Genomic DNA, 52,500 nt, shown 5'->3' with positions numbered 1-52,500 from the left:
TAAAAACATTTTCGATATTTTTAGGCTTACAATGAATAACCTATTATACATTAAAGTGAATGGAGTAAATGTTGTAAATGCTTTCTTTACCTTAGTCATAGCCCAAATGCTGGAATCACATGTGAAAAAATAACTACACCTCATGGAAATTTTTGGATTTTTTGACATATTTGGACAAGCAAACATTTAATCATCTTTGAAACAGTGCCAATTAATAAAGGTGATATACTGATATATGAAAAAGCTGAGCTTTTTCAATGATTTATTCAACAGAAATCTGAGGCAGTGAAGCAACCCCACTCCATAACATTTCCACCACTGTGCCTCACAGTTGGTATGAGGTGCTTCTCCTGAAAAGCTTTCTTTGGTTTTTGCCGAACATGTCTGCTGTGACTGTGGCCAAACAACTCCATCTTTGATTCATCTGTCCAGAGCACATTATTCTCACTGGCAAACTGTAGTCTTGAAAAGGCTTTTTCCTGAAACGCCTACCACACAGGTCAAATTTGTGCAATCTCTTTCTGATTGTAGAAGAATGCACTTTGATCACAACAGTTGCGAGACTTATTAGCAGATCCTGTGATGAAATTTTGGGGTTCTTGGAGACTTCTTTTTGCATCAAACAGTCTGCTTTTGGCCTGAATTTGCTGGGACAACCAGACCTGGACAAATAGGCAGTCGTTTGAAATCTGCACCCTTTCTAGTTTATTTTCCTTACAGAGGAATGATGTATTTCAAATAATTTGGAGATCTTTTTTAAATCCCTTGCAAGACTCCTAGGCATCCACAACCTTTTTTTCTGAAGGCCTTACAGAACTCTTTAGATCTTGGCATGATGACACCACACACATCAAAAGCAAAGGGAACACCAGACACTCAATATGAGAGGGGTATAAATAAAACAGGCTCCACCTGCAGTCCCTAAGCAGGTTATAATCACTGGCACATAATCTTGAACACCTGAATCAAATTTTATGGATTTGAAGGTGTGATAAATGTAGGGGTGTACTTACTTTTTCCATGTGACTGATCTGGTTTTTGTTCACTTAAATTGTGAAAATTACTATAAAATGTCAACATTATGTGTCATTTGACAGAGTGTATCACCTTTATTAATAGGCATTGTTTCAAACAGGATCAAATGTTTGCTTGTCCAAATATTTGAAAAAAAAAAGGCAACAATTTCCATGGGGTGTACTTATTTTTTCACATAACTGTATATCGATTATTTAAATACCATATTCATGTTCCTGTGCTTATTTAGGGGTTTGTTTTACCAATTAAGCGACTGGTCTTCCCAAAGTTGGCCCGGAGGCAGGCAGACAGGGGCAGTGCACATCGTAGGCCTCTGCACACGGTGCCTCTTTACCCACCAGACTTTCTCATCCATCCTGAACGCCTCATCTATGACTATGTGGAAAAGGAAGTGAAGGTGAGTAGCTCACTGAACACTGGCACATTTATAACATGTCCGAGAGCTCGATATATCCGAGTCAGTACCAAAAGCTGCTTATATTACATCAGTTGTCAAGAACTAATATTAAATTCAACTGAGTTTATATTATTACAAGTATAATAATATACTTCATCATATTCTTGCACTGTACAACTGTGGTCGCTGTTGATCACAGCTACCTTGCTGCACATCGGTGGTTCCATACCTGCCATTTACCATTTGCACCATTTGCACTATACATTACACTAATCATTCACTTCCATGAGGTTAATACTCCAGCATTGCATTGATACTTTCACATCACTCAGAGTACTTGTGCATATAAGGCTATACTTACTTTATATCCTATACTATATTTTATCCTTTTTTATTTTTACTTATTTCCTTCTGGGATTAATAAAGTGGGTGGCTATGGCTTAGTTGGTAGAGCGGGTTGTCCTCTAATCGTAGGGTTGGCGGTTCGATTCCCAGCCCGCATGACTCCACGTGCCGAAGTGTCCTTGGGCAAGTCCTTGGGCAAGACACTCAACCCCAAGTTGCTCCCGATGGCAAGTTAGCGCCTTGCATGGCAGCTCTGCTACCATTGGTGTGTGAGTGTGTGTGTGAATGGGTGAATGAGAAAATCTGGTGAATCACAAAAATCTGGACTTACTCCTTCTCTCCTTACTCTTCTCTCCACACTTGAATTCTCTAGAATTCAATTAAATGAATTAGTCTTGTATGGTAGCACTACTTGTATTGTTCTCCACTTGATATATCACTTTGCTTGTATTTCCTCATTTGTACGTTGCTTTGGATAAAAGTATCTGCTAAATGAATAGATGTATAAACGTAAATGCATGATCTGGCTCAATGTGAATGGGGAAGGCCGTTAGCACCCTGCACCCTGAATTATTATTATTAGCACATCCCTAAGTGTTTTATTCTGCTCATACCAACATTACGAACAGGTTATGTAATATAAACCTATCATTTACATTACAGCCAGAACTACAGTTAGACATTGTTATAGAGTCTGAGATGTTGTAGATAATTAATTAATAATTTTTTTTGATGAATTTTAGTGAAAAAATGTATTGTTTGTAAAATATTACATGACCAAATTGTATTGGATTTTCAGAACCTAAACACAATCTAACACAGTTTTTTGGAATTGGCTTGCATTACAGTTAAGCCTTGGGCTTTATACAGGGTTGCTTTCTATCCAAGTAATCAATATAACTCTTTTTAAATATAAATCTCAGTTTCTGGGTCATCTGACATGGGTGTCTTGCTCCCTAAACCCCTCCAGCAGAGACGAACTACTGCAGCTTCTGGACACTGCCAGGGTGAGGACAGCAGTATCCCACTGCAATTCTGAGCCTTAAATATTTTCAAATTTCAGGGCTCAGAGATACAGTACATAATTCTTCTCTCTTTATCTCTGGTAGAAGCTGAAGGTCCTGCCTCTTCAGACGAATGTAGAGCAGGACTGTATCCTCAGTCTGTCTGCACGCTGTCTGCTGCTCACTTGGAGAGACAATGAGAAACTACTGCTGCGAATCCCCACGCATGAGATAGCTGCTGCCTCCTACCTGCGGGATGATGCCTTGCACCTGCTTGTGCTCAAAACAGGTGATGAAAGTTCAAGGTGCCTTGGGAATTTGTGCTGCAATAGATCTCATAGAGAATACCTGTAGTCCAAATACATTTTGACAAAAATATTATGTCCTTATATTAAAGCAATTTGTAGACTAGTTTTTTGTATATAATAAATCAATAGAAGCTACAATTGTGTGGATGGATTGATTGTGTGGATGAGTAAATGGATGTCAGAATGGAAGGATAGAAAAATAAGCTGATGGTTAAACAGGGAAATACAAGTAAATGATTTTCTACAAAGCATCAATCCATGCAGCAACTCTGAGCAAATCCTGCTGAGTGCTGTTTTGCACAATTTATATATATATATATATATATATATATATATATATATATATATATATATATATATATATATATGACTTCTTCATCCTTTCCAATTGCATATGTCTCAGGTTTGAATGTGGACACCATTATAGCAGGGGACAGCCTTGAAAGAAGGCCTGCTGGTATAGAAGGCCGCAGACAGACCATGAGCAACGCTGACCCTCGGCCTGCAGGGGGCACCATGGAGAGACGCCATACCATCTGTGGTGTGGACTGGAAGCCATTGTCTCGCCATGAGTCCAAGCAGCCTGGCACTGGTGTGGGTGGAGTAGGGTCTGCGGGTGGAGGAGGAAGCGGCAACAGTGGAGGTGGCAGTCTGGAACGGAGGCAGGTTGGGGGTAGCTGGGAGCGACGGCAAACCCACAAGCCATGCGGAGGAAGCTGGGAGAAGAGACCCACGAGTGGGAGCTGGGAGAGACGGCTTGTAGGAGGCAGCTGGGAGCGCCGTGGTCCTGTGGGCAAAGGTGGAGGGGGTGTGGGGGGCAGTTGGGAGAAGAGACACGGACCTGGGGGAAAAGCAGGAGGTAGCTGGGAAAGGAAGCACGGGCAAGGGGGCAGCTGGGAGCGCAGGCAAGCCTTCATGGGAAGCTGGGAGAGAGGTAAAACATATGGAAGTTGGGAGAGAAGGAACCACAATCCACTGGAGCCCACACCATGCCCTGATGCTTACTGTAACCTGGTCGTACTGGCTGTGGAGAACAGGGTGAGTGATCACAGGTGTAGGAGAAGTGATTAAGGAGATGTGACACAGTTATTGGCACCTCCTTTTCTTATAAATTAAATGTACTGTAACTGAAGCCTTTTCATATCTCTCTATCTATCTATCTATCTATCTATTTATAAATCTAGTTCAAAAGGCAAATGGATGGATGGATGGACAGGTGAAAAGATGACCCATTTGACAGTTATTGGCACCTCCTGAAATTCTTATAAACTAAATGTAACTGAAGCTTTTTCTTATTTATTTATTTATTTACTTACTTACTTACTTATAAATCTGGTTCAAAAGGCAAACAGATGGATGGATGGATGGACAGGTAAAAAAATATGGTTGTGTTGAAGTTTAAACAGATGGCTAGACAGTTGAAAAGAAAAAATCCATTCCTAAAAGTAGCTCATAACAATATTTTCCAGCACAAACCAATATTACTGACCTTAAAATGTCTATAATTGCATGCCCAGATCAGGCAAGTTTATACAGAAATGTGGGTTGGATGTAGTATAATGATGGAGACGAGCAGCCATTCCCTCTCTAATGACTTTCTTTCAATGCTGCAGTAAATGTTGATGTGTAGTGACAGCAGACATGTAAGCAGCTCACTCAGACTGAAGTCTTTTTTGTAGAGACACTAAACACTGTGCTGTGTCAAGGATCTAAGTATAGAAGATGAAACAGTGCAATATAAAGGATATTGTGCTGTCCTAGATCTCAGATTGACTGTTTGTGCAGGTGCTTACATGTCTTTCTTTGTGTGTTGTACAGTATATGTTTGTTTAGCTGTATCCCTCACTGAATTCCTAACATTATTTACGTTTCCTTTATGTCTACACACACATCCACAAACATGCAGGATGCTGCAGAGGAGTACTGTGCACTCATCTGTCAGATGTTTCAAATCATCTATGGACATCAGACCATTGAGTGTGTGGACAGGGCAGGGTATCACTACACCATGCCTGACCGTTATTGGCTACAGAGAAGTGAGTGACAGAAACACATGGCACATCCTGCCAACTTATGTTTTTGTCTTTTATCGGACAAAGATCAGAGACAACACACTATAATATGTAGGTGTTGGACATGTCATTGTGTGGTGAGGCTGGTGTGTTGTCCTTTTCTTTGTTCCAATACATACTCTATACTTACAAACACTGAAATGCACATGCCAAAATAAAGGTACGTTAACTTGTTCATGCATGGGGATAAATTATGTGCAAATATTGTGTGTGCTACATGGATACAATGTCACTGTTAACAATATTTAGTATACACAATTCCAATAATGAATTAGTAACATTTCAAGACATAAAAAGAGTAGGTTCTAATTTACAAGATCAGACAAAGTGAGCAGAAGCTCCTAAACGAAAGTGGTGGCAGCATGGGGAATCTTGGGGAATAGTGACATTATAAAATGACTTCTGTTGTGTTCCAAATGGTGCCTACGGAGCGGAAATCCATCAGAGTGAAGGGTGGGGCCTTTGAAAGGAGTGGCACATGATTACTATAGAATGGAGTGCAAAGAGTATTTAAATGAGATTGTAGCATGTATTAAACATTCCTGGTAGTCAGGACAAAGTCCCTATAATGAAAAATAGGGACACTGTAAATAATAAAAACACTCTTGGCATCTTGGCAACTTTCCCAGGCAGTTTTGAGTCATACAAGACCAGGCTTCTATCTACTTAAATAGTGACAGGTTCATGTATCAGAAACTGATTCACAAGATGACCCTTTAAACACAGATGCTTGGCTCAAATAACACAGAAAAAAACAAACAAACATATTTTTCATGTTGAACACCTTATAGGCTAAGTGTTTTCTGGTAACTTCTTAAACAAAATGGAAATGAGCTCCATTCATATTTTAAGCAATGAGCCATCTATACTCAAACCAACTCCGGCCATGGTGAATTTGAATGTCAAACAAATTCCCAGTAGATCTCTATGTGAATGAAAACACTTCCTGTTTAAATGCTGTTAGCATATGAGCTTCTCATATGAAACCAACTTTACCACAGTAATATTAAATCATTGTTCTTTCTGATTGTTTTACTATGGCAATAATTATAGTCTAAACTTTATTATTATTAAGACAAAATGTTAAATGTTATAGTTTTGTCTTCAACTGGCAGCAACAGTCTTCTGCAAGTTTAACACCTGCTCTCCAGACATATTAATTGGTGCACACAATTACACTTCCCGAAGTGACTTTCAGGTTGTTACTGTTTCCCCATTTGTAATTTCCCCCCTTAATTTCCTCATAAGGAAATCATAAAGTTTATCTTATCTCATTTTAAATCCATTGCAGGAACATCACCCCCCTACCTCAACACTCTCTTTGAGGCTTACGTTCCCTCACGCAATCTGCGATCGATTCACGACCGATGTTTAGTAGTGCCCATTCAGCGTGTCTCAAGGTCCCTTTCCAGAACCTTCACACTAACTGTCCCTCAGTGGTGGAATGAACTTCCAACCTCAATCCGGACCGCAGAATCTGTCACTATATTCAAAAACAGTTAAACTCCCACCTCTTCCATGAGCACTTAACTAACCCCTAAAATGCCAACCCCCAAATTATTTATAAATAAATGAATAAATAAATAAATAACTTACTCTGGCTCTTACACCTCTACTCTGCGCACTCTGCTGATCTAGAACTCAATCATAAATCTTGTATGGTAGCATTACTTGTATTGTTCTCCGCTTGATATATCGCTTTGCTTGTATTTCCTCATTTGTAAGTCGCTTTGGATAAAAGCGTTTGCTAAATGAATAAAGGTAAATTGAAATGTAAATGCCACAAATTACAAATTCATTCACCAAAACACACGAAATGGAAAGATTGGAAAAGTCACTGTCCTTCATAGATCCTGTTACAGAATCAACTTGCAGTGTTATATAATGCTTAAGCATTTCTCTGATCATTCCTGTTTTTGTGCTTCCAAGGTGACAGCTGTCTGACAGACATGACGTATAGCTATGACACAGACTTCAGCTGCTGCAGCTCATAGTGAGTTAATGGTGCATTGGAACTCATTCATTCATGCCTGTGTGTTTGTACACATCGTTTGTGTTGTCTTTTCCATGGACCAGATGAAGGAAAACAAGACAATTCCATCATGAGGACACTTTTGCAGAGGGAGAAAAATTCTGTCCTGTTGGCCAAAGCTCAAGCATCAGTATTTAGCTGTTCCGATAATAAATAGGAAAACCAATTATAAAGTCAGGTGATGGTGTGTTTGTGTGTGGGCTATACACTGGAGTACATAAACATGTTATCATGTTTCTATGCATGTAGACTAGACTCAAACTATAATGGAACCCTTGTGTATTGGTCTGATAAGATCCCTTGATATTTTTCATCTTTGCTTGTGCCGTGTGCTTTATTTCCACAGTGATGGCTCTCAGTATGCCTTTGAACCATACTACAGTGAGAACTACAGTGAGAATTCATCTCTTTCTTATCAGGACTCGCATCGCAGCCTGGCATCCATACCCAGTGACTCGGAACCCAGTAATGCAAGCCTGCAGCTAATGCAAGAGTACATGATTACGGTGAGACACACATGCATGTGTATGTAGACTACAGGGTGTCCCAAAAGTCTCCATACATAGACGACTATGTATACCAGCGCCACGTCGGTTGTGTCTTCATCAGTGGATGTTCGCGGTCGTCCACTTCTCGGTTGGTCCGCGACACTGCCAGTCTTTTTTTTGAATTTGTTAATAAGTTTAGCAACAGTGTGGTGTGTGATGTGCTTGCCATGTTTCCTGTTAAAGTCCATCGCAACCTTGCGACGGTTTCCCGATCCAGCCATGGGAACGATTTCAATACGTTCTTCTTTTGTCAAAGGCATTCTTAAACGGTATCTGAAAAAAGTATATCATATAAACTAAGTTTGAAAAAAAATTGGAAGACATTTTGCCAAAAAGTGTTAATTTCCCCTATGTATGGAGACTTTTGGGACACCCTGTTATGAGAAACATGGATGTAAAGTACCTCACACCTCTTTGCAATCTCTTCAACATGCAAAAATTCTATAACACCTCTATTTATTATACTTGATTGTATTCATAACATGATCTATGTCTTTATTTTTATTTATTACCTATTCATATTTCATTGCTGCTTACAGTATGTACTACTCATTTGTGAACTGTATTGTTTGGTTGAAGTAATGAAGCCACTTCCCTCACAAGATTAGTAAAAATATTTGTTCATCCACAAGGGCACATGACTATGACAAATACTTTCCTTGAGGGATCTAATTAATTTGCTTCAAATGCTTTAACTGTATTAGAAATACCGTGGAAATATTATTGAAACGGATACACGATACAGATATCAGATATCTGCATTTATACTGAATATTTTTGGATACCAATAATACATATCGCATAACCAGTACAATATGGGTGTTGTTTCACCTACAAAGTTGTTCTCCAAGATGTTTGGCAGTGCCACAAATGTATTAGCTCTCTAAGATTAACACTACGATTAAGTCACTCTTCTGTGAGTTATGTTGCCCTCCATTTGAACTTCACAGCAGTGTTGCAGTCCTTATACATGTGCTGTGTATTGTATTGTGCCCAGCTACGCAACAAGCTGTCTCCCCAGGAGATTCAGCAGTTTGCTGTGTTGCTGAGGGAGTACCGTGTGGGTGCTCCCATAAACCAGTTCTGCTCGGACCTGGCCCAACTCTATGGAGACTCACGGAAGTTCCTCCTGCTCGGTGAGTAAAGCAAACAGCCATCTGACACATATAATGATGGCATATCTCTGTTCATATTGTTTGAATATTCATTAGCAGTCAAACATGATGTCCAGCTTGGGGTTGTGTGTAACAGATACCTAATATTATTTTATCATTCAGATTATATTCATGAAAAGAACACATTTATGAGCACTACACCTGTGTTATATTGTATACTACCAGGGGCAGCTGGTATAAATTGGCTAACTGGGCTTAGCCCTGCCCCATTTTGAAAAGATATTGGCATCCAACTCAGATTATTGGCTGTTAACCAATGTCTTATTTTGTACATTTGTGAAACCAGGCCCAACAGCTCCACCAATGATTGTAAGAAAAATATACAGACTGTTATGAAAAAGAGAGGTTGGCACTGATTTCTTTCTAGCCCAGACTGTAGATGCATGCAGGGATAGTCACGCCTAGATTTAATCTTCATTTGGGCTGAAATTTTGAGCCTGTTTCGCTTTCACATCCGTAACACATCATCAGCGCTGATTGAATAGGCACACGTGAAATACAGTCTTGGATGTAATGACCGCATTATTTACCCTTTTATTTACTCTAAGGGCTTTAGAGTGGAAAATAAAAAAGGTAGATTGACTAAGCACACATTGTTCAATCAAAGTACAAATGACTTAAAATGATAGATGACAGTACAGTTTAGTGTTTTTTGTTGTTGTTTGTTTGTTTGTTTTGTTTGTTTGTTGTACATGAACCCAGTAAGGCATTACAATCTTAAAAGACGTAAAATATTAGAAATCATTAATGTAGCTTCCTATCTATTACACACACTATTAAAGGCTTACATGTGTGTAATAGTTTGCCCCACACCATTCTTATTCTCCTGTTAGAAGGCTGCATTGAACTTTCCTTGGAAGTGGGAACTCAGAATTTTCAACTTGTGAACGTTTGAGCTACAAAGTAGGAACCATGGATGAACTCCATATTCGACGAACTCTGTGTTTGTTCACAATCTGTTTAGTCAATGTTATAGATTTAACAAATGAATATTGATCTAAGGCAAATACTTGTATATACAACTTCGTTCATTAAAAGTAAGAAGTGCTACTTTGTTTGCTGTTGATGCTGTGAGCAGTCATGTTGATTTGATGTCACTTACTGAACTCTGGTTTGAGAAAACCGTCCCGAGGTAAGAAATAGAAATTCAAGTAGGGGTAAGGTAAAAAATTCTGAGTTATGAGCTATAATTGAATGCAGCTTAATGCAATGCTCAACCCTAGTTTCACTGTTGAGCTATTAGTAGACATTTCATTTTTAGCACTCCCATCTAATATCATGGCCAGCCATCACTATCTACTACTTTAAAACTAGTTTTCTGGGGAGGAGATTAGACATTTCAGATTTAGAGAAATAAATTGCAGATATAACTTAAAACTTGTTTTTTTTATTTATTTAAAAATCAGACCACATTGTTGTTGTCTACACTGTCATTAAACTGCTGGGAGTGAGTTGCACAGGAACCCAATTATATAACTGGCAAGGCCTTTACATCTGTCTGCTCACATCCTCATCAAACATAGCCCAGAACTATTCTGTGAACTTTTAACTACATTGTATGTTTCCAGTGATATGAAGCAGAGCTAGGAAAATGGAGCAGCAGATATAACACTGTAGTTTAAACACTTCAAAAGAATCATTCGCATTTGTCTTGGATACATTCCCATGTGAAAGGTTAAAATTACTTTAATGTATCCGTGTGTGGTTATTTCTTGTGGAATTGCCATAAACAAATGTGAGTTCCATGTATAAATAGGATGGAAGACTGTGTGTGTGTGTGTGTGTGTGTTTGTTCTTGCCTTATTGAGTATAACTAAGCCCTACTCTAACTGCATTGCAGATTGTCCCCCATTTCCATTAAACAGGCTAATCATGGAGTGAACATTGTGCCAGTAGTACAGATAGTACTCCTCAGTACACTTCAAAAAGTACTGGGGAGAAATTTGATTAACTATTTATGCAAGCATCATGTCTCTATATGTACAGTTGAGGTGATAAGTGTACATACTCCTTGCAGAATCTGCAAAATGTTAATAATTTAAAATAAGAGGGATCATAAAAATTGCATTTAGTTTTTTATTTAGTTCTGCCCTGAATAAACTATTTCACATAACAGATGTTTACATATAGTGCACAAGACACCATAATAACGACAGCTATATAAAGGAACCCTTTCAAAAGTTTACATACCCTTTATTAATACTGTGTGTTGTTAACTGGATGATCAATGACTGCTTTTATGTTTTGTGATAGTTGTTCAGGAGTCCCTTGTTTGTCCTGAGCAGTTAAACTGCCCTCTGTTCTTCAGAAAAATCCTCCACGTCCTGCACATTCTTTGCCTTTCCAGCATCTTCTGCATATTTGACCCCATTCCAACAGTGACTATATGATGTTGAGATCCATCTTTTCACACTGAGGACAACTGAGGGACTCGTATACAACTATTACAAAAGGTGCAAACATTCACTGATGCTTTTGAACAGGATGAATTGGTGTAAATTAATTTTGTTATTATTTAGTTTTCTGTTTTTATTTAGTACTGTCCTTTACCGATATTTTCCCTGATATTTAAGCATTTTTCCATAATCCAATATCAGTTTTGTAATATCGGATCCACCGATAAATGGCGCCATCTTATAGGTGCTTTGAGAATTGCGCGCAGGACCGTGTTTGTAGCCCTGAATCTGAGGAGAGACAAGTCAACAACGGTGTGCACAGGTAAAGTATACTTGCTTTGCTTTAATTAATAAACTTTATTTAACATAACAGCCATTAATGCACAAATTAGATGTGTTACATAAATGCTTGATATGTAGTCTAAGCAGCTTGGTGCTAAGAAATAGAGACAAACTCATGGAGTCATGTAATCATGTAATTGTGTTTACCTCATCAAAACTTTTATTAAAAAAAAAAAAGACTTTTAAGTGACAGTGCACTTTACCTTTTATTATTTGCACTCTTTCAGACCCCTTTATTTATTGCTGTATAAGTAAGACTTTTTTGTGTTCTGTTTTTTATGCAAGGAGGACGTGAAATTGACAAAACTGTTAGAAATAAAACGGTTTGTTCAGTTCAGTGGTGTTATTATTGTGACAAAAACAGAAGTAAAACAATAAATAAATATGGGTTCTGCTTATCGGTTAGTTGATCTCTAATCTCAACATCATATAGCCGCTGTTGGAAAGGGGTCAAATATGCAGAAAATGCTGAAAAAGCAAGGAATGTACAGGACCTGGAGGATTTTTCTGAGGAACAGTGGGCAGTTTAACTGCTCAGGACAAACAAGGGTCTCGCTGATCATCCAGATAACAGCACACAGTATTAAGAATCAAGCGTATGTAAACTTTTGAACTGGTTCATTTGTGTAAATTCAGCTATTATTGTGTCTTGTGGACTATATCTATACATCTGTTATGTGAAATAGCTTCTTCAGGGCAGAACTAAATAAAAAAATCAAATGTAATTTTTATGATCTCTCTTATTTTTAAAAATGGTTAACATTTTGCAGATTCTGCTAGGCTTATGGCCTCAACTGTATAATTTGCTGTAAAGATATTTCCTAAACCTCAGAATATTTTAGTTTTAATAAGTTTTATGCATGAACCTAAGGTGTTGAAAATTGTAGATGCTGTAGATACACTTCTACAACTTATGTCACTCTCAAGTGGCAAAACAGAAAAGCATTCGTCCAATCGTTGGAAGATCGCAAATTTGAAGCCCAACAATACCACTGCGCTTTGTAGCCGGTAGCCAAGGGAGCAAAATTGTCCATGCTCTTTGGTTGGGAGGGATGGCATACTCTCTCTCTCTCCACTGTCAGTCATAGTGACACTAGCCAAACACAGGTCTGTGAGCTCATGTATGTGGAAGAAGGCACTTTCCTCTGAGTATTTTATGTCACCCTGTGATGCAGCCTGAGCATTAGTTCAAAAAGATGTTTGAAAAGAGTATTGAAGTGAAAATTTTTGATACTTTGACATAACTGACTAATTTGGACGTTGTACTTTTCAAAATGACCGTTTTCAGCACACGTTCTCGTTTCATCATCCCCTCTCTGAATCCATTCAAAATGACATACATCTGTGAGGAGCATTACAAATATTACTACAATGTGACCACATTCATCAATTACACTGTAGCAAGACACTTTATCACAAGTAGAACTTTCTCTTCCTTCTGTACCTGTTCATGGCTAGGTATGCGTCCCTTCATCCCTGACCAGGATGTGGGAACTTTCGAGACATTCCTGGAAAGCATTGGCATTCGGGAGGGTGGGATTCTGACGGACAGTTTCGGGCGGATCAAACGGAGTATGAGCAGCACGTTGGCCACGGCTGTGAGAGGCTACGAGGGATCATATGACTTCAACAGTAGGATGAGTGACATCGCACAAGACATCGAGGCCCTCGGATTTGAGGAGGGAGATGGAGACATTGAGGAAGAGGACTACTACCTTTAATTACTACCTAAACAGTTTAAATTTTAAGTCCTTACTAAGGATGAATCGCTAAAATAATCATTTCCATTATGAGATTTTATGTACTTTTAAAGATTTATACTATAGTACACATTAAGTTATAGTTTTTTGAGGGGCCTCCCCAGCAGAATGTCTCATTCTGCCTCAGCACTATCCTATAAGGTGGGCTGAGGTGGTGGAAGAATAAACAACCATTTGCTTCTGGCATAAATACAGAATAAACAAAATTCATGAAATATTTTTTTTTTAGGGACTTGATTAATGCAAAGTGTTCTAACTTTCACATTAACTGGATCTAAATCCCCTTTGCACATTGAATATGAGCAATGTGAGCAAGCATCTAATTACCTACAGATAACAGGATGTTTACTAGGTTCTCTCAAATTTCTGACCAGTTATTAAAAATATTTCATTATCCATTAATACTTATTCCACCACAATGCAAATGTGTAATACCAAATAGGATGCACTGTTTCACAAAAACTACAGTTAGAGGCCAAGCAACGCAGGTGCAAGGCACCTATTGTATCCGTTAGTTTTCTTCTGCTTATTATTCTTCTTCCACTCTTGAGTCTATGGCAGCCCATAGAACCGCTTGTGGCATGCAGATAGAGGACATTAACCATAGCAAGATTGGAACCTCTATCTCAAACCCTCTAGCACCACCAACTGCTCAAAGTTTGACTCAAGTTTATGCTAGTAACTTTTGAACCAAAAACTTTTGAAACAAAATTCTTTTTTATCTGATTCCTCAGCTCAAGACGATTTGATTGCATCCTATGACATCATTTTTCTGTCATAAAATATAGAATTTTCTGAAAAACTTACTTTTTTGAACTCGTCCTAGACGGTAGGCTATGTCCGATTTTCACCAAAATTGGTTCAGATCATCTTGAGACCATGCTGGAAAGAAATTATTAAAAACTTTTTGATAGACCAAACTGTTCTTGAATAACACGTGAACAAATTCAAAGGTGAGAGAAATTTTTTAAACTGCTAATAATTTTTGCCTGCTTTTGCCTGTTCTCATGATATTGGTCTTGATAGATTCCTTGGGTCATGCTGAGAACAGTGATACCAATTATGCCATGGTCGGCTGAACTTCCTTTCCGCCATTTTGAATTGCTTTGAAAATTTACTATTTCTAACTCCTCTTAGATCGTTGCTCCGAATTTAACCAAAATTGGCTCAGAACATCATGAGACCATGCTGGCAAACGTTATCAAAAGCTTTTTGATAAGCCAAACCATTCTCAAATTACGTGCGGACGAATTCGATGGCGATCATGCCAAAATGGACATGAAGCTATGTCTCTGTACTGCATCAGCATATTCAGACCAAACTTAGTACCGATCATTGGCATCATGACTTGAGGGTACCCACATTGTTTCGGAACATTATTAAAAAATATACTGCAGTTTCAAAAAATGCTAATAGCTTTTGAGTACTTTTGCCCATTGCCATGAGACTGGGCTTGATAGATTCCTTGGCTCAGGCTGAGAACAATGATACCGATTAGGCCATGGTCGGCTGAACTTGCTGTCTGCTATTTTGAATTGTCTAAAAAACCCCTACTTTTTCTAATTCCTCCTAAACCGTTCGTCCGATTTTACCAAAATGTAATCACATCATCTTCATACCATGCCGACAAAAACGTATGAAACTCAAGCTGATTTGTGTCATGGTCATCATGACATGAAGGTGCCTGCACCGTTTTGGAACAGCACCACCTAGTGTCCATGAGATATGAAAAAAGCCATTTTCGCTTATAACTTCCAAACGGTTTGTCATAAAATCATGACCACGCTAAAATCACGCTTGCTTATCTCCTTACTTTGCCTCTGTAGTGCTTGGCCCCGTAATTTCTGCTGGTAGTTATATTTTTAAATGTTACTGACATACAGTCATAGGCCAGTTTTTATTAGGGGTTCCGCTTGTGGTTTCCTGGCCCTAAGCAACTACTTATGTGACTTAATTAGGAAGTTACATGCCGGAAGTCGCACAGCTCTGTTACGCACACACGCGCACACACACACACACACACACACACACACACACGCGCACACACAGACACACAGACACACACCTGTGTGGAACATATCTTTTACGAGTGGAACATAGCATAGATTTTTTCATATCTCATGACCACTAGATAGGTTTTGAGTAAGTGTTTATATTTAGAATAACTGACATGAAGATATAATAGACTGACTATTTAGAGTATTTATTTTATGTTGATAAAAGCATGTACTGAAAAACTGAAAACAGCTACATGTACACTGAGCTCTGAGAGCTTGGCTGACTCTGATATAGTGTCCCATTAAAAACACATTTCTTGTATTAAACCTTATTAAATGTTATTTATAGCACCTTGTTTTAATTTGGTGGTGACATGAATGTGACTGTAGCAAAGCACATAACCAGCCATTTCCAACAAAGTCTTTTGGAATACAGTAATGCTGTTCTATTTTCTTCCCCATAGTCTTAATCCAGAAACATCACCCTGATTCATGTAAAAAGTTGTTCACTTGGTCATGAAAACAAAATAAAGACAAATATTTCAACAGGTCTCCCCACTCCCCAATAGGATGATCAGTGTAAGTTGTTAGTATTTTATTTAAAGATCTTTTTTTTTCATTTAGTACTGCCCTTCAGATACTAAATAAGATAGTTACATGTCATCCAGAAGAGAAAATACTAACAATTTACACCAATCATCCTGTTCAAAAGTTTACATCCCCCTGGCTCTTAATGTATCGCGTTACCTTCTTGAGCATCAGTGAATGTTTGCAATATGTTTTTGTAATAGTTGTGTACAAGTCCCTCAGTTGTCCTCAGGCTGAAAAGATGGATCTCAACATCATATAGCTACTGTTAGAATGGGGTCAAATATACAGAAGATGCTGGAAAAGCAAAGAATGTGCTGGAGGATTTTTATGAAGAACAGTGGGCAGCTTAACTGCTCAGGACAAACAAGGGACTCATGAACAACTATCACAAAACACAACAACTGTCATGGATCACCCAAGTAACGACACAGTATCAAGTGTATGTAAACTTATGAACTGGTTCCTTTTGTGGAAATTCAGTTATTATTGTGTCTTGTGGACTAGATGTAAACATCTTTTATGTGAAATAGCTTATTCAGTGCAGAACTAAATAAAAAACTAAATGCAATTTTTATGATCCCTCTTACTATTTTTTTTTTGTACAATTATTAACATTTTATTGGATCTGCAAGGGGTATGAACATTTATGAGCACAACTGTATCTATCTATCTATCTATCTATCTATCTATCTATCTATCTCTCTAACGTTTTCAACAAAATTATATTTAACTGGGAACTTATGAACGGGGTAATTTTTATTAATTCAGCTATTATCTTGTCTTGTGGACTATATATAAACATATGTGAAATAGCTTATTCAGGACAGAACTAAAAAAAAATAACATGGGAGTTTTATGATCCCTCTTATTTTGTTAACATTATTAAGATTTAGCAGATTCTGCAAGGGGTATGCAAACTGTTGTTATGCTACATTATGTTACAGTGCTTTGCCCAGTACAGGTTACTACAGGTACGTTTACACCAGTGGTTCTCAGAGTGGGGTCTGAGAAGGTGGGGTTGTGATCTTTGTTTTTAATTTAGCAACAGCGCTGGAAATCACAACCAACCAGTATCAAAGTTATGACTGAGTTACTACAGTTAATAGCCTATTTTACTGGTCCCTTGAATTAATCCAGACCTCAACTCGAAAACAATTAGGCCTACAAATAATGTCAGCTTGTACTAAGGCTGCACAATTAATCGAATATCGATCGCGATTACGATTTTGACTGCCCACGATTAAATGAACATGATCGACTGCGATATTAACGTTTAAAGTTCGTCCTCCGCTCATAGAAAACTCTGCTGCAGATCAAATCAAGCGCTTCATACACTTACAGCCAATCACCATAGGGCGGCGCAGGGATGACGTCATTTTGTAATGCCAAAACCCGAAATGGAGTTAGCATTTTAGCCCTCGAGCTGCCAGCTTCGCTTCGAGCTCCAGCGCTTTGTGCGAGGAGAAATCATGACATTAACACGCTATAAGGTGGGTTTAATTCAAACTTCTTTATTAAAAAATTCCTCACCAATCATAATCAAGAGTAGAACTGTTCAGTCTGTAAACATACAGTACATGGCCGCTCTAATTCACTAACTCTAATTCATTTCATTTAATCTCACGGTTGCCAGGTATCATTAGAAAAGTCAACTCCAGTTTCCATGTTTTGATTTATAACCCCACAAAACACAATTTTATCAGCAGACATGGACACTGTACTGGGGAACCAATCTAAAACTGATAAACAAACAAAAATAAAACTACAAAATGTAAAGACAGAAAATGTGCTTAGTTATGAATAAATCATTTAATGTATGTGTATGTATGTGTATGTATATATATATATATATATATATATATATATATATATATATATATATATATATATGTATATAATATTTTATTTATATTTAATGAAGTTATTATAATATCTTATATATATAAAATATATTATAATAACTTCATTAAATATAAATAAAATGAGAAATGAAATGATGTTTAATTACTATGGGTTGCATTTAATATCAATTTGACCTTAAGCTTAATAAGCTATTTCCTTAGAAAGCTATTAGCCTTTTTCCTAATATGGATCATTTTTGAGTTAGTCTACTCTTAATTAGGACTCTTTATTGTTTTTAAGATATTTAAAAATAAATATTTTATGCTTGTTTATTTATCAATTAACCAACAGTATTTCTCATTGCTATTATTTTAACTCAATTAACAGTGACCATGAGCACAGAACTTACATTTAACTGTTTATGATAGACCTCCTAATTAAAGTTTAAACAAAAAAAGATTGGCATCTGGATCGGTTTCGGTCGTAAAAATCCTGATCGGAGCATCAGTAATGAACACCGTTAAACTAAAGCGCTCCTCATCTGATGGGTAAATGAACTCACCCAATCACATCCTATATGAGATTATTCAGATATATACACAATATACACAGAGCGGTTTGAGAACTGACTCCAGCCCAGAACCATGACAGTGGGAAATGTCTAACAGTGTAGCTTTAAATATATTTAAGAGGAGCAGACTTCAAACACTGAACACTGAGGTTCATTGTATTTGTTTACAAGGTGGAACAGGTTAATGATTGTTTTTTGCATACAGCCTGTAAAATTAAATGAAAATACTAAATTTAGTTTATCAGAAGGTAAATTATTTTGTCATTTCTCACACTATGAGCTCACACTATTAGTTTATCAGAAGGTAAATTAATGTGTCATGGCTCACACTATGTTCCTAAATTCTGTCATAATTGACCAGCTCAAGGTTTATCATGCCTGCTTGTGTGTTATATTGTGGCATGTGAAACTTAATAAATGTGAAAGTGCAATAAAAATATGTTGTCACTAAAATCAATTAATAATAATGATAAATAATCGAGATCTCAATATTGATAAAAATAATTGGGATTATCATTTTGGCCATAATTGTGCAGCCCTAGCTGGTACCTAATGTATCTGTTGAAAGTTCAGGAATAAAAAAAGCTCTATGGCTCTAATAAGTAGACAGAATTATTGTACATATTCAAATAATGTTCATGAAATAACATTCATGAACAATAATGTATTATTGAATGAATAATAATAAGGCTACTGAGGGGGGAGGGTCAGTGGGTTTTTCATTCAAAAGGGTCGCTTGCTACAAAAGGTTTGCTATAGAGACTCCACAGAAATGAATATTACACTACTATAAGATCATTGTTGAATTTTTGCTGAAAAGGACACGAGATGCACCCTTTCAAACACATCTACTGACTCTGAAATGCATTGTTTTAGTTTTCACTTGCTGTATTTGACACATGTACACATAAGAAGACGTGCTGGAATGTTACATTAGATTAACATCTTAAATGAAACATCTGGAATAAAGAAATGTATGGTGGTCAAGGCTTGGAGTGGCAGAAAATTCATACTATACTATTCATTTGGCCAAAAAGTTTGTAATAATCCATGCAATAGTTACACTATACTGTATCTAATGCATGTTTTGCCGATCATTATTATACAGAGATCCTAATAGATCCGAGAAGTAATGATCATAATAAAGTAAATGATGACTAAGCAGCGGTACTGTACCTGCAGATGAGATCCTTCGGGGTTTTTTCACAGCTGCTCTCTTTCAGCCGTTGTGTTCGTTACATACGAAGCACCTGGGCCAATCACATCTTGGAATTCGTCGCCTAATTACCATAATTCGCGTCGCTCCACCAATGAGCTGAGGTGGGCGTGGACGGGTTTTCTCGCGCCGCTAGTAGAACTGCTTGGACCAGGACCTGTGCTCCTCTCCTCAGTGGAGAATGGCGGTTGCTGCGTGCAGTTCGCTCAGCGCATGTCCGGCTAAGACGCATCCGCGAAAAACCAAAGACACGCGGAAGAGACGCGCGGCTCTGTTGTTTCTGACTAACATTTCCCTGGACGGCCGGCCGGTGATTCACGTAAACAATGCGGCTGAGTTTGACGGCACGGAGGTCGGTTCAGCGGGGAACGAACTGTCGCCGGCGGTCGGGAGCTACAGCACCTTTTCTAACCTGTCTGCCGCGAGCGCACTCCTGAGTGTACCTCCTATTCTCGTGCTGCCCTCAGACTCGGAGTACGAGAACGTTGAGAGCACGGAGACATTCCCGGGGACTTTTTCCTCCTCACAGGGGAACCTGCTGTCCCCCTGCAGCCTTCAGCCAAGTCCAGTCGTAGCGCGGAAGTCCCCGACCCTGCTGTCCGTCCAGAGCTGCGCTTCATCTCTGGATTCTCGGCAGAGGTGAGGAAATGTGGTCTTTATTGTTTCATAAACAGACAGAAAAGGAGCACAACAAACTTGTCACTGCGAGGTAACGTTGCCTGTGACCGTAAAACGAGGCAAGCTGAAGTGATGTGTCCTTTTTGTTTTTGTTTTTAAACAAAATCCATCGGTCATACACTTCCGTGTTCCGTGTGGGATGCAAGCGTCACTGTTTACAAACACTGAAACGCACGTGAACTTGACCACACAAGCGCGCGCAATTCCATCACTTCATCTGTTCACAAAATTTTAGCCATTTGACTTTTTTAACATTTGGTTGCACAGTCTCCAAAACCTTTGCTCGGTTTGCTCAGTTTCAGATCTCCTATCAGTTAAAGCACACCCTGTTTTCACAGAGAACAGCATTAACAGGTGATCCGTTAGTTAGTTGGCAAAAAGAAAAAAAGAAGAAGCTCCAGATTTTCCCTCAGCTCCCACACATTCCTGTGTTTACACGTCCTGCAAGGAGCTGAAGCGGTGTTACGAAGCATTTAAGAGGAAGAAAGTCCTGATCAGCAGAACCCAGAGTCAAGCCACACATGTGGAGGGTTTGCTGAAACTCTTTCATGCTTTGGGTGAATGAGGAATTTATGAGTCATGCAATTTGTTTATTTATGAAACCGTAAGAGACTAAACATTGGACATGGTAAAAGATTATGCCCCCTTCCTATTCTTCAGTAGCCCCTAAAGTGAGCAAACGCTTCTCTAGAACTCCAGTGACACGAGTCGTGTTTACACAAAAAACCTGGCAACGCATCAAGCACAACGTTATAAAGTCCATTTTTATCGACTTATCTAACAGAAAACAGTGAGAGACCTCAACTCCACACCCGGCCGATAAGGGGTTTGATAGAGTGCACGCTGTTGAGTAGCAGCTGGTTTTTGCTTTCTCTAGCCGCCCTGCATCTGGCTTCCCTTTTTCTTCTTCAGAAGGGGTGTGGTTTCGGTTATGACTGGCGTCAAGAGAAGCAGAAGGACTCGCAGGCACATCTGTATTGCTTTATTACAAAACTAGGAAGGTGGAGGATCAGTAGGAAGTTGACATTTTGCACAAACACCTGGAGAGATCAAAAGCGAGCTGAACACACGGCCGCGTCCGCAGGCCGTACGGTTTGTGCAGGCCTGAACGTTTTCCCTGTCCAGCATCAGAGGAGGCTTACATTGCACTAAAACAGCCTCAGATGTGAAAAGAATCGAATCTGGAGGAGATGGAAGCGTTTCTACATGCAAAGGCATGGGAGAGATTTTAATTAGCAAATCATGCCTGTACAGTAGGAAAGGTGTGTAGGTACAAGTGGGAGGAAAGTACATAGGTCTGGGTCTGTTGACAGGTCAATTGAATTTAATTCCGTTGCGAAAAGGATTCCACATCTTCGTCGTTCCACTATTATGTCAGATTTGAAAGTTGCACTAATAAGTGTCATTTCCTTACTTAGAGCAGAAATATTCATGATGCATGAGACTGCTATGTGACCTTTTCTGTATCACAGTTTCAGAGAAGATCAGAGCGGTTTGTGAAATAGGCGGTGCACAAATCCTTGACTAAATAGGAATCGCTTTTCTTTTGTTTGTTTGTTTATTTGATTTGGCTTGGAACCGAGATCTCGATTCCGTGCCGATATTTGTGTATGATGGCTCTTCTGTTTTGTGAAGTAATGATCTTCTGGCACATTTGTACTGCCATAGCCTAACACCTGAGCAAAAACAAAAGCCTGCTATGTAGTATAAAACCTTATCCATATTTAGGGTGCCAAGAGTGTTGTGTGTCCTCACAAAGTTTAAATGAAATATGTCCACCACTTTTTTTTTTAAATGCACCACACCCCGAATGTCTTCAGTGAAGAGATAACGCAAGGTTGTTGTTTTTTCTTTCTTTCTTTCTTTCTTTATTTGATCCGTCATCATTTATCAAAGCCTAGACTCAGTTTTGATAAAAGTTCTATACATAACGCGTCACTGGCAAGACATGAACGAGTCATGGCACATGCAGCCATGACTCACTGGCTCCATTTCGTCATTTCATAGAGTACATTTAGTTGTTGTTTGTTTAGCGATTATGAATTTAATATTCATTATGTAATATTACACACTTGTTTAGAACGAAAATATTTTTTTCTCGCCACAGGTGGGTGTTTGAGTCATTTTGTTTGAACCCAAGGTGTGTGCTTGAGGTCATGAGGTGCAACTTTTGTGGTCATTGGTCACAGTGAATAAGGAGGAAAAAGTGTGCTCTGTTTTATGAAAATGCTGCCGAATCGAATCTATTATTACTCCAAAATCCCCCACCTCATATTTTGCCCAACTTTGGTCATCCACCAGTCAGCTCTCCCCTATCACATGACCGCTACCAACCCAGGAGGGTGAGGGCCAGCGTGCTTCGTCCAAGACATGTCAAGCCAACCAACGTCTTTCCAAATAGCTTCTCACGCTCCATCACAGGGCATCACAGGCACACTCTGCCCTCTTCCACATACATGAGCTGACAGGCGCTCACTATTGGCTAGTGTCTCAGTGATTGACAGGGTAGAGAGAAAGAGTATGCCATCTCTCCCACCCAGAGAGCGTGATCGAATCTGCTCCCTTACCTCACAGCCACAGGGGCATTTGTCATTTTTACTATCCACTTTGGTTTTTTTTTCTTTTTCCTCTCTCGTACAGCTCTAGTCAAACCCCAAAGCCTCATGTCAACAGAATCCATAATGTAGCCCGAGTTTTTAGCCAAGGCTTTAATCATGCATGTGTTGACAAAGTTGAGGGCTGTAATAGTGTAATAGTAGAGTCTGAGACTCATAGACTTCTTTATCTTGACTTAATGGTATTAGATCGTACAGAAAGGCTATTCCTAGTCGAATGCACCAAGTCCTGACATCATGGGTCTATTACAGCCTGTGATTTAAAGAAGTAAGTGTTTACAGCAGTGTTAATTACATCAGAGTTCCATCCTGAGTGGTGGACTGGAACAACACCGTGGGAGGCACGAGTCAGAGTCAGAGTCAAGACTGGCAATTAAATAACTATTCTAATGGTTGTTGTCCACTGCAGATTTTTTGGTGTGTGTGTGGGAGGGTGGGTGAGGGCAGGAGTTGAGTTAGATTGTGCTGCATTGCAATACCTTTCATATGTAGATACTAATGATGATCTAGGTCACATGTAACATGTATACTAAAGTCGTTATGGTTTCACAGTTAGTCATAGTATATGATCAGACAGTTACACCACCATTGACTTTTTCAAAATACCAAAACAACAGCCTATTTTTTGGTTAAGCATCGCTGCACACTGATGTGTTCATTAGATTTTTTTTTTCCCTCACAGTCATTCTCTCTTTCAAACATGGAACAACACCATGATAAATACAGACAAAATGACCGAGATTTCACGGACAAATTGTTCTCAAAAACAGGAAAAGAAAGACAGTTAGGGGAACTGATCTTTTTTTTGCATTTGTTTTGCAATTTTAATCATATTGTATTTTTTTACCATTTCTCAACCTGTTTTGCTGCCTTTGGTCAGTGTTGTACTTGAGTTTCAAGTTAAGTTTACTCTTCCATGAGTCTTTTTGATATCTGAACTTAGCCATATATGCCACGAACATTTAGCACACTCAAAGATTTTTCCAAATCACCCAAAACACTCCCACTATTTCTGCTGCTGCACATGCAATCTAGCACACATTATTTTATGTCTAAGGAAATCAGGGCCTCTGCGTACTAACCAACAGCAAATTTGATCTGCAAGTCAATTTTCCAGATGTCAGCACACTCGGTGACCCATCACCAATCAGACTGTGAAAGAGAAACCAAGTGTCCCAAGTGTTTTCCCTAGTGTGGACATTGCTCTTAGGATTTAGCTCCCTGTATCTGTAATCTGGATAAGTACAGGAAGGTTATTTTCCAAGAATTCCAAGAATGTTTATTACATACTCATTACAAATCTCATCACATTACAAATCTCAAAAGGTCTCTTCTTCTTCTTCTCATTCAGTCTCTGACTACACTAAACATCAATCAAATGGGCTCCAGATTGACATCCTAGCATTTCAATAAAGAATAAAGAATCATGCCAATTCATCATCTGCTGTGACCTCTTAATGCTACACAATGTAGTAAACACTAGAGCTATCCATGTGCACATGCATTTTTCTTAAAAACAGTTTCATAATATTATTCAATTCCATTTAATTTTTTTTTGTATAGTGCTTTTTACAATGGACATTGTCTCAAAGCAGCTATACAGAAGGATATAAACACAGGATACAGATTTTACGTGTGTGAATTTATCCCTAATGAGCAAGCTGGTGGTGACAGTGGCAAGGAAAAACTCCCTAAGATGATATGAGGAAGAAACCTTGAGCGGGCCCAGACTCAGAAGGGAACCCATCCTCATCTGGGTAACAATGGATAGTGTGAAAGTAGACGAAAGTTCATTATGGTTTTTATATGAAGTCTGTTTTGTTGAACTAATCCACTGTTCACTAAAGGAGACTTGAGTGCAAAATTGTATGTGGTAATTGCAGTCCTAAGGCCATCGCAGAAACTGTAGTCCAAGCAACCACAGCGAAAATGTCCATGTGGAATTTAGGTCCAAAACCATTTCCATGGTACTTCAAACGACACAAATCTCCGGGCTGCACTGCTTGGGATCGTCCTCAGTGGCAGAATGTAGCCTCCAGTTGATGAGCGCTCCAGCCAGAGGTAGGGTATCCGGATGGATCAGGCAGGTCCGGAGAACAGAAAGGGTCACGATCATTGGCATCTCCATAACATCATGTGTGGCTCATAACTCGCTATATTGAACTAAATTCACCTGTTTTCTTTGCTAACACCAGGTTAGACTAGGATTGATTCCAGTCGCTAATGTAATTGGCTAGGGAACACATCAAGTTCTAGCTATTGGTAAATATTGGTTATTTACAGAATATTTTATTTCTGATTAAATCATTATCAATCTTTGTAGCATTAGTCATGCACATAACCAGCAGTCTTATAGTGACTGAATGATGTTTTCAGGCCAAACGGTGTAGTTCGCTCATGTAATGTTTTGTTTTTTGCACCATTCTGTGTAAATTCTAGAGACTGTTGTGTGTGAAATTCCCAGGAGATCAGCAGTTTCTGAAAACTGCCACGGTTAAAGTCCCAGAAATCACACTTTTTCTTGTTTGCTGTTTGATGTGAACATTAACTGAAGCCTTGGACCTGTATCTGCATGATTATATGTATTGTACTGCCGCCACATGATTGGCAGATTAGATGACTGCATGAATGTGCAGGTGTATGTAGGTGATACATATTACATATTTATGATGGTTTAGTGTAAGTTCCCTAGAAGTTGGCATTAGTCTTTACTGATGAATATGTTGAGCTTGAGTCTCTTTTTTTTTTCTTTGTGTTTTTTTTTTTTTTTTTTACTGGAAAGACCCCTAAATCTTGCAGTCCATCAGTGATTCCAAGCTTAGAGGTCTTTAATATTCCTCTTTGTCACTCTGTTGTGTTTTGACCTTGTGGCGTGGTTGTGATAATCCAGCCAAAACACTGAGCTGAAGCTGTCACTGCAGCACTCGTATTCTCTGGGACACTGCAGTCATGGAATCAGGCCATATGTCCTCTGACCCAGCATGCCAAGCGTGTTAATGCCCAGTTTGGCAAGGATTAGCATAGAGTATTTAACCCACTGATGTAAGCATGGACTGCTCCGGCCTTGGGGTTACTAGTTTTTACTTATTGTCATTCATTTCATGTCCTGAGAAGGACAGATCCGATGCACCAGTGATTAGCGTAAGAACGAGAGAGAATGTTTCATTTGGTCTGTCCGTGAATACCTTCACTCTTGCATGGATCTATTATCGATTTGAAAAGGGATCCACAAAGAAAATATCTGAACTTGTGAAACTTGTTAAACAGCTATGCAGACTGAATACGTAAACATTGATGACTTTTCCATGCGATTACACGCATGTCTCTGCAAGCATAGCATGTTTATCTTGCCATGGAAAACAGATGCTTTATCAATTCATTTCAACTATTTAAAGCTGCAGTACTGAACTTTTGCCTCTCCATCGCCATCTTTATACAAAACATAAAATTGCAAGTTACTTGCAGCATTATTTAGTTTTTACATGGGTTGTGCTTCGGCACTGCTCCTCTTCACGGATGAATCGGATGGTTTGAGGTATACGTATGGGTTTGTATGTTAGCTCCGATACTTGACAACGGCGGTGGCACGGATATGGTTTTCTTGGAGTAGAGGTGAGTTGCTCTCTCTCTCTCATAGCTAGCAGAAAATAAATGCAATTTACCACACTGGCCATAGCAAAACAAAAAATCTGAATCAAGAAAACAAGTGTGCTAATGTTGGCTATTGTGCCACTGAAATGTCTGACCTGTTCAGCAGAAAAAAAGCCATCTCTGCATCAATCTTCAATCGCTTCAGATCTCTGAGTTTTCACCACCTCTCAAAAGCCATGCCGATATTTATTCTCATTTTAGCATGGGCTCTGTCGCGTTCCCTTTTTGACTGCAGGCTCTCCACAGTTCCAGGCTTCTTGGTTTTGACAACAGCTGATTCTCCAGATGTCAACTATGATTGCGTTTAGAACTAGCCAGATTAAAAGCAGCAATCTAGATGACCAGTTTAAATTCTAAGCAACAGTTGTAAGAGTAAGCTGCAAACACTCCACTATCCTCAGCTCCTACACACACACGATATATTAGCCAGGTCTTCTTTCTGTTTACGGCTGTGACGTAACCACACAAAGATGAATGACGTCAAACTGACGTTCCCCATGAAATCCGACCCAACAGCTCAAATTATAAATCATTATTATAAGCTTACCGTTGCGAATCGGGGTAAGGTAAGGAGACAGTTTTGAACACTTTTTTTTTATATATATATGTGTGTACTCGCGCAATAATTGTTTTTTGTTCATTTTTAACCAAAAAAGGCACTGCAGCTTTAAAGTCAGAGGCCATGGGATTATATGGTTCTGTCTGACAATTCTGTGTTTTTAAGATATTAACCCATAAAGACTTTGATCTTTTAGTAATGACAAAGCAGATAATGCATTTATAATGTATTTATGAATAACTTTTCCTAGTAGGAAGTTGTATCATTTGACGTTGAGTTGTCTGGAACACAGCATAAAAAGAGTGAATCCAAATGTTCCTGATTTCTGAGATACAGCTTCTTTTTTCTGGGCTTTTCTGTTTTGCCTGCACTCTCTTTTTCACTCTTACACTCTAGCTGCTCTCTCTCGGCCCATCTGGTGTCAATAACAGTCATTTTCATTCTTGCACATGGCATCAGGGCTCTGTAAATTCAAGACAGATGAGAAGCCTAAAAGCGCTATCAGGACAGTTGTATGAAATGTTTCATTTGGAACAGGTCTTGTTGCCCCACATCACTGGCCAAAGCTAAGGCCAAAAATGTAAATCGCTGACAGATGATAAAGAGCCAGGGCTACACAACTGCAGTTGCAGCATGATGATAAACAGTATGGGAGATGGCTCAGTGATTAACGCTGTGTTCATGACTACTCTGTATTTACTAGCTTGAAACATTCTACTTCCTACTGTGGATATCATCATGCATGGGCTGACTAGATAATTATATAAAGGTTTTAGACAAATCTTTTTAGGATAATTCTCTGCAGTAACATAAACAGCATGTAATATTCTACAGAATGAACTAATTGGCTAGCTCGTTCAAATATAAGATCCAGTTGAAGGAAAACTGTTTGCCTCACAGCACATATATTGTGTGTACCGGATTGCAGCCTGAATGTAGGAGGTGTCCTCAAGGCTCTGCACATCTCCAGAGCTTATAGACACAGCTAGCCTGCTAACTCTAGCTAGCTACAGTGGGGTTCAAAATCTGACACCACACTGAAAATCTTTTTTACCATTTGAAATTAGAAAAAAAAAACCCAGAAGGTTTTAGAATTTTGAGATATTTAAAAACTAAATGTTCAATATCTTGAACATTTAATATTCAAAATTTTGCACTATTTCTAGCTCGTTATTTAAATATAAGCAGGTTTGTGATATTGACCATTTTAACTGCTTTGTAAAAAAGGTCAGAGTGCACACTTCGTTATAGCAAAAAAGGACATGCCACAAACTAAATCTCTGAAATTCATGTTAATATTTTGAATGTGAAATAGAAGAATTTTTTTTCTAGCGGTCTCAGGCTTTTGGATGCCACTTTGTGTATTTGGTTCTCTAGCCTGTCAAAAAGTTTGGTAGTGTTAGCATGCTAGAGCAAAGGATAAAAATGGACGGATCATGTGAGCAGAGTTTGAAATAGAAAATATGGAGAAACTTACCAACACCTGTTGGTAGTCACTATGGTTTATCATGTTTATCAAGCTAAATAACTGGGTAATGATGCAAACCCCACCACAAGGATAAATCAGCTGACTCTCATCTATCATTCACCAGCTTCCCACCAAATTAGAGGACAAATAAATGCCATAACAAAAAAAACTAATATCCATAACCCTACCTGTTCAGCAAGATACAAAGTTAAAACTGCATGAATTCTGAATCATGTTTCCTGAACAAGTATATTATCATTTTCTCACTCCCATTTGTTTACACTCTCATGCTCCCTCAGTCTTTCCTGATTGGCTCACTGCTCCTGCCAGTCACTGTGCAGTTGGACTTTTTTGTGCCTAAAGGTGGGGGAGAGATAAATGTGTATCTGAGCTGGCGTATGACGAATACAAGTTTCCAGCCACTTACAACCTGACACCCCTGACACAATGCTGAGCGTGAATTACTGACTGTGAAATAGATGAGCAAATAATAAAGCGTTAAAAATGCATGAAGGCCTGTGTGAATGAAGAGGATAAGCTTCTTAAACAAAACATCTACCAGTTCCTACACTTTTTTTTTCTCTCTACCCTGAAGTTGTGGCATAGACATACTTTTTTTTATTGAATTAAACAATTTTTTTGACAAATGACAAGTATTGGTGTTAAATATCTGAGTCATGTTGGGGTAATCTGACTTTTGGGAAAACTATGTAGGTTGTGTTTTTTTTGTCTTTTTATGTTTCTCTCTTTCTGTTGCAGATCACGCAACCTGTCAGGTTCTCATTGGCCCCGATCCTTGAAGAAAGTTCACTTCGTTAAGAACATGAGACAGTACGACACCAGAGGCAGCAGGTGTGTGTGTGTATGATATATATATATATATATATATATATATATATATATATATATATATATATACACATTATACATATATACATATATATAATCTCAAATTATAACGTATATGTGTATAATGTACAGTACTGTGCAAAAGTTTTAGGTACCTTATTTAAACAAACTTTGTTATAGATTTTTATTTTATGACTTCTTCATTATTGAGTCAGTACAAAAACATTTGAGATTCCCAAACATTAGTTTTCCAGCACAAAATTAAATGTTACCGAAAAATGTTTGTATGTCATTAAAGAAAGCAGTATATTATGCAAGAGACACTTTTCAGACAAAACAAAACACAATGAAGGCTGCTGGGTTTTGCTGCAAAAATAAGAAGCAAGTGTGACAGTCAAAGTCTCCAGAAAAACCGTGGCTGGTTCTGCAAGATGCTCAATAAAACTTGCAGCTCATTTCCTTATAAAACTGCACAAATTGTACCTGAGACTACTTTTTTTTTTTTTTTTTAAAGCAAAGGGTTGTCACACCAAATATTGACTTTGTTTCATTTATTAATGTTTACTGCTCTTTATAGTATTTTTTAAATGTAGAAACATTTCATTATTTATGAAGGCATCTTTGCTGTACAGCATTTCTTTGACTTGAATTGCACAGTACTGTGTAATTTTCTCAAACTGATTCTAAGTAAACAAAGATGTCAGTACTTTTCCACTCTCATTGTAGATTTCTACTTCTCTCTCTCTTTCTCTCTCTCTCTCTCTCTCTCTCTCTCTCTCTCTCTCTATATATATATATATATATACACACACACACGTGTGTGTGTGTGTGTGTGTGTGTGTGTGTGTGTGTGTGTGCTTTTGTTGCTATTATTATGTCAGTTTAATAGGTGAGGGGTTGTGCAGTGACAATACATTCAGTACATACCTGTGCTTAAATTCAGATCAGTTCTGTTAGTAAACAGCAGGTGTTGACAGAACTGACTGGTCTTATCACTATCAGTTTACTTGGATGCTTATATACAGCCTGATTTGTGTACATCAGAGCACATCTGAATACAAAATGGTTGGAAGTTACCTTGTAATCAATATGTGTTTACAGATAGTTCTGTAAGGCCAGTTCTTTTCTTTCTTTCTTTTTGCTATACACTGAAGACATTTGAGTTTGAGATCAGAAGATGAATATGAAACGATAGATCAGAATTTCATCTGATATTTAGATGTGTTAAACAACTTGGAACATAGCACCTTTTTGTTTGAACCCACCCATTTTTCAGGTGATCAGAAATATTGGAACATGTGACTGTTTCCAGGTGTGCCCTGTTAAATTGATTGTTTTAACAGTTAATAGCTCTGAATGTCTACTCTTGGTTTGAGCCCTGCATACAGAAAACTGCATTTGTTGTTAAAAAGGATAAACCACCCTGAAGACCACAGAGAAGCTTTTGAAGCTGAGATAAGAGGGAAAATCACACCAGCGCCATTGCAAAAGCATTGGGCATGACCAATACAACATTTTGGTGTGTTCCGAAAAAGAAAGAAACTACTGGTGTACTAATAACCAGACATGAAACAGGTTGGCCAAGGAGACAACAGCGGTTGATTTACAGTTCTCACAGTGTTTCTGTGAAGAAACTGTAAAAGACTTGGTGAGCAGAAATGTAGAGGCCATACCACAAGATGCAAACCACTCATCAGCAAGAAGATTCAGATGACCAGATTGGAATATGCAAAGAAACACAGAGATGGGCCACAAAAGTTCTGGAACCAAGATTAACCTCTACACAGTGATGGAAAGGCCACAATGTGGAGAAAGAAAGGATCTGCCCATGATCCAAAATATAGTATATGACCTCGTCTATCAAGTATGGTGGAGGTAGTGTCATGGCTTGGGCTTGCATGGCTGCTTCTGGAACACACTCACAAATCTTTATTGATGATGTAACTCATGATGGTTGCAGCAGAATGAATTCAGAAGTCTACAGGAACATTCTGTCTGCCAGTTTACAGAGAAATGCATCCATTGTAATGGGGAGGAATCATGTTTACATCATGCAAGACAGTGACCCAAAACACACTGCCAACCCAACAAAGGACTTCATCAGGTGGGAAAAAACTGGACAAGTCAATCACTAGACCTTAACCCAGTTGAGTATGCATTTCACCTCCTGAAGAGGAGATTGAAGGGAGAAATCCCCTAGAACAAACAACAAGCTTCAGCACCAGCCTGGAAAAGCAACACACAAGAAGAATGCAACAGTTTGGTGATTGCAGTTATTGCTATCAAGGGATATGAAACCAAATATTTAGTGTTATTTACTTTAATTTACTCTCTGTTCCTATTAGGGCTGCAACTAAGGATTATTTTCATAATCGATCGGGGGGCAAACTTTTCAGTACCATTTTTTCGTTTATTTAAAATAAAATCCACAAACTGAGTGTTACTTCAGAATAAAACTTTACACAACTGTTTGTCCAATTATATAAGACTGAAAAGAACCCAATACACAAAGCAGAATATATATTATTAATGTATGATTGTAGTTTAATTCACTGCTTTTTGTGCTAAAAGTCTGCTCAGTGAATAAATGTAATGTAAATGTTTTATTTTGGTTAACACATCTAGATGTAAATACCAGGAAATGAAAGCTGAAATTCTGATCCATCTTCTCATAGCCACCTTTTGATCTCAAGCCAAAATGTCGTCCATGTATAGCGAAAAATAATATAAATAGAATCGGCCTTGATGTTCCCAATACTTTCAGAGGGGATTGTATTTAAGCAATGCAATATGCCATGTCCTAGTCTATTATGTATTTTTTCCTGCTCCAACAGGAAAGACAAGACAGAAAGACACAGAAATCTATGTAACTCTGCAGTAGATATTGACCTCTGACTCACCCTCAATTTATGTAACAAATAAATATTATTAGTTCTGTATTTCCCACAAAAAGCATTCTTTCACAGGCATTGCTGAGGTCCAGAATGTCTGTAGGTGGTGATCATTTGTTATATCTTATTGCTTAGCATGTTTATGTCCGGTCAGCTCATCTGCAGGGCACAGAGGAACAGAGTAATATGGCAGGATTTAAGGCACCGTGTTATGGTTCTTTCTGCCATAACTCTGCTCTTCCTCCAGCTGAGGAATGACACTTGTGTTTATTAAAGTCTCATAAACAGTCCCACAGTGCCATCAGCCCTCATGCGCCACTGATTTTTTTTTTTTTCCCAGGCTTCAGCTTTTTATAACCCATTCTGATATTTGGAGCAAAAGAGGACAGCAGAATTGGAAATGACCGAGAGGCTGATAAATGCAGACGTCATTGATTTGGTAACCAGCCAGTGGCAAATCATCTTGAGTGGCCTTGTATACTACAGTTTACATGTGAATTGATAAATAGACTTCAGCTAGCGTTCATGCAAAATTGAGTATGGTCACAGTCTCGGCTGCAAAAGCAGACAGAAGGCAGTCAGTAGAGAGATGGGGAGGAGGAAGGCTCAGTGCAGATGCAGTGTGATGGAGATCAGTTGTTCTCTGAGGTTGAGAATGCAGGTGCACTGTGCGGGACTCAGGAATATAAACCATGTCGTCAGGGAGAGTTTATGTTCTGTGACTCACTGAAAGAGAAAAGGTAAAATGTGTGTTCTCATGTGCATTTTTTTGTGCTTCACAGGATCGTGCTTATCTGTGCCAAGAGATCACTGTGTGCTGCATTTTCTGTGCTGCCTTATGGAGAGAGCTTTTACATAAGGTACCCAAGATCAACATTTTTTTTACATCTAACAGCCAAACCAGTCTACCCAAACTGCAATCTTTTCTCTCCCTTCTCATTTCTTAGTGCCACAATGTTATCTCTTTCCCATGTTCTATATAATGATGATCTCTCTTTTCCCTGTGCTGTTTCTCCTGATACTATCGTGAACTTGAGGGTAAAACACACACACACACACACAGAGAGAGAGAGAGAGAGAGAGAGAGACACATGCATGCACGCACGCACAGTGTTCAGGATGTTAGTTTCTTCTTGGGAATTGGTGATCCGTCTAGATGATGGGGCAGGCAGCAAATTTTGGTCTTGGAATTCATTTCCCACAAATTCTCATCCCAATAAGGCACGACTTGGCCGCAACCTTGCTGCCATTCCCACCATCCGCTTAACTTGTCCTCCCAGGATCCTAGGAATGCAGGGAAACAGTCTGCGCTCATTACATAAAAGGCCCAAAAGAACAGCTAAGCATGGCTAGAAAGGAAATGATGTGTAAAACGTCTGAGAAGAGAGCAGGAGTTCTGATGAGAATGGACAGTTATGTAATGACCTAACGCAGAGGACGATGGTGTGTGTGTGTGTGTGTGTGTGTGTGTGTGTGTGTGTGTGTGTGTGTGTGTTTGTGTGTGTCTAAATGAATAAAGACAGCCCCAATGTTAAGCAGGCTGATTCAGGTCAGTTTCCTAAGCCCATCTGTCAGTGTGTAAAGAGCTGCTATTTGTAGAGAGCTGAGCCTGAGCAGAGAGACAGTGACACAGGAGTGTGTTATTTAAAGGCTCCAGAGTTGCACGTAAGGTGAGCTGACACATGTGTATCCAAAGGACTGAAAAAAAAAACAATGCTAATTTGATGTGTGTGAGGTGAGCAAGCTGAGGCTGTACTGTGAATATTATCAGTGAAGGTCTGTCTACTTTTTCAGCCTAAGAGCATTTTAGAGACGTGCTGCTACTTTCTTTTCTCTCTCATTCTGTTTTATCTTTTCTTTCATCTCGGGTCCGTTGAAACACTAGTGGTTCTCAAACTTTTTGTAGCCGTGGACACTTTAACTATACAAAGAATCCACAGAGCCATTCAGTAACGATTTATTTATTTATTTTTGGTGAACATTATTTAAATGTGTATAATAATATTTTGCCAAGTTGACATTATTTATAGTCCTACTTATTTTTGAGGTATTTAGGTTTGGGTTAAACCCAGAACTCATTACGTCCTCAGTCAAACAGGCTAATAACTATCAGTATTCAGTAATAAATATAATAATGCTCAGACATCGCCAGTGCAAATGTAAACTGACAAAATAATTCAGACTAATTCACAAACACAGACTCAAAGAAACTTAAACGCCGCTCCAAAAGTAGGTGCAGTGTCTGTTGTAGTAAAACTGCTAAAATGTAGCATTATTTTGTTTTTGTTTTGTTTTTTACATTTAAATATAGACCAAGTAAACAGTACATTTGCATTTCATACACAAGTAGAGAGAAATGTGAATTTCACTACTTAATTATAAAGCATAATCCATTTTGAGTTATTTGTACAGGGATGAAATATGACTAAGTTGAGAAACACACCTTTCTTGATGAAAATGCAAGGTGCCAACATCTGTGGTTTAACAGTAGAATTTACGATTTAAAAAATAAAATAACATTTATCCCATGCTACAGCAATACAGTAAACACCTGAAAACTTGTTTTCTGCTGTTTCATCTAAAGAAGTTTGTGAGCATTTGTAGAGATTCTGGTATTCACGGGCAGTGGTGGCTTGACAGTTAAGGCGTCTTAAAGCAGTTAAGGTGACTTAAGATGGTTAAGGTGGCTTACTGGTTACTGATCGGAAGGTCTGGGGTTCAAGCCCCAGCACTGGTAAGGCCCTTAACCCTCTCTGCTCCAGGGGCACCATATCATGGCTGACCCTGCGCTCTGACCCCAACCTCTTAACATGCTGGGATATGTGAAGAAAAAAAGAATTTCACTGTACTGTAATGTACATATGACCAATAATGACTCATTATGATAGCTTAGTATTTGTGTAATGAAAATTTGGTTTTTGTTTTCTATTTGGTTTTTGTAACCTCAACCTGCCTAGGGACTAGCATAGGTACTGAGCTATTTTGTGTTCCTGCTTGAGTAGGCATGTTGTTTGCTTGGTGTGTAATGAAAGCATAAAATATAATTGATGTCTGCCTACTTATTATATTATAATTATATATTTTATCATCATGAACAACATCCACTTTGGAACTGACTACGGACTGGACACACACTTAAATAAAATTCTACATTCAGCTGGTTGCTTATAAATACACGCATTTTTGTGGGTCTTCAGCTGAAGGAGAGAAATGCTAGCTACCTTACTGCACATTAAGCTTATGGATATTTCCTGTCTGTTAGATCGTGTCACTGATTGGCTGCAGATGTTGAAAAACGTCAGTTTGCATTAGAGTTTGGATCTTTGATCACTATATGCTGTACTATTCAGGCACTACCTGCAATTTCAATAAAGTATCTCTCTATCTCTCTCTCTCGCTCTCTCTCTCTCTCTCTCTCTCTCTCTCGCTCTCTCTCTCTCTATCTCTCTATCTGTCTATCCCTTACAGAATCTGCAAAATTTTAATATTTTTAAAAATATTTCACATAACACATGTTTACATCTAGTTCACAAGACACAATAATAACTGAATTTACACAAATGAACCAGTTCAAAAGTTTACGTTCGCTTGATTCTTAATACTGTGTGTTGTTACCTGGATGATCGATGACTTTTGTTTTGTTTTGTGATAGTTGTTCATGAGTCCCTTGTTTGTTCTGAGCAGTTAAACTGCTTCAGAAAAATCCTCCAGGTCCTGCACATTCTTTACTTTTCCAGCATATTCTGCATATTTGACCCCATTCCAACAGTGACTATATGATGTTGAGATCCATCTTTTCCACTGCCAACAGTGGGCAGTTTAACTGCTCAGGACAAACAAGGGACTCATGAACAACTATCACAAAATATAAAAACAGTCGTTGATCATTCAGGTAACAACTCACAGTATTAATAAAGGGTATGGAAACTTTTTGAATGGGTTCCTTTGTGTAAATTCAGTTATTATTGTCTTGTGGACTAGATGTAAACATCTATTCAGGGCAGAAATAAATAAATAAAATAACTGCAATATTTATGATCCCTCATTTATTTATTTATTTATTTATTTATTTATTTGATTATTAACATTTTATTGGTTCTGAAAGGGGTATGTAAATTTATGGGCACAACTGTATCTATGTCTCTGTCTGTCTACTCATTTTTAAACTAAAGTTTTAAACAAATTTATATTTAACTGGGATATAAAAATAGTGAAGCTTGTCTCTCTCTCTTGCCCTCTCTCTATCCTTCTCAGTGACCCAGCCCTGAGCACCCCCAGGCGGAGGCACTCGTCTGGGGGGATTTCCACCACACTAGAGATGCTCCCTGGACTGGAAGGGGTGGAGCTTGGCATTTATGGCAGGGTAAGAGTTTAGACTCTCACTGGATTATTTCAGGTGTCCCTCAAGCTCTCAGGCCTGTCAGTATGTTTGTTTTGTGATGTGTATGATTGACACCCTGCTAAGCACTAGCAGGCCCATTTACAGTCATGTGTGAAAACCTAATGCAGACTAACAGTGACACTGTGATGTAAAAATGACAGATTGAAATTGACTGGTGAGCCATATCAATTATGTTTGTGCATGTGTGTTTCAGACTGTGTCTTATGCCCAGTTTCTGTACCCCACCAATGCTCTGGTTCGTGAGAAGCCACCAGAAATCGCTTTGCAGATGCCGTGCTCCAGAAACAGCATCCAATGCACCAGCTACCCTCCATCCCGCCTCAACAGCACTGTAGGCTTCGACTTGGGTATGACCTGTACACGCACACTTATATAGACAAACATGTACATCCTCTTCATCACCCTGCTAAGTTTCTTCCTCAGGTCATCTCAGGGAGTTTTTCCTTGCCACTGTTACCTCTGACTTGCTCAGTGAGGATATACTTATGAATCTGCATTTCTGCAAAGCTCCTTTGTGGCAATGTCTGTTGTTAAATGTTCTATACAAATAAAAGATTATCTCCACTGTCAAGGTGCCAGTGCTGGATCCAGACTCTGTGTCTGCTTAGGAACCCAGTACAAATGGAGTGATGGTGCAGGGGAAAGTGCAGGGGATATACTGACTTGTGGAATTGGCTTAGTTGCTAAAAGTATTTCGTTTTAATAACCCTTGGTTTTGTCACAGGCACTATGCATTTCCAGCCATAACATTAAAATCATCTGCCTAATATCATGTAGGTCCCTCTTGTGCTGCCAGAACAGCTCTGACCCATCAAGACATGGACTCCACAACACCTCTGAAGGTGTGCTGTGGTATCTGGTACCATGACGTTTGCAGTTTATGCTGTAAGTTGCGAGGTGGATTTGTTTGTCCAGCACGTCCCATAGACACTCAATCGGATTGAGATTTGGGGAATTTGGAGGCCAAGTCAACAATGTGTTTAGGTAGGTGGTACAAAGTAACTTCCACATGAATGCCAGGACCCAAGGTTTCCCAGCAGAACGCCCAGAGCACCACAATGCCTCTGCCGGCTTGCTTTCTTCCCATAGTGCATCCTGGTGCCATCTCTTCCCCAGGTAAGTGACGCACCTGGACTGATGCCCATGCGCCCATTGTAGGTGCTTTCAGCAGTGGCCAGGGGTCAGCACGGGAGCCCTAACTGGTTTGCAGCTGCACAGCCCCATATGCACCAAGCTACGATGCCCTGCATGTTCTGACTCATTTCTATCATAGCCAGCATTAACTTTTTCAGCAATTTGTGCTACAGTAGCTCTTATGTGGGATCGGACCAGACAGGCTAGCCTTCACCCACACGCATCAGTGAACCTTGGGTGCCAATGACCCAGTCACCGGTTCACAGGCTGTCCTTCCTTGGACCACTTTTGGTAGGTAATAACCACTGCATAAGGGGAACACCACACTGCTGTTTTGGAGATGCTCTGACCCAGTCCTCCAGCCATGACAATTTGCCCTTGTCAGAGTCACTCAGATCCTTACGCTTGCCCATTTTTTCTGCTTCCAACACATCAACTTTGAGAACTGATTGTTCAGTTGCTGCCTAATATATCCCACCCCTTGACAAGTGCCATTGTAACGTGATAATCATATAATATATACTGTATATCCCTTAACTCTTTAAACACTTGTATATGTAATCAGCGTAGACCAGGTCTGCTAAAAATGGGTATAGTTCATTATGTTGTCTGAGGAATGCAAATGGAGGCTGCTTCACTCACACACACTCTCCCTTTCTCAAACACACACACACACACACACACACACACACACACACACATGGCTTAAAATAGCCTCCAACGTGCTATATGACTCACTGAATTCGAAGGGAAGTGGCAACAAACATGCTGCAGCTGGCCATTAATAATATTATTTAAGGGGTGTGTGTGTGTGTGTGTGTGTGTGTGTGTGTATGTATAAGTTGTTCTGGTAGTCAGTTTGTCTGTCATTAACAGCTCTTATTGTGCACTGCATCCTTTTGCCTGATTTAGAAACCCTTCATTAACCATACACATGGCCTCTCTGTGTGTTAGTGAAGTGAGGATTTGGAGCATTTTTGGCTGCACTGTGTAGACAGAGGCTTAAATACATTCACAGGTTAAAATAAAGATGTGTGTGTGTATATATTGTATGTGTGTGTGTGTGTGTGTGTATATATATATATATATATATATATATATATATATATATATATATATATATATATATATATATATATATGCCAGTTAAATCATTAATCATTAATTGTTTTGTAAGGATTGCAAAATATAAATCCTGCATTACCAGGTTGGCATGGGAAATAAGAGTTGATAGGCACTTCTGTGTGTGTGTGTGTGTGTGTGAGAGAGAGAAAGAGATGCCCTGCAATGGACTGGTGTCCCATTCAGGGTGTATTCCCGCCTCATGCCCAGTGTTTTGGGTTAGACTCCAGGAGTCTCATTCCTCAGTGCATGCACGTAGCAAGTTCTAAATATGAGCATTAGAAATGACACAGGAAAAGAGGTATGTATCACAATGGCCATTGATGAATCCAGAACATTCTAAATTGATGTGCTCATGCACGGCCACACTCATTTGCATAAAGAAATGCCCATAAATCACCATATATTTTAAACAGCTTCTTTTTAAAAGGCCAAGCAGTCGACTCATGGGACTGCTTGTTACCGACGACATGGAGCATGTCAAAAGGTCTAAGAAGGTGAACTTCACTGATGATGAAGTAGAGCTACTGATGCACGAAGTTAAACAAAATAAAATTGTTTTATTTGATACTTTTAGAAGTGATTATTTCTAATACTAAATATGATTTTTTTACATTTTGAAACTCTTTGATGGTGTGAAAATGTGTCATTTTTGCTGTCTTTTCTGCTGCCAATTTTGGAAATGCAGTGTATTACAGCATTAGCAATATGAATGAGGTTAATATGTGTTGTTATTCGACTCGTAGTTGGTCGGGAAATGCCAGATCTGTCTCCAGTTTCTATTTAAAACATGCCCGTGGCTAAATCCTCTTAAATAGAGATCAATTAAGCTGCACTGGCACATAAAATCGACTGATGATCCGTTACTCCCTCTCAGCATAGAGTTTCCAGTGGTGACTGAAACATGATCCTCCCTCCTCAAAGCTGCATGAGCCTAAATTTGAAACAGGGAATCATCAGTCTTTTAAATGTGTGTTTTATATATGAGTTTACTTTACATTTCATCTGTGTCACTCCTCTGCACCTTGTTCTGAGCACCGAGATCAGCAGTTACTCTCTTATGCTGATATGATTGACAGTAGGCTAAGCGGAATGGAAGCTCTGATAATCAATTTACCCGCTATTACACTTTTTTATTTATTAATTTATAAACCACTAGGGGTTCCTGCATATACATGTTAAGGAGTGTGCAGAAATATAAGCACATTGTCATACACAAGCAAAACTTAATACATCATATTGCATAGAAACCTTCATGGTTTAATACAAAAATGTGTATGCACAAGTGATAAATAGTCCCAGATCCACAAAACCCCTGACCAGGCTAAAGCAGTTACTAATGATGAATGTTAATCCAGCCTTTTAACCTTTTATCTGTATAGACAGTATACAGTATCTCACAAAAGTGAGTACACCCCTCACAAATGGCTAATTGGGCCCAATTTGGACATTTTCACTTAGGAGTGTACTCACTTTTGTTGCCAGCGGTTTAGACATTAATGGCTGTTTGTTGAGTTATTTTGAGGGGACAGCAAATTTACACTGTTACATAAGCTGTACACTCACTACTTTACATTGTAGCAAAGTGTCATTTCTTCAGTGTTGTCACATGAAAAGATATAATCAAATATTTACAAAAATGTGAGGGGTGTACTCACTTTTGTGAGATACTGTAAATACACTCTGTAGAGTTTAACGTGTGTGTGTGTGTGTTTTGCTTTCGTGTGTGTTTTTCAGGTGTTGATGACATTGATTATGACCCCAACCTGCTAAGTGACCCGCAGTGGCCTTGTGGGAAGCACAAGAGAGTCCTGATCTTTGCCTCCTATATGGTAAGAAAACAAAAATGAGACCTATGAAATATGAAGATCTTGCAAATGTGTAGCCTTTTATGTTAGATTAAATGAGAGCTACACTGTTATTATAAAGTCCTACATGTACACTATATGACAAATGTATGTGGATATCTCACCATCACACCCATAGGCAGGTCTTCCCCAAACTGTTGCCGCTGGAAGCACACAATTGTATAGGATGTCTATGTATGATGTAGCATTAAGATTTCCCTTCATTGGAACTAAGGGGTCCAAATGTGCTCAAGCATGACAATGCCCCTGCAAAGTGAGCTCCATGAAGACATGGTTTTCCAAGGTTGGCGTGGACGAACTTGAATGGCCTGCACAGAGCCCTGACCTCAAACCCACTAAACACCTTTGGGATGAACTGGAACACTGACTGCACCCCACACCTCCTCGTCCAACAGCAGGAAGGGATGTGGCTAATGCTGTTGTGGCTGAATCCATACATCTGCACTCCAAAATCTAGTGTAAATCCTTCCCAGAAGATTTGAGGTTATTAGAACAGCAAAGGGTGGTGCAAATCTGGAATGGGATGTTCAAAAAGCACATGGGGTTTGATTGGTCAGATGTCCACAAACTTTTGGTCATATAGTGTACCTTGCAGGTATTTCCCTCAGCTAGGACACAGTTTATTTGATACCTGGATGATAAATTAGCATACAAAATTTGAGATTATGAAAACTTATCAGGGTGTAATGTACACTAGTCTATATGCTTTGCTTAGCAAATATACTTACTAGAAATATCTGCCGTTAATGCAGTTCACTAAATTCTTTGACCGCTATTCATAAGGTCTCTTGGGTCCTGATTGAAAAAAAAAAAGTTTCCGAGACTACAAAGTTGATACTGGCACATAGGTTTTTGTTGGTGTTGTTCTATTGTATACTTAGTTGTAGATGGACTTCATCTTGTATCTCTACACAATTCTGTACATAAGAAATGTAGTGGTAACATTCAGTTTCAGTTGACAAGAAGGACATTTGCTGCATTGATAAAATGGATTTCTGTTTGACCTGCTTTTTCCTCTTCTGCACTGACAGGTTCAGTCTCTTCCCCCTTTCTGGCTTGCTGGGATATTTTGTCTGTATTACAGTTTAAAATGGTACAGCTGTGGGACATTTTGGAAATAATTGACCTCATTGATGACCTGATTGTTGACTCTTTTTTTTTTTTTTTTTCCTCCCCCCAGCTTGTAGACTATAAATGGATTGTAAATGAAAGTGTTGACTGCTTAGATAAAGACTTAATAACAACACAGAAGCTCATGTTTTGGGTCTTGCATGAATCACAGTAAGACAAAATAGTAAAGTATTCGGAGATCAAACTGTTATAGCAAAACTATTGTAAAGCTATTGCTTCTGCAATGTAGTGCATGAGTAATTACTGTGATGTAATTACTTAATTTGCAGATTGAGAAGTAAACAATGTTTAATTTTTTTTTTAATTGGTCAGTGTATGTTGTGTTCATTCATTTTTGCTTAAAAATGAGATAACTAGGAAGCATCTTTTTTTTTTCTTTGAACACAGTAAAATATAACTAAAAATATATATCTCGATTCATTTTCAATTTTTGTTTCTTCTTGTTGCACTACACAAAGTCTAGAAATCAATTATACTCTTGCTTTTTTTTTTAACACATATATAATATATATATCTCAGCTGTACATAACGCACTAACAGAAATCTGTAATCTACCAAGTAATTGCTGGTACACATCCGCGTCATTCAAGATTGTTTGTTATGTTTAGCCCCAAAATTAATCTCAGATAATGAAAAACAGGTGATGGAGAAGTGTGATCTTTTTTTGTAATATGTATTGTTTTAAATGCTGTGACATGAATGTGTGCCTATTCTTTTTTTTCCCCCTAATGTCCAAATCATTCACATTCTTTCTTTCTCTGTGCGTCTCAGACTACAGTAATAGAGTATGTGAAGCCGTCAGATTTGAAAAAAGACATGAATGAGACCTTTAAGGAGAAATTTCCTCACATCAAGCTAACTCTCAGCAAGATCCGAAGGTAGGCATACAAAAACGTCCTTAAGAGTTAATGAACAGATATATTCGGTAACTGCTAGGAGAGGGGGAAACAGAAAAGGGACTTTAATAGTGTGTAATAAAGTATCATCCAATAAACCTTCCTGTTTGTTGGTGGAAAATATCAGCTTAAAATAGTCTGTAGTGCTACAGTAGCAGCACACACTCTGGCTTTGGTTAAAATCAAAATTTTGTGAAAGTTCTCATTTCCTAAGAGTGTTGGAATAAAACTCTATTTGGATTAAAGAACTTTGTGAATTTTATGTTAATTAATGAAATTTTTATAACTCATTTTATACTAATATCAATACAGAAATGTGCATGTTATATTTGCTAAATCACAAAATGAAACATAAATAAATGCTCCGCAATGTTGCTTCTGGTGTAATATTGGCTTAATTTGCAAACAAGTTATGCAATGCTTTTGGAATTTTATTGCAAATGTATTATTGTTCAATGAGGTTTGTATCTGACTGCCTGCTCCCCCACATGCACGTGAGTAAAACCACCAGACCTCCAGGTTGCACATTATGACTGCTCTCTGCATCAAAATGCTGCCAGACATGTCTGTTCTTAATGTTTTCCTCAGTGACCTAATGTGGTTATGAGTTTAATAATGTGGGTTAAATAGTACTAAAATAACTTGGTATTTCAGATCCAGTGCATATCAAGTGCGCACACACACACACACATACACACACACACACACACACACACACACACACACACACACACAGAACACAGCTTGAGGAGACATTAGTGAAAAGGTGAACTAGTTTAAAGGTTTACCTGCAGCTTCAGCTCTTCACAAGAGGGTCCTCTTTCCACACTACAATACTACTGTTTATACAATATATTTCTCTTTCTCTCTCTCTCTCATATTGGGATCAGTCTGAAGCGAGAGATGCATGCAGTAGGTGAGGAGTGTGCTCTGCAGCCAGTGACCATCGCCATGGCATTTGCGTACTTCGAGAAACTCGTCCTTCAGGGCCGCCTCAACAAGCACAACAGGAAGCTGGTGGCCGCCGCTTGCCTCCTGCTGGCCGCCAAAATCAGCAGTGACTTCAAGAAACAAGAAGTCAAACAGCTGATTGATGTGAGTTTAGACACATCACACACGTATACTGGCCACATTATCTGGACAATATATCACACCATAGTATAAAACACAACAACATCTACATAAAACACACAAGTCTACATGACATTGTCACTTCACACTGTCATGTACATGTACCAGATATTTTGTATTTTGCATGTTTTTACTGTCTTTAAAAGTTACTTTATTGATGAATATTTTTACTGTTCTTACAAAACTACAGTTTTTCTTTGTTTATTCAGTCTGCCGTGACGATTGAACCGAATGATTATATATGACATTTATTAAGTAGTTGTATCACATAACATTTAAAATAATCATTTACATATCTGCCAACTTTTACACATTTTGCACAGGAACTGATTATAACATTGCAGAGTATTCTGCTATGAGTCACTCAGAAATTCTCAAAGACAAGTCTCCTCTTTTCCCCACTAAACATGGTAGATGAGCCAATCAAGATGTGAACTAGAATGATTGACAGTTATGTAGGTGTTTTGAACTCCCTGGTATTAACTGACACCCTGGAAGCCCTGCCCCCTTCCCCAGTCTCACATGAAAGCCCTCTTTTTATCAAGGTAATTAAAGACGGTTTTGAGTTTGTGATCGTGAAATAAATTTGATCAAGTATGTTTGACTTAGCTAAAAATAGACATCAACAATTTTGATGTCTAAATAGTCAATAGTTAGTGGTTCATTTAATTTATTATTATTGGTGTATATGTGCATTAAATATTTATTCCACAGCGTGGTTGAATTCTCAAATCTGATTGGTCAGAAGTCATGCATTATTTTCTTATAACAGCGTGGCTCGCAAAGTAGTTCTAGCTGTAACACGAATGATAGGTTTATATTAATGCGCTCATTCTAATATGTTATTGTTTCTGTAATCACAGCTCATACACAGGGTCTCCAAGTAATCGAAGTAAACTATTAATAAACAGATTTTAAAAACATGTTTTTGTTTTTTGCTATAATGTATGGGAGAACAGGAATTAACATGTCTGTCTGGTATCCCACAACATAAAATCTAACTATAAACCGTTACAATGTGCAAAGTGTCCTTCATTAATAAATTAGACATTGTAATCATCGGCAAATTGCTGTGCTATAAGTGGAATAACACACAAAGGACTATGCTTTTATTCCTTCCTTGGTTAATACAGTGATGGAATGCAAGCTGCATACAGTAACAGTCTTAAACCTTTCCTGGAATTCCAAACACATGCTCCAACATGCACACACACATTTTTGAGAATCAGAACACTTGTTAAAGGTTTCATTTGCCCTCTCCCCTGTCTGGTTTAATGATCTCTCGCCCACTTATTTTCTCCATCCAGAAGCTGGAGGAGAGGTTCCGTCTTAGCCGGCGCGAGCTGATCGCCTTCGAATTCACCATCCTGGTGGCTCTAGAGATGGCCCTCTACCTTCCTGACAGCAAGGTCATGCCACACTACCGCAAACTGACCCAGAGCCCCTGCTGAACGGCTTGTGGTCATCAATACTGGTCCATATGAGAGGAGGGGAAATAAAAGGTTGCCAGTGGCCCATGTTAAAGTTTAGCACTGGTCAGTGCTGATGCACGTCTACACTAAGCTCTGGGGGAAGAGGAAGAGGATCTATTTACACGCTTCAGGCTAGTACGGAGTCTGTGTGTTTTATAGTTAGTATTTAACTCCTGTTTTGGTTTTTACTTCTAATCTCACATAGCACTAATGCGGGGAAGATTATATGGCAGTAATGTTAGATGAAGAGAAGGTTTTATCAACTCTAAACACTCAATTAACAAGGGAAGTCTTTTCCCAGATCCCATGTCTGTCTTCCATATCAGTTTGCCAAAAATGACTTTTTATTTTTTATCTTTAATTAATCAGAACTCTCCTTTGTCACTGCACATTGTATGAACTTACAGTCTCTACAGAGGATTACATTCAGACGTTTCCCACAGTATAGAAAGGTTTTATTCATCTGTATTTTATGCAATATATGCATTCTTGAACACAGTTTATATTCTTGGTATCACACGCCTGTAGCAGTAGTATGTGATCAGACTCAGTGTGGAGTATTTGGTCTTGTTATGGGTTCTGTAAGAGATTTTAAGGCTCTGGTTGAAAAAAGTGCTCTATATTAGAGCTGATTTGAACTAAAGCACATTTACTGTGCTTCTGTGTTCTATTATTTTCTACTTTTAAACTTTCCGTTAAAATATAGCGTGTGGCCCAAAGTTATTGGTGCTTTGTTTATAATGGTTAGATAATAGCTACAGTGTCAGAGTGAACATTAATATGTATTTAAAGTGGCAACCAATACAAAGCCTGCAGCGCTTCCTGTTCCTTTAGGATACTGAAAGGCACAGATTAATAATAGAGATTTCCTCTCTGTGACAACCCTAAGCGTCTCTTAGATTTACTCACACACTCTACAGACACTGTAAAGCAGGGTTGTTAAACACACAGACTGATAAAGGTGAAACTAAAATCATCGTGTGGACCATAATTGAATCAAAAATTTTTAAATAAAGTCTCTGTTATTCCTGTAGGGGGCAAAATAGAGTAATAAACGTCATTTCATTATCAAATTGATGCTGCAACCACATTTCTTTCCATGAGAACTTATTTATTTATTTATTTATTTTTTACCCAAGCAGCAAGGGAAAAGCAAATGCTTATGCAGTCATAACTTTCACATTTTTTTATTTGTAAACATATTTTCAAACTATATATCGAGTTGTGTAGAGTCATGATATATAATGTATAATCCCAAATCGAGGGGGGGGGTTAATATTTATGCAAACTTTTGTGTACATATGGTAAAACCACCATTTAGAAAATGTCTTTTATTTTGCAGTCTGGTCATCTGTAGGTGATATACCTGTATGTTTAATCTGCACCTTTCAGATGAACACTGCTAAATGAACATATTTAAGAGGAGTTGACGAAGTGTTCTTGGTCTTCTAAACTGACCTTGTTTTGAGTCTGGCTCAAATGTAATGAGGTTCGTTATTTCAAATGAGTTTTACACCCCTGCTGTAGAGTATCAGTATTAAAAGTATCATTTCCGTTGTAGTTGACAATGAGAGACTCTGATACTAGGGTCAGCCAGCAGTTGTGCTTTGTGTTAATTAGCAGCGCTGGTGACTTTCAGGCAAACAGCATTATCTTTTATTCTGATGGCTTTTATCCAGCAACTGATCTAAGTGAGAACTCAAAATAAACTGGTCTAAATATTTCAATCCAGATTCTATTGTGCTAGGATAAACCTGCAAAGCTAATGTGATCTATTTTTCCTAATACATAATGCAGAACTGCTGCAAGGCCCTTTCTTATTCATTTTTATTTTGTGTTTTAGTACGTTTTCATGAATGTAGCTTGCAAAACCCACAGGTAATATCCTCCAGCATCGAGTGTCATGTAAAACTCCTTCAAACATATCATCTAATCACCGTTAACTAGAATCGAATGAGCACTGAGATAAAAATCTAGAACACTGTGTTTAAATAAAGTCTTCCTTCCGTCATACTCATTTACAAATGTCTGATATACAGTACTTTATTAGCAAACACTGTATACTGGGGTTATGTGTATGTTTTTATATATTGACAATGTTGTGTGCTTCCTGTAGAGATACTGTACTATTCAGAGATGACGACAAACTCAGATATTTACACTTTAGCAAAGCTGTGTGTGTGTGTGTGTGTGTGTGTGTGTGTGTGTGTGTTGAAGAACTGCTGAGTTTGCGGTAAATGTATAAAATGGTGCCGTTGATGCAAATGGAGCAATTCTTCACTAATAGTCTAAAGGGGACTGGTACAATACTTAATATTATGCAATATTTTTTGGATTTGTGTTAACCGATGTATGGCATTTAAAATGCCAACTTTTGTTAAACATTGGCAATAATTATGAGTTGAAGAAAATAATTTCTTAGGGGACATATTTTTTCAATTTCGTATGTTGATACCCAACATTTACTTTCCATTAATTTTGCTGATGGTTTTTATCTTTAAACTTTGTAACCCAAGCATTTCAAGTTGAAATCTAAGCTAATACAAGTGTTGACTGAGGACTTGGATTACTTGGACATTCAAGCCTCATCGTAAGTGCCTGAGTGAATGATTGATTATTTGGAAATGACCAAACCTCAATAACATAATCAGTAAAATATTTCACTGTGATTATTATTTATTTCTTTTTTTTTCCTCGACAGCAGCACTATTTCTCCACAGTCCCCAAGCAAAACTTTGTCATTTAATCAGTGCAGCACTAAAAGGTCAGATTTGTACTTTTTGACTACTTCAGTTAATTTAGTAAAGCACTGTGTTTCATTCCTGTGTCAGAGCAGAGAGAAAGACCAGCATGACGGTCACATGGGTGGAGGTGGAGATTCAGTTTTTCTGTGACTGTTCATATTGGATGGGTCATGTTTAAATAACAATGAGCAGTGTAACCTTCATTTTTTAATAATGTCATATGCAATCTGTATCTGTAAAATAATAAACATTTTGTAATCCATGTAGCAGCCGTTCAATTGATCTCCATTTTGGGGTGAAAAACAAACATAAAAACGAAAAATCTATTAATTTTTTTTTCTATTTTATTCACAGACTGTTTTATATAAAACAAGTGTCCAAACCCTAAATTCTCAGCTTTTTGTCACTTGCATTTCATTTCCCGTTCTTAACAGGAAAGCAGTTTTTTGTTTGTTTTTTAAAAATTTTTCATCCACACACACAAAGATCGGCAGCAGGGGGAGATATGCTGATTTGAACAGGGAAGAGGCAGGGATAGAAGCTAAAAAGATGTATACAGGTGAATATAGTTAAAATTTTGTAATGACGTACACTGATACCAATCTGGCTGAACCTGGTGCTCACCTAAGGAAAAGACAAGTGGATGACTGACACTAGTAATCATAAATGAGTTAAATATGTAATAATACAATATCAATATATTATCACTTGTCCTTTCTTCTGGGTCAAAACTGTCAAAATATATGCCGAAAATTATGGGGTAAAATTCTAAAACATCGTATTCGGAGCATAGATTGTTCAGGAAAATAGAAGAAAATTGCCAAGGCAATAAATGAGTAAATTCAGAAAACAACTTCTTTTTTTTTTTCTTGTTGCTTTCGAAACGGATATAGATTGACTGACAATGCATGAAATTACTTTGCTTGACCGAGTTCATATTTTTCTGTGTGTATGTTGATGTAAATCTGCTTTCATATGCATTGTACCTGTACATGTATAACAAGTATTTGTTTGTAATAGAAATTCTTAAGAAAGAGCACTTTCAAATATATATTTTCTGATTTCACTTTTGAAGCTGCACAAGTGAATTATTCATTTACTTCTTGTTACAGTCCTTTCATCCTTTATTTCTAGTCTGTGAAAGCCATCCAACTGAAAATACTACAGACATCCAAATTTCAACTAGATTTCTGATAATCCAGCAAAAGGAAGTTGTTTTGTTGTTGTTCCATCAATTATTGCGTGTGTCCCAAAAGTCTCCCTCCATACATAGGGGACTGTGTTTCCCAGCACCACGTCGGTTGTGTCTTGGTCAGTGAATATTCATGGACGTCCACTTCTCACTTGATCCACAACACTTCCAGTCTTTTTGGATTTGTTAAGTTTGGCAGGATTGTCGTTTGTTTGATGTGCTCACCATGTTTCCTTTTAAAGTCCATCACATCTTTGTGACAGTTTCCCTATCCAGCCATGAGAATGATTTCAATATGTTCTTCTATTGTCAAAGGCATTCTGGAAAAAATTTTTGGTAAACTTTTTGTTAATGTTTGGAGACTTTTGGGACCACCTGTAGAACATGACTATTATATTTTACACTTATTATTACTCAAAATGTCAAAGTTTTTTAATGTATAGGATTAAAAGTTTTACCCTTTATGTGCATCTGCTTTTAACAAAGCCCTCATTTAGAATTCTGTTAGGATCTGACAGCGAGCAGTGAAGTCCAACAACGATTTATGTTGCTGTTCTGTATCCTTTTGTTTGGTCTGTGGCAATAATAGTAATTAAACTGTAATAAAATTAAGAAACTCCAGATGTTCAGAAACAATTGGCTGACATCTATATCAATAACAGAGCAGTACGTGCATACACTCTAAGGAAAAAAGGATTGTGCAGGTGTTCTTTTGATAAAGTTGTCAAGCAGTCCATCTGGAGTTGATATGACTTATACATGACATACTAAACATACTCATAACTCAAATAAGGCCAGTTAGTGAAGCATGAAAGGAGAGGAATATAAACAGTATTGTGTCAGGCGTGTCAGGTTTTGACTCTGTGGTTTTGTGTAAGACATGATGTCAGGGATGTTGTAAGCACGTATGGAGTGTTTGGTTAGGAAGAAGGAAAGAGGGAAGCTCAGGTCTGCCAAGCGGAACACTGCTCACGTGTAACTTTACAAATGACCATATTTTTATATTAGAAAGCAGTTTGGATATCAGTAGTGGTGTAGCACTATACACTAATCAACCATAACATTTATTATCTCTTTACAGAGCCACCTGCCAAGCGGTGGGCTATATTAGGCAGCAAGTGAACAGTCAGTTCTCAAAGTTAATGTGTTGGAAGCAGGAAAAATGGGCAAGCGTAAGGATCTGAGCGTCTTTGACAAGGGCAAATTGTGATGGCTAGAAGACGGTCAGAGGATCTCCAAAACAGCAGGTCTTGTGGGGTGTTTCTGGTATGCCGTGGTTAGTACCTTCCAAAAGTGGACCAAGGAAGGACAACCAGTGAACCGGAGACTGGGTCCTGGGTGCCCAAGGCTCATTGATGCACATGGGGAGTGAAGGCTAGCCTGTCTGGTCTGATCCCACAGAAGAGCTACTGTAGCACAGATTGCTGGCTATAATAGAAATGAGTCAGAACACAGTGTATCGCAGCTTGCTGTGTATGGGGCTGTGGAGATGCAGACCGGTCAGAGTGCCCATGCAGACCCCTGTCCACCACTGAAAGCACCTACAGTGGGCACATGAGCATCAGAACTGAATCATGGAGCAATGGAAGAAGATAGCCTGATCTGATGAATCACATTTTCATTTGGACAGCTGGGTGCGTGTGTGTCACTTACCTGGATGCACTATGGGAAGAAGGCAAGCAGTATTCCCTAATGGAAGTGGCCTCTTTCAGCAGGATAATGTGTCCTGCCACATTGCAGAAACTGTTCAGGAATGGAACAGAAAGAGTTCAAGGTGTTTACTTGGCCTCCAAATTCCCCAGACCTCAATCAGATTGAGTATCTGTGGGATGTGCTGGACAGATAAGTCTGATCCATTGAGGCCCTACCTTGCAACTTGACACAGTGACATGCAACATCAAGAATGTTTTTGTGGAGTGTGTTGATCTTCCATAGTTTATAAAATGTCATGAGTTCTGAGGGGGAAAAATGAAAAATACAGCCATCGCAGCATGAACAGATGTGATCAGAGAGCCCTCGCTGTTTTTGTGGCAGATCATTTACAGTATTTTGCTGCATCACTTGCTGTTTTTCTCCCTTTTTGCCTTTCATAATATGAGTTAGTAAGGGATTAGTGCATGATGGCAGTCTGTGACTGATTTGTTCTGGTGTTTCTAAAGAGGTCAGATTGAGGTCTATCCAGGCTTCTGCACTAATTCTCTCTCACTCACTCACTCACACTCATTCATCATTGATTATACCTTAATACTGCCCATGTAAGCACACATCTTTAATGTTTGACGTGAATGTGTTTAATCTTTGTTGTTGTTTTAATTTCCTCAGCCATCAAACTGTTCAACCTCCATTCATGTTAATGAGCAACAGCAGCATCCGAGAAACTTCTTCATTGGTAATGCTGAAAAGATTCAATGGCATTTACAGACTGTAGATTCAGGGACAGAGTATCTTTATACTATTCTAAGCTATACTCTACTATGTATTATACAATGTTTCAATCGCCATCTGGTGGTAAACATTGGCAATAACCATGTGTGAGATCACACATGACACATAAGACGACATGTTTGTGAACTCTATAATTCTCTACGGGATGCATAAATGCTTTCATTTTTTTTCTTCCACGTATTACCATGGAACATGTTCCTCGAGTACATTCACTGATTAGAGCCTAATGATATCAGCAGCCTGAAATACCTGACTGTATTGTGAATTCGATAGAAAATTCTCACCTTTTCTCTGATTGCACATTCAAGTCACCTCACGAATCACAGTCACCTCACGTGTAAATAGACAAGTGTAGATGACCTGCATCACTCGTGTGTTCGAATTTTAATGTAAATTAGTTCCTATAATAATATTTACAGATTCTTAAAATGAAACCAGGTAGCAAACTGACATTGGCCCGACTTCAGCCATTCCATTGGGCCAAGGCTGAATGCCAACATCACTCCATCGGGCCAACATTTGGCCAGCAGGACCGTCAGACTTTCAGCCACCTTTAAATGCAGCTTGGTAGGGTTGTTATGAAATGTGTATTTGCCAGCGTTGGACTAACTTTGGGCCACC

The 52,500-nt window shown here is 38.5% G+C and overlaps 2 protein-coding genes across 3 annotated transcripts in view; both read left to right on the top strand.

Moving 5' to 3' along the window:
- Window positions 1–16,615, top strand: part of ccm2l (CCM2 like scaffold protein) — a 17,971-nt gene extending 1,356 nt beyond the window's left edge. Inside the window, exons 2-10 of one of the 2 annotated variants that reach the window (XM_053642743.1) lie at window positions 1,265–1,432; window positions 2,701–2,784; window positions 2,887–3,070; window positions 3,493–4,127; window positions 4,996–5,125; window positions 7,091–7,154; window positions 7,540–7,699; window positions 8,739–8,877; window positions 13,113–16,615. In XM_053642743.1, coding sequence (XP_053498718.1) covers window positions 1,265–1,432; window positions 2,701–2,784; window positions 2,887–3,070; window positions 3,493–4,127; window positions 4,996–5,125; window positions 7,091–7,154; window positions 7,540–7,699; window positions 8,739–8,877; window positions 13,113–13,375 — 1,827 coding nt within the window. In that variant the 3' untranslated portion in view covers window positions 13,376–16,615. Of the gene's footprint in view, window positions 1–1,264; window positions 1,433–2,700; window positions 2,785–2,886; window positions 3,071–3,492; window positions 4,128–4,995; window positions 5,126–7,090; window positions 7,155–7,539; window positions 7,700–8,738; window positions 8,878–9,749; window positions 10,834–13,112 lie in introns of those variants that run through there. The other variant, XM_053642744.1, reaches the window with a different exon arrangement.
- Window positions 16,616–19,810: 3,195 nt separating this feature from the next.
- Window positions 19,811–46,213, top strand: cables2b (Cdk5 and Abl enzyme substrate 2b). The gene is made up of 9 exons (XM_053642745.1): window positions 19,811–20,270; window positions 29,362–29,454; window positions 33,125–33,202; window positions 36,597–36,705; window positions 36,938–37,091; window positions 40,738–40,832; window positions 42,771–42,877; window positions 43,786–43,990; window positions 45,334–46,213. The coding sequence occupies exons 1-9, from the start codon at window positions 19,813–19,815 to the stop codon at window positions 45,475–45,477; spliced, it is 1,443 nt and encodes a 480-aa protein (XP_053498720.1). The 5' UTR covers window positions 19,811–19,812; the 3' UTR covers window positions 45,478–46,213.
- The last annotated feature ends 6,287 nt before the right edge of the window (window positions 46,214–52,500 follow it).

Source organism: Ictalurus furcatus, chromosome 15 (assembly GCF_023375685.1).
Source record: "Ictalurus furcatus strain D&B chromosome 15, Billie_1.0, whole genome shotgun sequence".
Taxonomy (NCBI): Eukaryota; Metazoa; Chordata; class Actinopteri; order Siluriformes; family Ictaluridae; genus Ictalurus; species Ictalurus furcatus.
The sequence above is the reverse complement of the archived record's forward strand: the minus strand, read 5'-3'. Positions and strand labels throughout refer to the sequence as shown.

What these genes read in the sequence shown, in the direction of transcription:
- cables2b (XM_053642745.1), top strand. Translation starts at nt 19,813, where the DNA reads ATGGCGGTTGCTGCGTGCAGTTCGCTCAGCGCATGTCCGGCTAAGACG. An exon ending in AGCTTGGCATTTATGGCAGG is followed by an intron (nt 36,706 to 36,937) that starts GTAAGAGTTTAG and finishes TGTGTGTTTCAG; the next exon opens with ACTGTGTCTTATGCCCAGTT. An exon ending in CACTGTAGGCTTCGACTTGG is followed by an intron (nt 37,092 to 40,737) that starts GTATGACCTGTA and finishes TGTGTTTTTCAG; the next exon opens with GTGTTGATGACATTGATTAT.